The sequence below is a fragment of the Capsicum annuum genome, chromosome 10 (assembly GCF_002878395.1).
Source record: "Capsicum annuum cultivar UCD-10X-F1 chromosome 10, UCD10Xv1.1, whole genome shotgun sequence".
NCBI classification, from domain to species: domain Eukaryota; kingdom Viridiplantae; phylum Streptophyta; class Magnoliopsida; order Solanales; family Solanaceae; genus Capsicum; species Capsicum annuum.
Genome location: NC_061120.1, coordinates 163,934,491 through 164,006,579, shown reverse-complemented (window position 1 = coordinate 164,006,579; position 72,089 = coordinate 163,934,491). Strand labels below are relative to the sequence as shown.

General features: G+C 34.3%; 2 protein-coding genes and 1 pseudogene across 2 annotated transcripts; all 3 read left to right on the top strand.

Annotated features, from left to right (window-relative positions):
- The first annotated feature begins 15,216 nt into the window (after positions 1 to 15,216).
- Positions 15,217 to 18,687, top strand: LOC107845985 (proteasome subunit alpha type-4). Its single transcript, XM_016690515.2, is given in 3 exon segments — positions 15,217 to 15,257; positions 17,661 to 18,173; positions 18,176 to 18,687. Coding segments are annotated over 2 exon segments (759 nt in total). The 5' UTR covers positions 15,217 to 15,257; positions 17,661 to 17,668; the 3' UTR covers positions 18,430 to 18,687.
- A 753-nt stretch (positions 18,688 to 19,440) lies between these two features.
- Positions 19,441 to 23,322, top strand: LOC107845986 (flavonol synthase/flavanone 3-hydroxylase). The gene is made up of 4 exons (XM_016690516.2): positions 19,441 to 20,627; positions 21,322 to 21,569; positions 21,642 to 21,969; positions 22,553 to 23,322. Exons 1-4 carry the CDS (start codon positions 20,403 to 20,405, stop codon positions 22,790 to 22,792), a joined length of 1,041 nt encoding a protein of 346 aa, XP_016546002.2. The 5' UTR covers positions 19,441 to 20,402; the 3' UTR covers positions 22,793 to 23,322.
- A 7,500-nt stretch (positions 23,323 to 30,822) lies between these two features.
- Positions 30,823 to 44,467, top strand: LOC107844408 (annotated as a pseudogene).
- The last annotated feature ends 27,622 nt before the right edge of the window (positions 44,468 to 72,089 follow it).

Here is a 72,089-nt window from a genome sequence, read left to right as displayed (position 1 = left end):
GATATGAAACAATTACAATTGCAAGTCTTTGGCGATTCCAAGTTAGTGATCAACCATGTTTTGGGTAGTTATGAGGTCAAGAAGCCTAACGTGCTTCCTTATCACTATTACGCTTAGAAGTTGATAAGTTGGCTTGGAGAGGTTACCATTCAACATGTCCCTAGGATGAAAAATAAAAGGGTTGATGCATTGGCAACCTTAGCTTTTGCATTGGTATCTCCTGATTAAATGAAAGTCATCATTTGCCAAAGATAGGTAGTACCACTAAATGAAAATGTAGAGTAAGTTGAACAAGTTATCACTGCTTCTGAGGCTGAGATTGAAGACTGGCGGCAACCAATAATTGATTACTTATGTTATGGAATTTTACCAGAAAGTCCTTGAAAGAGGACAAAAATTCAATAATGATCCCCTTGCTTTCTTTACTATAAGGGTACACTCTATAGACGGTCATTTGACGGAGTACTCTTACGTTGTTTGGGCACAGATGAGTCTGTTCAAACTATGCAAGAAAGTAATTCTAGAGTGTGTGGGGCACAGTAGTCTGGGCCAAAACTTTATTTTCATATTAAAAGGATGGGTTATTATTGGCAATCTATGGTGAAATATTTCTTAGATTATGATCGAAGGAACAAAGCTTGTTAATTTCATGCAAATTTCATACATCAACCCCAAGAGGTATTACACCCGACTGTTGCTTCATGGCTATTTGAGTCATGAGGATTGGATGTTGTTGGAGCATTACCGAAGTCTTCTGGTGGACATTTGTACATCCTAGCTGCAACTGATTATTTTTCAAAATGAGTTGTTTCTCTGAAAGAAGTAAAGAAAGAGAATAAGGCAAACTTCATTCGAGTTAATATTATCTATCGCTTCGGCATTCCTAGATATATGTCGAACGATAATGGTAAGCCATTTGATAAGTTGATGACCAAAATATGTGATTTTTTTTAGCTTCAAGCAACTCAACTCCTCTATGTATTGTGCTGTTGCCAATGGCCTTGCTAAAGCATTCAACAAGACACTCTGTAACTTGTTGAAGAAGGTCATTTCAAAATTTAAGAGAAATTAGATGATAGAATGGAAGAAGCTCTTTGGGCATATAGAACAACCTATCGCACACCAACACAGACAACTCCTTATTCACTTGTTTATGGGGTTGAAGCAGTTTTGCTACTTGAGCATCAAATCCCATCACTGTGACTTGCTATTCAAGGACTTACTGATGAAGAAAATGCTCGGTTACGCGTTGAAGAATCATAGGCTTTGAATGAAAAGAGACTAGATGCTCAACAAATCTTGACATATTATTAAGCCCGCGTATCTCAATCTTTTACTAAGAAGGTCCGCCTTAGATGCTTTCAAGTGGGTGACTAAGTTCTTGTTGTAAGAAGGCCCATTATCACTTTTCGTCGACCAGGAAGCAAGTTCTCAGCTAAATGGGATAGGCCATATATAGTACAAGAAGTATACTCAAGTGTTGATTACAAACTTGTTAACTCAGAATGTTTACATATTGATCCCGGCAAAGGATAGTTCATAAAGAGATGTTATCCTTGAAGAGAGGAAGAATGCTCCTAAAGGCACGAGCCTAAACTGCATGTCACTCCTGGACCGCATGAGTATAAACTGTGTACAACCCAAAAAAAAGTCCCCTAGGTTGAACATCTCAAAAGAGGAGGCATAGGCAAAAGTTAGGACACGAAAAATAAATTACAAAAATAAAAATAAAAAAAGCAAATTTATTTCTCCTTCATAACTACGTTATGACTTGATCCTCTTCACTAAGTTACGTAGGCTCTTAGAGTGTCATTCTAAGTTCAGTCTCATGAGAAAAAAAAATTCTCATAGTTCGAGCGTTCACATTCCGAGTTATGAGTTCTCTATCACAAGACACACAAATCTGAAAAATCGAGAAAAGCAGAACCTGAGCTAACTTCAAAATATTATTTAGAACTATCCAAATGTTCTAAAATTTTAAATTTTGGATGTGTTTCAGATTTGTAAGTCTATTTTATAGGGGATTAAGCGGATTTCAATTTTGATACTCCTACATCAAAATATAATATTTTAGTGTAGTCGCACAAATCTAAAAATGTCTGCCTAGTAGCATGTAAACTTCACTTAAAAATAGTTTCTAGAACGATTCAAATGCTACAAAATCTTGAATTTTGGATATGTTTTAGATTTGAAAGTCTAGTTTATGGGGGATTAAGCGGATTTTGATTTTGGTACTCCTACATCAAGATATGATATTTTTGATGCAGTCGCGTAAACCTGAAAATGTCTGCCTGACAGCATGTAAACTTGACTTCAAAATAATTTTTAGAACTATCAAAGTTCTCTAAAATATTAAATTTTGGATATGTTTTAGATTTGGAAGTCCACTTTATATATAATTAAGCGGATTTTAATTTTGGTTCTTCTACATCAAGATACACTTTTTTGGTGTAGTCGCGGAAATCTGAAAATGTCTGTCTAACGATGTTTAAACTTGACTTCAAAATATTATTTGGAACGACCTAAATGCTCTAAAATTATGAATTTTGGGTATGTTTTAAATCAATAAATCTGGTTTTTGAAGAAAAAAATCAAGTAGCTGATAATTTTGGTATTCTCGTCTCCAAATACGAATTTTCTATCTTAAAAGCACAAGCTATTGAACAATAAAACTTGGTTTAAGTTGAGGCTTAATACAATATCATCAATGAATTATGAGAAAAAAATTTTAGGAGCCAAAAAGAAAAAGAAGTATTTAAAAGAATGCGGCAATATAAAGCCAAGCGGAAGGAGTTTATTGGTGTTACTGAATTCAACTGCTCAGACAAAACAGAAGGAAAGAAAGAAAAAAGGTTTGAAAATAAAGAAAGACATCTCCTAAAGATAATCTAAACACAACTTATAGTTAACTAAATCTTGGAGAGAAGCCTCTAACCCTTGCTTTTTCTTTTCAATTTCATTCGAGGCATTTTGAGTTGCCAAGGAAATGTCAACACACTTGGTGAACTCTTCTTCAGCAATGGAGACTTTGGATTCAATTTTCTTATCTTATTATTTGGCAGTATCTCGGAGAGCTTTCAACATCTTTACCTTCTTTCTTGCCTATAATCATGTTCTTGGCCTTAACCCCAGATGAGAGTGTTTAGCCACTCATGGAATTGAAAAGAATCATAATTGAGAAATTCATGGTTATAATCCAAAAGTAAATTAAAAGAAAGGATAAAAACCCTAAGAGAAGCCTCTTCAAGTTTATTCCAAGCCCCAAAGGCCGTATAAGGTGTATACCACAAGGTAGGAGTTTTTATTTATAGTTGGAACTAAGTGGCCAAATTTGACACACCAACGTGCCATGCCCTTATTGCTGAGTATAATGGAGCATGGAATGCCACTGTCAAGGAGGTTCACTGGAATTTTAATTTTGGTTTGTGACTAATGACATGGCACGCCCTTATCTGTAGGCTAAAGGGTATGGCATTCCCCTAAGCTCAGAAAATCTATCTTTGGTCATCGTTTGCTCCATGTATTTGGCTTTAAGTTCATCACATTGTGGTTCCTTTTCCTCTTTAAAATAAGCTTGTATATCATCCCTTACTTGAGTTTAACATCTCATCAAGCTTCCTATATCATCCAACACCACAAATTAGAACTTAACCACGCAATAGAATTCAACATGATTAACTAGAACACACATAGCTCAAGCTAAGAACACTAGTTTCCTTGTTTAAACTCTAAGTGAATGTTTTAATTCCAAACTTGTTTTGAACAATCCTTAAAAATTCTAAATACATAGTTTAACACTTGAATTCTTTATTATGTGAATCTTAACTCTTTACACATAGGAGAAGTCCTCAAAAGTAGGCTAATTAAGGCTAGATAACAACACTTAGGTGCATAAATCCACCTAAGATCATAACCCCACACTTAAAGTTTTGTTCACCCTCGAACAAATATTTACCTTAATAACCCTCAAGAGATTGGCAAGCAACAAATAGTTCTCTAGATTTCTCCTCTCTTTCCTTCATCACAAGTTTCAGATGCTCCATGGCTTTTAGATATGACTCTGACTTTTCAATTTCTGTGGCCTTATCAATAAGGGTTGACAGAGCTTGGTCATAGAAAGTGGCGGGCTCGAAGAAAGACTCTAATAAATTCTACAAAGGAGAAATGTCTATACCCATTCTGCTCATGTCTTTAAGTATTACTTGAACCTCATCTACGAGAGAAGAAGCACGATCCGCAGTAAGGCCTTCTAACTTTGTGCGGATACTGGCCCAAGCTTTCATAACAAATTTCTTTTTGAGCTTCAATATAACCTTCATTCCATAAAAACGAACATGGATATTGTTGGTTGGTTGTGGAAATCTGAGTCTGCACTTGCTTTAACTTTCATACTGGGGTGGGAAGTGACCTCTAGCTTAAATTTTGAGGTAGAACATGCTTTTATAGAGTCTAGTCCTGCTATAGATTCACCACTGGCTTGTGGTTTACCATAATAGCAAGCATCCATTATATTGATATTTTTTGGCTGCATAAAAAAACGAATAGTGAAATAATTGGATAACTATAAAATAAGTGAGAAAACTTGGATCGTTACCTCTGTGATAGCTATCAGAGTCCTTGAAGAATTAATATTATCACCAAAAATCTCTACCACGTGCAAAGTAGCATTTGATGGTTCTTCTAAGGATGGTCTTACTTTCTTCCAACAATGATCTCCATGACTGCTAGCACTCTCATCTTCAGATAGTCGCTTATTGGAAACTTGATGAGGCAGTATTGACATTTGTTCTTCTTGAATTTCTTTAGTCAAAGGTTCCTTAATCTATTCTACAACTTCTTTGGACTTCAAAATGAGAGGCATATTCACAGCTAATGCCTCTTTCTCACATTCTTGAGAGGTGTCAATATTAGGACCCACGACACTCACATGAAATTGTATATGATCTTCTAGAACACCCCCGTGCACCTTTTCCCACCAAGATTTATAATTTGATGACTAGAATCTCTTCAGTTTGGAGTCACTAAGGGGAAACGTCACCTTGGACATAGATTTAGCCAACACACAAATGCGTGCAAGTCTCAATCCATCTTCTAATGAAGCTTCTCAAAAATCTTGGTCTAGTAAGCTAGGAGAATATTGGAAGAAGCCAAATTGATGGATAAATCTGTGGGGACTATAAGGCTCAATGATGAAGGCATTCCTATGCCATAAAGAAATATAGTTCGAGCGAATACTCATGAAGAAATTCGACTGGAATTCCTTGGTATTTCCATCATCGTGATAGTGATAGGCTTGAGGCCTCTCGAGCAATGTGCCATCCCAATTAGTAGTTCTTCCTCTATGTATACGTTTTCTTTCTTCTTCCTTACCATAATACCTAGAAACACCTTCGGTTGGTCCATTTGTCAAAGAAAAATGAGTATTGAAGTAGCGGGCCAACCAACCATATACGTAATGAATTGAGAAGCATGCCTGAACAAGATCAAACTGTGGGTATTCTGATATTGTGTTTAGTCCCCTATAGATACTATCTAAGATCGGAACCAAAAGGCTAACTCTTTGTCCATTTGCTAAGTGACAAGCAACTCTAAAGACTCCTGGATGAATAACATTTCCTTTCTTCGTAGGAAACACAAACACACACAACCAGAAGGATAAACAGGCCACTAAGTATGTATCGTCCTTCTTTTGAATCTTGTATTGTGCGCCTTGTGACTCTTAACTCCTAGCTTATGAAATAAGCCTTCTTCTTTAAATGACCAAATAACAGCCTCATTGAGCTTTCCGATCAGGTTATGCAATGATTTCAGACGAATGAATTTCTTTTCTCTTCTTGGAAGAGGTGGGTCGTATTTAAAAACTTTCTTACACCAAAACTGTATCCATTTTATCATGGGAACGCTCGGATTATCACCAGTCCCTTCCATTAGTTGATAGAAGACATTAAATAGATACTCACAAATTTCATGAAGGAATCTTTTCCCCTTATCATAAGTTCCTGTAAGTTTTGTAATATCCAGCAGGACTTCTTCATAAAGACTTTCAATTATCGAAAGACCTCTAATTGTGTGCAAATCCCAAATAGATAAGGACATTTCTCCAACCAAGGTAAGCAACGTATTCATAATAGGACACCAAGCTTCACAGAAGGCTTGTAAGATATTTGTATTATGGTCATAAGTAAAGAGTAAATAGTATACGACATAGTAAATCTTTGATCCTATACAGTTTGGCAGCTCCTACTAAGAACATCCTCAGCTAGGGGTGGGCATGGTATGGTATATACCGAATATCATATCGAAATCGAAATCGAAATTTTTTATATTGTGGTGTGGTTATTATGATATTTGGTATGGTATTTGATATTTATATAATAAATACCGAAATACCGTATACCGCACCAAATTTTTTAATAATATATAAAATTCATATATATTATATTTAAGATTATTAAATTTATTTATATTATTATATATCATTCATTAATCAATTAAACATAAAAATAATTCTTATTTAAAAATAATTTTTATTTAAAAATAATTTTTTTGGGAAGCTCATTAGTCTTTTTTTTACCTTTGTTCCAACTTTCAACGCAATTATAAAGAATACCGATAGACATCTAATATTCACAATCATTAAACTTCTAAAAGCTAATTAGTGAGGGTGGGATAATTGTTTAGATGATGTGATCCAACTGTTTATTTGCGTTGGATTCCTTTTCATCTTGACTTTCCAGTTTCCATTACTTTACTGTCCCAAAAGTTTTACAAGTTCTAAAGCTGTAAAGCATACTTTTTAATAAATATATCTATATTGCTGGATTGCTTCTGAGTTCTGTGCTTCAGGACTTCTGGTAAAGGCTTTTTTTTGCTCTAATTTTTTTTCATTCTTATCTTTTTTTGTTCAATCTTTGATGTTTTATTATTTATTTTTGCTCTCATAGATGGCAAACAATGAAGCTAAAATGGATGAAATTGGAGTTTCAAAAGCAACCAAAACTATAAGTGAAATCAACTCAAAGAAAAGAAAATCCATATTGGAAAGATCTGTTGCATGGGATCATTTTGATAAAATATATGGTCCTAATGGAGAATTGACTGCAAAATATAAGTATTGTGATTTTTCATATCCAAAATTTAAGACTAGAAATGGTACCTCAGGATTGAAAGATCATATGTCTAGATGTCCAAAATTTTCCCATAATGTTGAAACTAATCAAACTAGGTTAGGTTTTCAACCAGTTCAAGGCAGTTAACAGCTGAATGAGGGAGTACTCGTTTCTTAGAAATTTGATCAAGAACTATGTAGGGCTGCTTTAGCTAAGATGATTATTCTTGATGAGCTGCCTTTTTGTTTTGTTGAAAGGGAAGGTTTTAAACATTTTGTGAATGTACTTCAACCTCAATTTCGAATTTCCTCCCGTAAAACAGTGACTAGAGATTGTTTTGATTTATATGGTGAAGAGAAATACAAATTGAATTTTTTTTTGACAGAAACCCAACAAAGAGTTTGCCTCACTACAGACACTTGGACTTCATTATAGAGAATTAATTATATGTGTCTTACGATTCACTTTATCGTCAAAGATTGGACTATATGCAAAAGAATAATAAATTTTTATCCAATTTCTAGTCATAGAGGTGTGGATATAACATCTGTTATTACAAAGTGCTTGCTTGATTGGGGTATAGACAAAGTCTTCACTGTTACGGTTGATAATGCTAGTTCAAATAATATTGCAGTGAAAGAGTTGTCTAAGCAATTTAATAAATGGAGAACTAATATGATGGATAGTAATCACCTTCATATGAGATGTATGGCTCATATGATCAATTTGGTTGTTCAAGAAGGTTTAAAAGAAATGAATGATTCTGTGAAACGTGTTAGACAAGTGGTAAGATACATTAGACAATCTCCGTCAAGGTTGAAGAAGTTTAAAGAATGTTGTGAACTTGAAAAGATAGCATGTAAGAAATCACTATGTTTGGACATTCCTACTAGGTGGAATTCCACCTATTTGATGCTAAATGTGGCACAAGAATTTGAGGATGCATTTGTAAGTTATGGTGCTCTTGACTGTGGATTATTACATTATTTACTTACTAATATTTGTGAAGATGGAAAATCTGCAAGTTCAATTTTATCTTAGGTTCTCTTTATGTTACATCAAATGTTCACTTTGTTGAAATTTGTGAGCTTTATTTTGTTCTGAAAGGTTTGATAGAAAGTGAAGATGCTAATTTGAGTGAAATGGCAACCAACATGAAAGGAAAATTTGATACATATTGGGGTAAACCGGAAAAGATGAATAAACTAATTTTTATTGCATGTATTTTGGATCCCCTCTACAAAGAGGAGTATGTTACTTATGCACTAGTGAGTATGTTGGGGAAGAAATAGAAAACAAAATAGTACGGGAAGTGAAAAATTACCTGGTTTCTTTGCTTGATGAGTATGCAAAAGCACATTCGAAAAGCTCTCAAAGTTCTTCATCTATTTCTTTAACTAATAGCACATTGGACTTACCAAGTGTAAGTAGTTCAACTCAATCTAAAAAACCAGCTGCAACATTTACACAACAATTCAAGAAGCATAAAGCCGACAGTGGAAGATCGTGTGCTAAAACAGAGTTGGACAAGTATCTAGGTGAAGCAACTGAAAATGAAATTGATGATTTTAGTATCTTGAATTGGTGGAAAATGAACTCAATCAGATTTCCTCTTCTTACTGAAATGACTCGTGATGTGTTAGTCGTTCCTGTTTCTAGTGTGGCTTCTGAGAGTGCATTTAGTACGGAAGGACGTATTCTTGATTCATTTAGGAGTTCATTGACTCCTAAATTAGTGCAAGCTCTTGTGTGTTGTCAAGATTGGCTTTGAAGTGACTCACTTCCGATTGGAATTGAGGAAGATCTAGATTATTTGGAGCAATTTGAACTTGGTAAGAGATTCTCATTTATGAGCTCTATATTGATGTTGCATAATAGTTTATTTTCTTACAGTTACATGAAACTTATTTCTATTTCTTCTTAGATTTGGCAGAGAGTGAAAGTTGTTCTCGCATCATCGATATCTAATTGTAATTTGCAATATATGATAAGTATTTATTGTGCCTGAAGTAGCAAAATTTGTTTACGTGATTAGCCAGTAGTCTTCTTCTACCTCTTTCTTTATTGGTTCTTAAGAAACTTCTTTTGTTTTGAAGCAATTCGTGAAAAATTGTTGTTGGATTCTACTGGAAAGTATGCTACAAGAGAAGAACTACAGAAGTATATGTGGTATTTTGTCTAACATTTATTTCTTTTCTGAATTTTGTTAACATTTATTTCTTTGGTCTTTTCACTTGGTCTTGTTAACTAAAGAACTATTACGTTTCTTTTGTAGGATATTGCTCATGATTAAAACCATCAAAGTGATACAAAAGTCATTTTCACTAGTAGTTGAAAAGTGCTGCAACCTATTTGAGAAGTATTTCAGTTCAAATGAAGATACGTTGGCCGCTGACCATGTAAAGTCTCTGCCTAAGACAGTGTGAAGTCTTTGGCTCGGACAAGGTAATATTTTGGCTCAAATTGTCTAAAACCTTTGCCTCAGAAAACATAAGGTCTTTGACTCAGACGGTGTAAAAGTCGTAGTCGTGGACCATGTAAAGTTTTTTGCCTTAGACGGTGTACAGTCTTTGACTCGAATAAGCCAACACTTACGACACCTTCTACTCAAATATTATGTATTTTCAAAGCCTCAAATTTATGATGTTGGAGCAAAGATATTAAACACATTCCTTCATACCATAAAATCAACAGATGGTGTTGTGGTAAAGCTTTTAAGTTGTGATATTCACAATAAAGATATTATTCTCGGTGGTCTACGAAAATGAGACCAAAGTAAAAAAAAAAAGATTGAATACTAAAAAAATTGAATACAACAGCCGAATACTAAAAAAAGAAAAAGTTGTCTCAATGTTGGTATGCTCAACGTTGATAAATTAAATAACAATGCAATATATGAAGTACTGTTACCTTAAAAAAAAAAAAAACGAAAAGATGGCTGCATGTAACCAAAGTAATATTTTTCTTCCTTTATTTACTAAAAAAAAATGAAAAGTCAAAAAAGGGGGCTGCTACACCCTGACTCCTTTTTTTTTTTTTCTTTTTTTCTTTTATTTTATTTTATTTGCTAAAAGTATTACTTTTCTTTTTTTCTTGATAGCAGTCGAAAAAAAAGGAAAAGAAAGTAAGTGCACAACTTATTAAATAAACGTGAATATTTCTGTAAAATGCTCCACAATTAAGTTGGGAAAAAATATATGTATATGTTTTTTATGAGAACTCAATTTTATAGGTTGCTACTTATAGGGAGCGAAGAAAATATAAATTTGTTAGTGCAACATAAATTCAATATTGATAAAATCAAATATTCTTGAGATAAGGACAAAAATATTTCTTTCCCTATCAAAAGTCTCATAAAGTTTATCAAAAACTTTAAAAATAATGACAAAAAAATATGGACCCCACTTTACAAGCAACAAATCAACATTTCACTACTAGTACAATTCTAGTCCCGTAAAAATGTTAAATGAGCATTTACTTTCTCCTTCCGTCTCATTTTATGTGACATATTTTGATCAGACACGGAGCTCAGAAAATAAGAAAAGACTTAAAGATATTTACTAAATTGTCCTTTATTAAAAAAATGTACTACTGCTATTTTTAGTTAAATGGGATCTCCTGAATATGAGAGCCGAGTTAGAAGTTTCTTGAAGTCAAAGAAACTAGTATTTACTACGTACAAGACAGCCAAAAATATATTGTTGTCTTAATTCTACTTCAAGTCTAGTCCATAGACTTTTAGAAAAAAATTTGAATTGGACAAGTCTTAGGGCATTTGTGAGTATTGAAATTTCATTAAATTTAAATTCATATATTTACTTGGACTATATTAAATTCAAGAAAATAGTCCAAATAATATGACTAATATGATTGTGTTAATCAATTAGTTTCAAATACATTATGCTAATTTAAGTGAAATGATGAGCCTATATTTATTAACCCAAGGTCCAAATGGGTGTTAGCCCAGCTTAAAAGTCTTACCCCATATCTCTTGTCATATGAAGTGACAATTCATGTTAAATGAAATGAGCCACTAAAAGCATGACATGTGTTGATATTATATGACAATCCATGTTAAATGAAATGAGCCACTAAAAGCATGTCATGTGTCATGTTATATGATAATTCATGTTAAATGAAATAAGCCATTAAAAACATGACATGTGTTAATATTATGTGGCAATCAAAGTTAAATGAAATGAGCCACTAAAATCCTGCCACGTGTGCAGATGACATGTTCTAGCTAATCAAATTAAAGTTTTTCACCAAAAGAATGTGATTGGTCAATTTCAAATTAACTAATCAAATCACACAATTGTCTTGCCCTTCCAACTATAAATAGGAGTCCTCATAATTCACAAAGAGAGAATTTTGAGAAAGAAGAAGCAAGAAGAGAGCTCGTGGATCAAAAATTATAATTTCTCTGCAAGTTATAAGTTTCAAACAATCAAGTTCAAGATCCAGTTCAAGTTCAAGATCAAGAACGACGGAACTCTTGTTCAAGAACAAGAACGACGGAACTCTTGTTCAAGATCAAGTTACTTATTCATCGTTCATGACAATCATTCAAGTGTTTGTGACGAACTAATATCCAAATTCAAATTCAAAGACGAAGATTCAAGGTTAAACTATTCAAGCCCTTGAATCCAAATCAAATTCAAGTCTAAGATCATATTATTTTAAAGAATCAGAGGATTATCATAGAGATTGTAATACTTATTGCATTTGAAATCAAATATTATATTTTGTTACTTCAATTTTTCTATCTTGATTATTGTTTTCTTGACTTAGAAAAATTTATCGTCTACGCAGACATTACTACTAATGTCACGCCCCAAAATCCCATCGGGCCGGACTGGCACCCGAAGCCGAGAAGGCCCGGGAGAACCCGTTCAAATACCTGTACTTTCACTTATATGTCACCAAAAATTTGGACAGCACTTCGTTGCATATAGAAAGGTCTAACTACCTGTATCAGCACAACACGCACAAATATATATATATATATATATAATACTTGGCCGTCGGGGCCACCACATATACAAATATAACATCACTATATAAACTTCCATGACTTTACCCTTCCTTATGTCTACAAAGCCTCTAGGATATACATGACATAACTAGGGTCGGGACAAACCCCCGCCCACACATGATTCCTATACAATAACAAAACATACGGGACCGACTCGGAAAGCTCCGAAGCAAACTGGAGCTCACCAACAATAGCTGTATGACCTGGCTCCTATCTATGCTGTGAATGAGCTGAAGCACCTGTGCCTGCAGCATGAAATGCAGGTCCCCGTGAGGGACGTCAGTACGAAATATGTACTGAGTATGTAAAGCTGTAGATAATCACATATGATATAGGAGCTCAATAGAAATCAGAAACAAGTGAATAAGTCGTAATAGGAGTGGACCACACTTACTAGAACTTGTGACAACCTGTACATTGTATTTATTCAATCACTTTACCTTCGTTCTTATCGTCTTTGTAATCATTACTGTGCTGTACTGTGACCATTAGACTGCCTCCAATACATATCAACTGGGATCGACCCATGCTAGGCTTATGCCCCTGGGATACCACCCATAAACACATAAATAGGGATCGACCCATGCTAGGCTTATGCCCCTGGGATACCACCCGATAAGAGAGAACTTCCATCATTTAGTTCAATTAATCTTTGAGATTGTTATTTCGGTCGCCACCACATTTTTGATACTTTGAAACAATGATACATCAATAGGAACCAAGCAATAGACCTTCTATATAATAACGATGTAATAAAGACTCATTGGTACATCAACAATGTGTTTCAGAATCATCAATATCACAACAATGAAATAAGAGCCTTTTGGTATATCAATGAAACATTTTGACACTTTATAGGATGGAAACAACTTCGTTGGTAACGTAGAACAATACATGTTTTTGGACAGCCTCGGAATCTTACTTGATGGAACATTGGTGTTTTCATGCCAAAGAACATTGTTAGAGTATGCTTTACATACCTCGTCGTAGATTCGGATACCAATTCAACACAACTTCCCGCCTTTACAAATCACTTATCTACAATGAAATGTTTGGCATCTAGTATTAGCAACCCAACACCACAATTCTCTTCCATAATTCCATACAACCAATATTTGCAAAGCATTCCAAAAACCAACTTGAACAATAGGTTTATGCGTATATATATATATATATAATCATTTCAATACCACATCATCACACCAAATCCCTTCACAATTCAATATAATCCAACCATGCACAAGAATAATCCAACATCATTTCCAATCATCTTTCAACAACAATCAAATAACACACTTTTTATGCTCACATGCATATATATACATATCCATATAAATAACACCAACATAATTTACATCCTTACCATAAAATGGCCCTTTTGATTTCGAAGTCCTGTTGGCACAAATAAGGGGTGCTTCTCAAAGCCCTCGAGACGGTGAACACAACTACGGAATCAATTTGGATTTTCTACGGTTGAATCACAAGATAATTGGAGTTGAAATTTGGCTAGGGTTTCTTAGTCTTCAATAATGGATGATAAATAATGGATATGAGGCTAAGTATATATATATAATGACCAATTTTCGTTCATGAGGTGATGGAAAATGACCATATTACCCTTAAAATTTTAAGTAAATCCGAATCTGTCCATGGTGGACTGTTTTGACCAGGTAAAGTAGATCGACCATAACTCTTTGCTCCGATATCGGATTTGGGTGAAATTGGTATCGGTGGAAAGATAATTCAAAGGTCTTTCATTTCATATAAAGTAGGCCACCCAGTTCGTCCTGTACAAGGAGTTATGATCGTTTGAAGTTGACCCTAAAAATCTATTTTGAGAGGCTGAAGTAAAACGAGTATAACTCATTACTCAGATGTCGAATTTGGATGAAACCAATTGCATTGGAAAGAAGACTCAAAGATCTTTCTTTTCATAGATGGCAGCTCTCCCAGTTCATTATATTAAGGGAGTTATGAGCGTTCAAAGTTGACCCAAAAAACTGGCAGGCCTCAGTAGTTTGTGTGCAGGAAATTTTCCTGCACATTTACTATTCACCATATCCCGGCCACCGTTTTATAGTTTTGAACGTGCTCGATTATATCCGAAACTTATCCGTTTTTGGAAATCTTTATATCGTTGGAAAGCTTATTCAATAACCTTCGTATGGAACCATCGACGGGCAAATTCCGATATAAATAAAATAAAAAATTAATTCCATATAAATAAGACCAATACACGTACTTGAATACGCCAATACATGTACTTGAATACGGGGTGTTACAACTAAGTGAATTGAAGAAAGAGAAAAGGACGCCTACAAACCATTTTTAAAATAAATGGCATGCATTTAACATTTTGTCAAAAAATAATCAGTTGGCTAAACCATTTTCACATTATAGTCATTTTTTAATTTGGGTCATTTTGACACATATAGTTCAGATACAGTTTATATACCATATTAATACAATTCATATACAATACTGATACAATTCTTAAAAAAAAATAGAGCATCCTTTTCCAACTTGGGTCATTCGATCCTTTTCTAAAAATATTTCAGTTTTTTTGCAACAAATCTCTTAACTGAAAAATATTCTGTTTCTTTTTTTGCTGTTTAAAAATAATAATTAAATATAATTATATAAAAATGATATAATTGTTATAAATAGAGAAGTTGTATATTTCTATCAAATATGTATATATATAAAATATAAGTAAAAAAATATATAAAAATTATGTAATTATTATATAAAATGTGTAAAAATATTATATAATTATTATATATCAAAATTATAATTTTTATGCAAAATATTTATATGTATAAAATAATATAAAATTTATATAAAAACTGTATATAATAAGTCAATAAATCAAATGATTAGAAAATAAAATTTGAATTGCACGATCATGCAATTTCGGCCGAGTGGCCTATTCGTACCTTCTTCACTTGAAGAAATTTCCCACTTGTTCAAATTCTACTGAAGTTTCTTGTTGGGCAAGTTGAGAGTAGACACCATTTTACCTCTCTCTCCTTATCTCTCCGGCGAAATCCATTTGTAAGTTGTCTAGCTTTCTTTCTGTGCCACAACCCTACATTTTACTGACTGATTTTAAGGCATTCTTCTTTTCGTTTTTTATTTAATTTTTATTAGGTTACATAATCTACTTTAGTCTTTCTAGTTTAGTGCCCATGCTGGATCTAATTAGTAATTACTTAGAAATTTCAAATATTAAACTAATAGTTTCTCTGAGATTGATAAAACATTTGATTAAGGATCATTAGAGAGAGATGCTGGTTGAGCTTTCGATTAGTTTTTTTCTAGTGTTACTTTTGATTTTTGTTATCTATTTTCTTCCCTGTGCCTCTGAGGTTGAGGTAAAGTTTGCATGCACTTTACCTTCCACCAGACCCACACTTTGTGGGATTATACTGGGAATGCTGTTGTTATTGTTGTTTTGTCTTTCCTGGACCCGTGCATAGCGGGAGTTTTAGTGCACCTGTCTTTCCTTTTTGTCAATACAGATACTACTTAACTATACCTTTCAAAACTATGATTTGAGGGAATCTTCATTATTGTTGTTGTTATTATTATTAGTTTTTGTGATTACAGTGGTTCAGGCCAGCTTACGTGCACCTCGATGGGTTATGTGCTATTTCCCACCAGCATAGGTACTAAGTAACTCTGTCCATTAAGGCTTTGACAGTGGGGAAGATATCACCTATTGTTCTTGCCTCAGACTGAGACCTCATGTTCTCAGTCCACCTTATTGACTACTGGTCTACACCCTTGGCTGCGTTTTGTGTGGCGAATTATTGGTACACTTGTTGTCTTTTTGGATGCAACGAAGGATTTGGTTGTCCAAGTTGAAGGACAAAATGCTTGAGAATAGAAAGAAATTAAGAGACAATATTGGTGGTGTAGGACTTGTACCATTGAATGTTCAGTGTTTACCACCAATATGTGAGAAAATACTTGGTGCCCGTGCCTCCCAAGGTAGGGGTAAGGTCTGCATACATTCTATCCTCACCGGACCCCACTTGTGGGATTACATTGGGTATGCTGTTGTTTATTGTATACTAGGTGTCCGTGCTTCATAACAGGTGATGCATGATAAGCTGGAGAAAGGGAATGAGTAAATTCAAGCAACTATGGATCACAAGAGAAAATAACTTGTCAAAACCTCAAGATCAAACAATGAACACCAACAATTGAGCGTCAATACCAATCTAGTTGGGTTGGCTCGGCAGTATGAATTCTCATTATTTTTCTGCTCCATTTAGATCCATCCCATACCAATGTTCTATAAATTAGGTTTGCTAACCTTAGAAGTTCACTATGTGTTCTGCTGCCGTACAAATTCCCAGCAAGATTAAATTGACTTCTAGCAGATATTGAACTAACGTAAGTGTACCAACTAGATTAAACCCAATTTCAAAAGCTCGACTTTTAAATTTCTTTTGAGTATCAAAAACCCAATACAGAAATGAGTATGAAGGTGAAAGTGCGGGACAGAGCACCTTTCTATTGTGAATCTACATTAAAACACTGAGCTTGTAGTATTTTTTTGTAGTATTGTGAATGTGAACTCTGTGGCTTGCAGGGTTCTTATGAACATGACTTTTAAGTATTGAAGTTGAAGAAGAGAAATAAGGTGAAAAATGCTGATAAATGGAAAAATGTGATCAACTAGAAAAAAATGATATAAGGGGAAATTTGGTCTTGAGCATAAAAAGAAGAAAAAAGTAGGAGCTGTGAGTTATATTCCTTTTCGGAGTGCAGGGCTCTAAATCTGTATTTGATATATTGTGACAATGTTTTTTTTTGAGAAACCGTGGCTGAGATCAGTGCAAAAGTAGCGAAACTGCATGTTGAAAGGCTGCCTCAAGACATGGCTACCTTTATATTGTTCTGAATAGCTGCAACAAAAAAAAAAAAACTTTTTTGATGGGATTTTATGGATAGCCTTAACTATGTTTTAATGTAACAAGTCTGGATGCTGTCTTCTAAACAAAAGTTAGACTGCCCACAGTTGCAGAACTATCAGGCAACTAGATGCCTTGATTAAGTTGACTGAGTAATGCATGATATCCAGAAATGCTGATGGCATTACCTGGCTGCCGAAAAGAAGCATCACTAATGTAGAAGGTGTCAGCAAAAGGATTTTTGCCGTTTTAAGTTATCATTTTTCCTTTTGATAGGAAATACATGTGCACCAAAGGAGTTGCCGATTGATTTAGTGTGTGGTTTTTTCTGTGGCACCATCAAATGCACAGTCAAATTTCCTTCCCTTCAGTTCATGCATCAAATTTATCCTGTTTCAAATGTTTATGTCATTGTGGCATATGCCACTTGAGGACTTTGTGCTTACAATTGTTTGCAGGAAGTAGTTCCTGTTGGATAGTTTGGGTTGCCCAAAGTTAAATTTTGAATTTTCTTGAACTCATACTGCATGTGCAATACAAATTACACAGTAGAATTCGTCTGTGTCCTAAGAACTTTTTTGGTATTTGCTCCAGAATTCACAATGTCAAGAAGATATGACAGCCGCACAACTATCTTCTCTCCAGAAGGTCGTTTATATCAGGTTGAATATGCAATGGAAGCTATCGGAAATGCAGGGAGTGCAATAGGTATCTTAGCTAAAGATGGTGTGGTGTTGGTAGGTGAAAAGAAGGTCACTTCAAAGCTTCTCCAGACTTCCACATCCACTGAGAAGATGTACAAGATTGACGACCATGTTGCCTGTGCTGTGGCTGGAATTATGTCAGATGCCAACATCCTCATTAACACTGCTAGGGTTCAAGCTCAATGCTATACTTTTGCTTATCAAGAACCAATGCCTGTTGAACAACTAGTTCAGTCTCTGTGCGACACCAAGCAAGGCTACACACAGTTTGGTGGGCTTCGTCCATTTGGTGTTTCCTTTCTTTTCGCAGGCTGGGACAAGAACTATGGGTTTCAACTGTACATGAGTGATCCAAGCGGCAATTATGGTGGTTGGAAAGCTGCAGCAATTGGGGCCAACAATCAACAGCACTGTCAATGTTGAAGCAGGATTACAAGGATGGCATGACAAGAGAGGAAGCTGTTCAACTTGTTCTTAAGGTGCTTAGTAAGACTATGGATAGCACTAGTCTTACCTCAGACAAGCTTGAACTGGCAGAGGTATTCCATACCAATGGTAAAGTCAAATACAAAGTGCACTCACCGGAATCTGTAAACAAGTTGCTCACACAGTATGGATTGACTCAACCTGCTCCAGACGCCGCCCAGAACACTTTCTGACTTTGGGCATGTTTCAGCTTATCTGATTACCGGATAAGCTGTTAACCAACTTGTCCATAAATTCATGCCTAGATATTTTCTGTTTTTATTTGACTTCCTTAGATGGCAAAGTCTGTTGAAACCTGCCTTGTGCTAAAGAGAAATTGGAAATACATTTGGGTACCTTTTGGTGCTCAAGTAATGTGTGTGGTGCAGTATCCTACATGCTTGTTAAGCTTGATAATGAAATTCCCACCCAATGCTGTGTTATTTTTCTCCTGTCAGGCAGTCGTTTTAGAGAAGCTTATTTGAGGTTGGTGGTCTTTGCTTTTCCATGAAATAAATATAGAGATAGGATAATGCAGGTTCCCTTTTTCTGAGTATGAGTGCTTCACATGCCGGTGCTTTGCTTTCGCCTGAGTAGTTGAAGAGGCATTTGGCCACATTTTATTGTAAAAACAGATAAAAGTAGTTTTTTGTTTTCAAAGTGAAATGATTTTTGGAAAACGAAGTTGTGTTTGGCCATGGAATAAGTTAAGAGTTGTTTTTGAATTTTAGTGAGTACTCCCTCGGTTCATCTTTACTTTTTCACTTTTCTATTTTGGAAACTCCAATAATACTTGTTTAGTTTATAAAATTAATGAATAATTTACCGGTTCCTATCCATTTCACCCTTAGCATTAAATACGATTTATTACCTAATGTATTTTTCAAAGCATTAAATTTGTTATATTCAAAGAGTAATATGGTAAAATTAATCGTATCATTTATTGCTTCTTAATCCCTATGCCAATAAAAAAGACAAGTAAAGATGGACGGAAGGAATAATTTGGAGTGAAAGAAGAGGGAACAACTTTTTGTTATTTTTGAGAATCTTGATAAAAGTAAAAAAAAGTTTTTTTTCAAAATTTAAGTTTTTTTTCAAAATTTTATGGCCAAATGTGTTTTTAGGAATAACTCCATAAAAAAGCGAAAAACTATGGTGGCGAACCACCTATAAGTAATTCTGTTGGACATTTTATGAAGAGGGAACAACTTTTTGTTATTTTTGAAAATCTTGAAAAAAGTTAAAAAAAGATTTTTCTGTTGGACATTTTATGAGTGCTGATGATCGATGAGTTTATCTTCCCTAACTTCCACCAACAGAACTCCAGGACATTACAAATTAGCTTAGTAGAAAATATGGTTTTAAAAGTCTGATATTTTTCACCTCAGGTGAATCCCTATATACTTAAGCTTCCCACCAAGAACTGCATCGAGCATCATCGCTGCAGATCAAAAGCCTGATCGGATGGTGGTCGATTTTGCCTCTTATTGGTTAATTGAGTTTGTTGAAACTATGCCATCCCCATCATTTATTTTAGTGCTTCCCTTACTGCAGCAACAGCTTTCATTATTTCTGCAAGAGCTTCAGGGACAATTCTTGAAGTTTCACTTGATCCGTGTCTCATTATTTTGATTTTCCATCAATTGACTTATGGAAAACATGAGTGTATTTTCTTTTGTCTTTTTGGTTCTGATAGTGCTGGTGGAGATGGAGTTGATGAAAATGAAAAGTAACAAAACACATTTTTAATGAAAAATGAACAAAATACAATTATCTGAACCTCCTTTCTTATTCAATTTCCATGTGCTTTTCTTAGTGCCACTAATTCAGCTCCAAGGAGGGATTTTTCTTTGGTTTGTCTACTACCACATTGACACAAAAGGTGATATCGACACCTCTTTGTATCAGTTTTAAAAAATAAAGTTTGACTGGGTTCTAATATATTATCCCCTATTTCTCTATAAAAAAAAAAAAGAAAAGAAATCAGTGCAATATTCTATTCAAAAACTGTTTTCATTGACCAATTGGCTGTATTGTCCAGCTACTAGTATAAAGTCCAACTGAACCCTCTCCGTCATGTGTTTTTTCTTGGAATAACATAAACTGTATTGGAAAAACAAAGCAAACAAGATCTGCAACTAGCCAAGATCTGCTTCTTATAGAAACCATGGCTGAAACTCAAGAAACAGTTTTCAAGTCAGTACAAGAACTGGCAAGTAGCAACCAGGTTCCAGAAAAGTATATCCATACACGAATCTCAATCAATAACTCTTGTCCGCTGCTTGATGTGCCTGAAGTTGACCTTAGCCTTCTCATATCACCAACATCTCCTGCCAGACAACATGAGCTCAACAAACTTCAATCAGGTCTCAAGTCTTGTGGCTGCTTCCAGGTCTGATTTTTCAAAATCTTGGAAATGGTCTTTTCTTTTTAGTTGCCTGTGGTTGCATACAGTAGACCCTTGAGGTCCGGCCCTACCACTGACCCCGCGCATAGATGGAGTTTTAGTGCAACGGCCTACCTTTTTTTTTTGTGGTTAACAGAAAGAAAAGTAGAAGTCAAACATCATAGGATCAATAATAGAGAGAAAGAACTCGTGAATGAAAATATGGAAAACCAAATTATGTTTGCTTGATTGGTTGCTTTGTTGGTGAAGAGCACTATTATAGATTATCTCCTTCATCTGAGAATGACGGGCGCGCTGACATAGTTTTTTGACTACCTATTCATCAGAACCCATTACTTTCCATACGGTTATAGATATATGAATGTGTGCATAAACCTGTTAAAAACTCAAAAAATATTAGATATAAACCTTTTAACATATACACTGAGTTCAATGCTAAAAGTTGAATCTACCCCAGCTAAGAATAGTAAAAGAAACAGGGTATCATATCACAAGGGGATGATATTAATGTAGTAGTAAAAGAAACGTATGTGTAAACAAATCAACATGCTCTGTGCACTCTTGGTTGCAATATCCCGTTTAACATATTACAATAACATACCCAGTGTAATTCACAAGTGCACTGGGTAGAGTGTACACAGACGCTAACCCCGTTTAACATTTGATATTGGAAATTCAGGTCATAAATCATGGAATAGCAGATTCATTTCTTGACAAAGTGCGAGAAATTAGCAAAGAGTTCTTTGCTCTTCCAGCTGAAGAGAAGCTTAAATATGCCAGAACAGTTGATGACATGGATGGATACGGAAATGATTCAGTTCTTTCAGAAAAGCAAAAGCTTGATTGGACAGACAGATTGTATCTAAACGTGTTTCCTGACGATACAAGAAAACTTCAATTCTGGCCCCAAAAACCTGAATGTTTTAGGTACATCTTCTCTGCTTTTGCTCCGAAATGAACAAGTTAGACTCACTGCGCTAACAAATTACTACTTGGCAGGGCAGTATTAGAAGAATATATCGAGAATATGAAGTTGTTGAGTGACTCCCTCCTAAAGGCTATGGCAACGTCATTGAACATGGAGGAGAACTGCTTTCTGGACCAGTGTGGAGAACACAGAACGATGGTTGCAAGATTCAACTTCTATCCTCCGTGTCCAAGGCCTGATGTTGTACTCGGAGTCAAACCACATGCTGATGGATCGGCCATTACCATCCTGTTGCAAGATGAAGAAGTTGAGGGGCTTCAGGTTCTCAAAGATGACCACTGGTACAGAGTTCCTGTTATCAAGTATGGTTTACTCATTAATGTTGGAGATCAAGTTGAGGTAAGAGTAAGCTAAATCATACAAAAGGGCTTCAAATGTGTCAAATTTATTTTGAGTGATTAAAAATTTAATGTGTCTTTTGGTAAGATGCGATTATTTTATAAAAAGAAGCATCCAACCTCTTTAGTACATATCTGAAAAGATGTATCTGATCATTGAAGAAGAACATATCTCTTGATTGAAAGGTATAATCGCTCTCTCTTTAAGTACTAATAGTATTGCAGAAAATCTGTACTTGAGCTGCATTATTTGGATCTTCATGATTTCATCTCCTTCACAAAGCCCTCGAGAGATTTAAGAGTGTACATTTCTTGAGTGGTTCGTGGTATTTTGGGAGTAGGACGTCACTTTGCTATTTGCATTCGGGCAGCAACGGAAATATACTCTGAAATCAACGCCTTCCATAGCGTGCCTCGAACCTATTTTTCCTATCCAAACCTCTCTTTTCTTCTTTTATCATTAATTGTTGCGACTTGAACTAGTTGTTGATTAAATGTTCGTTCTTTTAGCATTACCATCTCCAATATTTTCCAACAAAATGTTGTACAGCATGTAAAATTCTCAGAATTGTTATTCCTTGCAGATAATGAGCAATGGTGTCTTTAAGAGCCCCATGCACAGGGTGGTGACAAATGCAGAACGAGAAAGAAACACCCTTGCTGTCTTCATTATGCCAGATGTAGATGTTGAAATCGGACCAGTGGAGAAACTTATCAACCAGGAAAGGCCAAGAGCGTACAAGAATGTTAAGAATTTTGTTGATCTCTTCTTCCAAAGCTACCAGCAGGGTAAAAGACCAATAGAAGCAGCAATGATTTCCTAAGAACTCCATTAAAAGCTCCCTTTCTTGCTTTTCCATCCAACCCCTGCTGACTGTATGTGAGAAAAATGAGTCAAAAGGCCCCTCAAGTTTCCAATTTAGAAAAGGGGTTAAGTGGGTTTCACGAATTTGTTAAAACAAAAAAAAAATAAAAAATCTAGTCTTTTTGAATAACTGGGATAGTTGTTGAACAACTTATCGTAGTTGTTGAACAACTACGCTTAGTTGTTGAACAACTTCGCAAAGTTGTCGAACGACTACCAAAGTTGTTCTACAACTGAAACAAGTTGTTGGGACGAAAAAACTTAAAAAAAAAAAAAAAAAAAAAAATTGTTCCTCCCACCTAATTTAAAAATCTTGGAGGATTCTCACTTGGACAACTTGGGAGTCCTTTTTCATCCAAAGTCTCACTGTATGTTGGTTCTTTCTTCCTCTATTTGTATTACTAGTCTCATTTGGCGTGCTAAGTTCGAGCCCAAACTATATTAATATTTATATTTATATTTATAAAGTTTTTTTATTTTGTTTCTTTATTTGTTTTTTTATAATCTTATATTAGTTAAAAATAGTTCAATAATTTCTCAATATTTCTAGAATATTAAATCACATATTTATTATAATTGTTTCTTCTATTTTCTTTAGTTCATTTCGTTTCATAAAGAATGTTTCTGTTCTTTCTTAGAAACTGCTCAAGACAACAAGATTTTAAGATATTTTGGTGATTTTTACATATCTTTAATTTAAAATCACAAAATTAAAAACTATTTGTTATTTTACTGAAATTTTGGTCTTCTCTTTTTTGTTTTAATGAAATTTTTTGAATTAAAGTCTGTAACAATCTAAATTGAATTTTACCTTATGTTGAATCAACTTTTTTTATTTTTTTCTCAATTAATTTTACATTGTCTAACACATGTATTTTAATAAAAAAGTATAAAATATATTTGATGCTACAGATTACTAAATGAGCACGTCAGTAAAGTTAATTTATAAGTAAATATCACATTAAATTAAATAATTATAAATTTAATCCAACACAATACTTTTGTAGATGTTTCTTCAATTGATGAAAGCTTAAAAAGTTATTGAAACTTCAATTAGGGGTAGAAAGGCAAAACGGAGTTCCTTGTGAGGATTTAGAAATTAAGTGTTCTCTCTTATTATTATTTATATCTATATATACTAAATAGTATAAAAGTCTTGCCAAGATCTTGTCAAGTGGCATCACAGCATTATTGCATGTGTTAGTTTTTAGGACAAATTAGTTAATTTAGTTACTAATTAGTTATTAGTTATTTTGTTCAATTTAAGATTTTAAAATAAAAAAATATTAATAATTTTTATGAAAATATTTTATTTTAAATATGCTAAAATCACTCCATCAAAAAATTAATTCTAATTATTTAATTCTCCTATTAGTTAGTACTTACTATTATTTTTAAATTTAAAATTATAATAAATTTTGATATTTATTTATCTTTTAGAGCTTTTTTTTTTTTTTTTTTAAATTCGATGGTATTTTTTCATCATCATGTTTATTATCTATCTACTCCTTTTTTTTATATAAAAAGTAGTGTAGATTATTTACATTAATTTTTCGGATGATTAGCACATTTATGATTCTTCTTTTGAGGAAATTATCAGATTTTTTATATTAAATGTTTATTTTATAGTTATTATTGTTATTTAATTTAAAATTTAAAATCTTAATAAACTTTGATAGTTATTTATTTTTTACAGTTTTTTTATAAAAAACAATTCAACATTTTTTCTTAATATAGTGATGCTTATCTGTTCTCCTTTTACATAGCAAAAAAATTTATACACTGTTTTCATTAATAGTAAACTAACTCTCCACACGTTTACGGCACTTTCTTCTGAAATCACAATTCTGACTTTTTTCTTCTTGTGGAAGTTATCAGATTTTTAAAAGTAAATGTTTAATTCTTTTATTTAACAAAATTTAATTTTAAATTAAACCAAAATATTTCAACTACTCCTCCTTTATTTGGCAAAAAAATTGTTCTTTATACTCAAAATTATATTTTAATAATCACATATGACTTTTCTGTGGAAAGTGATCAAATTATTTATAGTAAATATTTAAATTAATTTCCCACAACTATTCCTTTGAAGCAAAAATCATGCGAAATTTGACTTTTAACTGCATAATTATAATTATTTGAAAATTTAAAAGTCTACCAATAAATAATTCTTGCAAAATATGACAAGAACTACTTAAAAGTTACTGTTTTAGTAACTTCCCCACGTCTGTAACTTCTCCAAACAACACTCTCCACACTTCTCTGCAACTTCTACACAAAACACTCTTCATCCAACCCCTGATGATTGTGTGTTGGTTCCTTCTTCCTTTATTTGTATCTTTACTAGTCGTGGTTGTCTGTGCTGTGAACGAACCCAACACTAAGATCTGCACAAGCTCTTGAATACGAAAAAGACAACAATTTGATTTAGAACCTACCATTGTTCATTTACAAAACATACCAAATGTGCAATATTTATCAAAGGTAGGGTAAGACGGTGTACACCCCCTCCTCTCATACCACACTTGTGGTTCTATACTAGTTAATTTTTGACCTCCTTAAAAAAAAACCTTTCAAAATTAGTATTTCTATGTTTTTAGGTATGGTAAGCATATTTTTTCCCCTCTACTACACCTTAAATATTTTAAAACATTTCATATTTATTTGTATCTCAACTTCTGTCTTATTTTTATTATTTTCACTTTTTTTTCTCAAACATTATCTATTTCTTTATTTTTTTAATTCATTTGTCTCAATCTTTATTTTTCTTTTATTTTTGGCTTTTGCCATTTCACATTTTTTCTATTTTTTCCTTATTTTTCTCAAAATTAATTTTTATTTTTTTCTCTTCATTCTTATTTTTCTCAATTTTTTGTTCTTCTTTTTTTCTTAACCTTTATTTTTTTCTCCTCTTTTTTTCTTTTTTGTCTCAGTCTTTTTTCTCTATTTTTTTCTTCTTTTTTTTTTCTTAACTTTCATTATATTTTTCTAATAAATAGAAAAGTAGATAATCCGCAAAGGGATATTTTTTCTTCGGAAAAGGGCCTAAACTACCCTTCACCTATTGGGCCTAAAATGCTCTTCCAGTCTACCTATTGGGGCAAAATTGTCCTTCCATTTAACGGATCAACTTGACCCCACTTTATTAATGAGGTATCTTTTTTTTTATTGGACAAATAATTATTAATTAAAATAATTAATTTGTTAAATAAAATCCCAACCCATCTAAGTCCTAATAACCCGACCCATCACTACCCACCCCAATCCGTTGATCAATTCATTGTCGGGCATCTACAAGCTGTAGCTTATCTGCATAATGCTTTGTACCCTCCAATATATCACAGAGATGTCAAGTCTAGTAACATACTTTTGGATTACAATTATAAGTCAACAGTTGTAGATTTTGGACTTTCAAGACTCGGTATGGTTGAATCATCGCACATTTCTACAGCATCACAAGGAACTCCGGGATATCTTGACCCTCAGTATCATTAGGACTTTCATTTGTATGATAAGAGCGACGTTTACAGCTTTGGCGTGGTTCTTGATGAGATCATAACTGGACTAAAAGCAGGGGACTTTGCTCGTGCTCAAGACGAAATAAACTTGGCTGTACTGACAATTAACAACATAGGAAAGGGTAACTTAGATGAAATTATCGATCCATTTATCAAGTTACATATGGATGAATGGACACTTTCATCTATTCACAAGGTAGAAGAGTTGGCATTCAGGTGTTTAGCATTTCACCGCGATATGAGGCCATCGATGATGGAAATGGCGATTGAATTGGAACAACTTAGGCTAAGCAAATGGGCGAATTCGGAAGATAACATAACACCTACATCAGAGGGATCTTAAATTTCATCAATTTTAGATGTAAGTGAGAAACCATTAAATCTTCCAATTAAGAAGCAAGAAATGGACATCAAAGCTGTATTTTTGATGGAAAAAATAAAGGATTATTCCCCTGTTTCAGTACAAGATCCATGGAATAGTGAGCAAAGTTCTCCATCTTGTAGTAGTTTGCTTAATCATATAGTCAAGTAATCATGTAAAGGATTAATTTCTTCTTTGTAACTTAGTTACAGGAATATGTAGCAAGCACGACATGAATTGATCAACAGATTTGGGCGGATAGTGGTGGGTCGGGTTATTAGGACTTAGATGGATTAGGGTTTTATTTAACAAATTAATTATTTTAATTAATAATTAATAATTATTTGACCAATAAAAAAAGACACCTTATTAATAAAGTGGGGTCAAGTTGATTCGTTAAATGGAAGGGCAATATTACCCCAATAGGTAGACTGAAAGGGCATTTTAGGCTTAATAGATGGATGAAGGACATTTTTGCACCACTTTCAATAGGTGGAGGGCAGTTTAGGCCCTTTTTCGTTTTTCCGTTGACACAGTAAATTTAAGGGAAGTCCTTTGGGATAAGTTTTGTCTCTAAGGTAAAATTTGTAGAACATCTCATAAATCAAAATACAATGTGCTAGTGTCAAGTCTTGCTCGTAGGGCATAACTTGTTGTTTGAAAATCTTTGAGTTAAGTCTTGTCTCTACGGCAAGACTTATAGAACATCTCATAAATTAAGACACAATGTGGTAATGTCAAAACTTGCCCATTGAACGTAACTTATTTTTTTGGGGAGGTTCTTGGGCCAAGTCATGTCTAAGAGGTACAAATAATAGAATTGAACTTCTGGGATGTATGAACATGATGAATAAACTAAGGAGTCATGGTCTTCCCTAATTTGATGATTTTTCCCTGATATATAATTTTGGAAATTGTCTTCTCTCAACCTAAATTGTAAAATTGATATTGAGTATGGTTTGCCACATGGTTTGACTAGCTCACCTACACGAATGCATTGACATAAAAGGTCAATGAACCACATATTAATTTTATTGAACCTTGGGGTTTGTGAAATCCCCATATGAATGAATAATTGAACCTAGAGAGGTTTTGAATTTCCCCATGTGAATGGTTAATTGTCATGGCATGATAATGCTAATAGTGCAAGTGAGGTTGTGATGATAACAACGGGATACCTTAATGAATGAATTGATTCAATTAATGGGAATGTGTGCTAAATATTTTAATTAGGCTTAAAAGAGGATTATGTAATCGGACAGTGAAAGTGGAGGTCCCGCAGGACCAATAATGAAAATTGTGGTTTCCGATGCGGGGGTCTAAATGACCGAGTGGTTCGAGTTCTCCATTTTAAATAACTAGGTGCTTAAGTCACCTTTGATATATGCCAGGAGGTTCGAGTCCACTATGGTGCATATGTGCATATGATTATTCTCTAGTTCGTGCAGCTACATATGTTGGGGCCCTTTCAGTTGGGGGAGAGCTGGACCCATATAGTCTGTGTGTGCCTCATTATGAAAATTATGCTACACAGCCCAGGTTAAGATCTTGACATTACTTTATCCTCTTATCCCTGAGTTATATGCTAGCGCTCAACCCGCTAACCATCCCCGAACGCTGCATCCCCACGCGATGTAGGATTCGAAGACACTTCTACTTTTTCCGAGTTGATCGTGAATAGACTTGAAGTGGTGAACTTCCATCATTCAGAAGAGCTTCATTTCATGGTTTTGATTCCTTATGTTATAGACCTTCTTTTGAACTTGTTTTGGCTATCATCGGGGGCATTCCCCAACTAGATTAATTTTGATTATTAGAAGACTTTGTGGATATTATGGATTAGGTATTGGTTGTGCATACATCTTAGATTTCCTTTGAGCTTATCTTTTCTATCTTGTTATATGTTCGAAATTCATTCGTTGTTAGTGTATTTGATTCTGTATGATGAGGCAAAGGGATGGTCTTTGATCTACAATGGACTTGTATATCCATCACGGTCAGACCCTGATTTGGATCGTGAGAGCCTCTTAACTTGTGGTGCACTCTTACAGGCCAATATAATCCAATTACAAACTTATTCATTACAGGCTTATCTAGAAAATTATGTCACCATATAATATACTCCATTTATAATAATAAAGATAAGAAAACTATGTCACCATATAATATACTCCATTTATAGTAATAATTACACTGAATTGACCGTTCTTTTCATCCCCACAGAATTATTAGTTTGCAGGAACTGGCCTTTCATCAGTTTAGCAGTATTAACAAAAAATATTCCTCCGTTTCGGAATAAGTGAATTATTGATGTATTTATTGGTGTTTCAAAATAAGTAAATTATTGAATTTTTTTTCAAATTTATCCTTATGATTTGACAAGCAATTAACTTTTGAAAAGGTATTATAAGGTCAACTTTTTCTTTTTTTTAGGGTAAAAATGAAAAGTTGCGTTAAATTTATATCTTTAATGTTTTTTCCTTAATTTGTGTGCCAAAATCCAACAATTCATTTATTATAAAACGGAGAGAGTAAAGTTTAAGGGGGGTTCTTATGTATAATCCCCAAATTTCTATAAAATAAATAATTCAAGAATTAAAAAAGAATAAAAAATATTTTTAACAAAAAAATAAATTTCTAACAAGAAATATTTCTTCATTCGATGAAAAAAAGAATCTGATTTTATGACCAATTGGTTAAAATGTCCATCTACAACGACAAGGACCGTTCGATCATAAAAATACTGACTTTTTTTTTAAGAACATTTTCTTACGTTATTTGAAAATTAATATTTGATCATAAAAATTTTAAATTCAACTTAAAGTTATATTTTAAATTTAAAAAATAGTTCATGACCTGTTTTTCAGTTCACTTTTTACTTTTAAGGTTATACTCCAACGCCTCAAATTACCCGTCTCAAATTAAGATGATCGGCTATTAAGAAAATAATGATTGGTAATGTAACTTTACCATTTTGCCCTATTGATTTGGTCATGCTGGTAGTTCCAATATTGATGGAGTTATTATATGACTGATACCAAAGCACTTTTTGTATGGATAATTAGGATTATAGGATTACCAAAATTTTTGCAATATTTTTCAAGATTCAGTAATTCAATACTAGTAACCAGGAGTAATCAATTACTAAGGGTATAATGGGGAAAAATTGGCTTGTCTTGATTAATGAAAAAAATAAAAATAAAATGAGAAATCAAATTAAGAAATTTGAGACTTGTAATTTGAGACAGAGGGAGTGTTAAACATATTTCCAAACATTCTTCTTAAAAAGTATAACTAAATACAACTTCACTTTCAACTTCATAAATAAAGTGAAAAATCATACTCCCTCTGTTTTATATTAGTTGATCTATAAAAAAAAATAAAAATAATTTAATTAGGAGTTTATTTTACCAAATTAGCCTTATTAATTATGTCTTGAAAATATAAATTTGAATAAATATATTTTATTTAGTCATTTAATATCAAGAATAGTATTGAAAGAACATAATAAAATTCTCTTGATATCATCAAAAAATAACTAAATTGAAACAAATATTTTTAGAAAGATAGACAACTAAAATGAAAGAGATGGAGTGGATTCTAAATATTTTTCACTTCATTTAAAATCTAGAAGTTAGAGTTAAGATGAAGTTTTATTCGTTATTTTTGCAAAGAACACTTGGGAATAATGTTCACGCCTGAATTTTTCTTTTCATTTTTTTTTTTTTGTTGGATTGAGGGAGGCTGGTAAAAATGCTTGAATTTACTTAAATACTACTTTAATACTCGCTTCGTATTAAATTTTCTAATTTGATGTCTCATTTTATTTATTTTTTTTCTTTAATCAAGACAAGATAATTTTTTTTGTTTCATGTTTTACCCTTTGCATTAATTACTTTTCATTCAAATTAAATTGTAAATATTATTTAATAAGGATACTATGATAAACTAGACATATTATTAATTATTTTTCTTAATCAACGTGGAGAGTGTAGTAAAAACAGAGTTAAGACATGGTTGTTAATGCTGTTTCCCAAATTTGAAATTTTCAGGCCACTCATTTTCAAGCGCCTACTATAAGTCCACCACCCCATCTCTTTCATGTGATGTACTATTAGAGAAACAAAGCAAACAAGAAGATCTGCAAGTAGACTAGATTTGCTTCTTAGAGAATCATGGCTGAAACAGTTAGTACAAGAACTGGCAAATTGCAATGAAATTCCAGAAAAGTATATTCATGCACAAGGCTCAATCAATACCTCTCCTCCCCTGTTGGATGTGCCACAAGTTGATCTTAGACTTCTCATCTCACCAACATCCCCTGCCAGACAAGAAGAGCTCAACAAACTTCAATCAGGTCTCAAGTCATGTGGCTGCTTCCAGGTCTGATTTGTTTTCTTTTTTTGGCTCTGCTTGTGATTGACGGAAGGATGAATGGAACGTTCCACATCGGTAGATGAATAAAATTTTGGGCTCCTTATAAGGTTTGGACAATCCTCATATCTATTTTCTAGCTTTTGGGTCCAAAATTACATTCATTTGAGGGTCCGATCTAACTTATTATGACTTCCTTATTGTTGGAAGTGGAATATGTGATGGTGAAACGCAAAGTTTGGATGATTACCTAGCCAACTCTTAGATCCTGCTCTACCATAACTTAACATTTCCCACTTGTGCGACTGTTGCTGAGCAATTATACTAAAATTTATATGTTAGATCCGCTTCAGCTAAGAATAGTAAATGAAAAAGGGTATCACAAGGGAATGATATTAAAAGTGGTAGTAAAAGAAATGTATGTGAACACCAATCTACACACTCTCCGCACTCTTGGTTGCAATATCCGTTTAACATATGGTATTGGAAATTTAGGTCATAAGTCACGGAATGGAAGATTCATTTCTTGACAAAGTGCATGAAATTAGCAAACAGTTCTTTGCTCTTCCTACTGAAGAGAAGCTTAAATATGCCAGAACAGCTTATCAGATTGAAGGATACGGAAGTGATAAAGTTCTTACTGATGAGCAAAGGCTTGATTGGTATGGTAGATTGTATCTAAATGTATTCCCTGAAGATATAAGAAAAATCCAATTCTGGCCCCAAAAACCTGAATGTTTTAGGTATATCTTCTCTGCTTTTACTCTGAAATGAAGAAGTTTGAGGCACAGGGCTAACAAATTACTATTTGGCAGGGAAGTTTTAGAGGAATATATCAAGAATATGAAGTTGTTGAGTGAGTCCCTCCTGAAGGCCATGGCAACATCATTGAACGTGGAGGAGAATTGTTTTCTGGACCAGTGTGGAGATCGCCAAACGATGATCGCAAGGTTCAAATTCTATCCTCCGTGTCCAAGGCCTGATGTTATACTCGGAGTCAAACAACATGCTGATGCATCAGCCATTACCATCCTGTTGTAAGACAAAGAAGTTGAGGGGCTTCAGGTTCTCAAAGATGATCAATGGTTCAGAGTGCCTGTTGTCCCTTATGGTTTCCTTGTTAATGTTGGAGATCAAGTTGAGGTAAGATAAGCGAATCCAAACAAGCTCTAACTGTTCTTTAGCATTACTATCTCCAATATTTTCCAACAAAATGTTGTACAGCATGTAAAATTCTCAGAATTGTTGTTCTTTGCAGATAATGAGCAATGACATCTTTAAGAGCCCCATGCACAGGGTGGTGACAAACGCAGAACGAGAAAGAAACACCCTTGCTGTTTTCATTATGCCAGATGTAGATGTTGAAATCGGACCAGTGGATAAGCTTATCAATGAGGAAAGGCCAAGAGCGTACAAGAATGTTAAGAGTTTTGTTGGATTTTTCTTCCAAAGCTATCAGCAGGGGAAAAGACCAATAGAAGCAGCAAAGATATGCCAAGAACTCCATTCGCTGACAACAAAAAGCTCACTTTCTTGCTTTTCCGTCCAACCCCCGTTGACAGTATGTTGGTTCCTTCTTCCTCTATTTGTATTTCTAGTTGTGGTTGCCTGTGTTGTGCACGAGCCCAACACTAAAGTTTGCAAATGTATTAAGCTGAAGATTATTCAAGATAATTTAAATAAACTTCTTGTGAATGCAAATGCATGATGAGAGCATCAATTACAGTAGGGTGCGATGATAAGATAGTCAGATACACACACAAAAAAAAAAAAAAAAAAAAAAAGAAAAAAAAAAAAATTCACAACGAATTAGAAGGAAAAAAGTTTTACGGCAAGAAAACAAAATTTTAACACACACACAAAAAAAAAAAAAAAAAAAAGAAGATATAAAACACATTTCACAGCGAATTAGATGGATAATAGTTTTACGCCAGATAACTTATATTTTCACTCAGTGACAATAAAAACTTACACAGATTCTTAGTTCCAGTATTTGTTAATGATTCAAATAGAACAAAAGTGAAGACTGTAGCGTCGAAACAACCTACAAGACTACAGATCATTATCAGTAACATTTAATGTATATAAACTTCTCTAATTTTCCTGCAGCGTTCTTCCTCAACTCCTGTAATCACTTTGATTCGTGCATCTCTTAATCTACTAAAATCAACTGAAGCTACACTAGAATTTTCATTCGCCATCACATGGCCTTGATTAATAATTCCTTGGTGCACGATGGAGTTCGTCCATAATGAGTATATGGATCCAAGCTCATATATACCGTTGCATTTTCTGTTAATAACCAGCATCTCAGACTGCAAAACTCTACATTTACACTTTTCATTTATATAATTAACAAAGATCTCCATATCTTTGGGACACAACAAACCGAAATTACATACAAATGAGGTTCAACTGATAACTAAATCAGCACAGACAAAGTGTCTAGTTTACTCTAATATTCAGGTCAATAAAATGTATCTGTTGCCTCAATTTTCTAGTTCAATCTTTTCTGTTTTTCTTATTGGAAAATTACACTATGAATATAGGGGAAGGCAAAAATGTTGAGCAACTTGCAATCTAAGTGTACTTGGAACATTTCAAGCTATGTTGCTCAGACTCTTCAAACATTTCACCAGGTGCGTGTCGGATCTTTCTAAAGTAGTGCAATTTTGAGGATCCTACATGGGTGCGGCAACATTTTTATATGGTTCGAGCAGCTTAGATTTCAACTAGTCTCCCAAAGTGCAGTTAAATAACCAATGAGTAAATGAACAAATTTTTACTTATATTCATCTCTTCATAGCACCCTAAGCATTATTAAGCTTTATCAAGAGCAGTATCATTTGATTACGTACACCACAGAAACAGAGGCGGATGCATCTTTGGCAAAATGATGTCTTCGTCGGAAAATTTCACTTTCGATAATAAGATGCAGACAAATTTATTTTGCATATATAAAAAGAAATAAAACCACTTAACCATCAAATGAAAAAGGGATGGTTAGTCTTCCTATATGGTTTAGCCAATTCTTTTTTTTTTTTATCATCTCTCAAAAATATAGTTGCGCATTTTTCAGTGAAAATAGTCTAACAACAAATTTTTTAGTATCACCTGTAAGTAGATGTTTGGATATACAATTTGATATCTATAATATGAAATTATGAGATGAAATTAGTGTTTGGTCATGCGATTTCATCTCATGACATAAAATTCTAAATTCTCCAAAAAAACATGATTTGAGAAATGATTTGAGAATTTCTCAAATCATGATTTAAAATTGTTCAAATACAAAAATTAATTCACACGTTTATATTTTGTAAAACGAACCCCACTATTTATATTTATCAACTATTTATTTCATATTTATGGTTCGTATAATTAATTTTACCGATCTTTAACTATTTATATCTCATTTAATCATTACTCTCACAAACAATAGCCCCGTTTGGTCATGATAAATATTAACTTTTTTCTCGATTTCTTTTCTTTCATTTTATTAAAAGATGATGTTTGACCATAAAAATTCCAAATACAATTTGAGTTCTATTTGAAAAAGTGAAAACAAGTTTCAACTTGATTTCACTTTTTCTAATTTCAACTTCACATTTGAAGTTAAAAAAAAACTTTTCAGAAAGATATGACCAAACACAACTTCGACTTCAACTTTAATAAAGTTATAAAAAACTTTTCAAAAAGATATGACCAAACACAACTCCGTCTCCAACTTCAACTCCAATTCTTTTTTATTTTCATGTTCAAACATAGGGGTGAACATAAATACCAAAAAACCAAAATATCGAACCAAACCGAATTATTTCAATTTTTCGATTTCGATTTTTTGATTTTTCGATTCAATTTTGATTTATTTTTTTATAAATTCGATATTTTGGTTCAATTTTCAATTTTTAGGTTGACGTAATTCGATTTTTGATTTAAACCGAAATAAATCAAAATTTTTAATATACTTTTTAATTTTTTTCTTATATATATATATATATATATATATATATATATATATATATATATATATATATATACTTAGCAACGAAATCGAAAGCTACATTTTGCATTGACTTTTGCAAATGAAAGTTAATATATAATTCTCCATCTGATTTTTGCATTGGAAGTGATTATTCTCATTTGTCACCTAGAAGACTTTATAAGTTTATATTGATTTTTATTTAATATAAGAAAGTTAAACTAGTCCGATTTACAAATATAATTTAGCCTATTAAACAGGTCCAAAATTGAAAAATCAAAATTATTAAACTGAAATAGAACAGAACCGAAATTTACAAAAACTAAACCGAATCGAACTAATTTGGTTCGATTTTTGATACACCTAATTTCATAACCGAAAATCGAGAAAAATGAAATAAAAAACGAACACGAACCGAAGTACCAAACGTCCACTCCTAGTCATACACCTATAAAATTTGTTACTTTTTCAAATCAACCCCTACTTTATCATTTATTGTTTACCAAATTTATCATTTGATCAATAAATATTATTTTAAAAATTGTTTTGTGACAATGTATTATATTTTTGTTAGAATTTTTGCTTATTTGGTAAAATTATATAAAGAATTGGGACAATCTTGACAGTTCTCATAACTTATGGGGTTATTTTGTTTTATAAAAAAAAAGTATAACATAAAATCCCAAATTGGATATTCAAACAGAACTTCAACTTCATCTCATATGATTTTATATCTTAATTTTAAATCATGATCTCATCTCACGTAGTCAAACGACCCTAATAAAAGTTAAGTTATCATTGATTCATTTCAAAAAGTGAATAACTTATCGAAAAAAGTTATTGACTTATTTAAATTGTGTTTTATGATTAAAGTAGTGTTTTTTTCAAATAAGATGTTATTACACTGTTTCGATCTTTTTTCACTCCTTTTAAATATGGACACCACTCATAGAAAATTGATTACAAGTATATCCCAGGGTTAAAGACTTTTCATACGATTCGTGCGAATTAAAATATAGTGTTATTAGGATTAATTTATATATAGTGTAATTTTTGTTGAAGAGATTCGAGCAGTGTATTAATTTTTTGCCACTTGACACTGCACGATGTGACTTTGCCTTTTATATGATTATTGTTTTAGATTTTTTTTTTTCTAAAATTGGGGGCAGGGGAAGGGAAATGGGGGAGGGGATTACAATGTGGAAATCGAACCCTCACCAACAAGATGAAAGTTCAGGTAACTAATCAACTAAGCTACTAAGATTCCCCAGTTATTGTTTTAGAGTGCCTCTATTAGAAATAAAATCCTCCAAGCTTCACAAACTATACTCACAAGATGTTAAAATAAGAGACAATATTTGGAAAATTTTCTTCTCTATATTCATCATCAATCACATTTATTTATACAAGCTAATGGAATGAAAAAGAATCTTCAATTCTAACTAATTATCCAGTTGTCCTATTTATAATTGGTTGGGCTAAACTAATTATATGCTTTTACAATGCTAGAAAAGTAGAAAAATTATATACTATGTATACTTGATATTTTATCTATTCAGCTATAGTTGGGACGTTTAGCTGAAGTTGGGTCGTCCTTTTATTTGCTGCTTAATTAATGTTGAGCTATCTGTGTTTTGGTTGTTTATAAGGCCCAAATGTTGATCCATGTTGGAGCTACTTTATATCTAGTGATGTGTTCATTCTTTTGTCTACACAGTATGGTGGAGCAACTTTTTGATATCTTCTAGAGATGACTTTTGGTTTGAGATTTGCATTTTGTTTTTTCATCGAGTAAGAGTGAGATTAAGATGATGAACCTTGTTCATCTTCATTTCTAACACCCCCTCAAGTTGGAGGGGAGTGAAATGACACCTAACTTGCACAAGTTCTAACTCTGAAGAGGTCCAACAACGAATTTTGTGAAGATATCAAAGAGTTGGTTTTTAGAAGGAACAAATGAAAATGATATTAAGCCTGAGAGATACTATTGGCGAACAAAATGACAGTCGAGTTCGATGTGTTTCGTTCATGAAAAAATAAATTTCGATTAATATAGAGGGTTGCTTTGACTGTCAGAGTGAATTGGAATATGGAGAGGTGGAGAAACAGATAGATCGATAAGTAATTTTGTTAACTAGGTCAATTCTGCAACTAATCTCCTCGTTGACCGATATCATTTTCACAAACGAAAGAGAAATGAAAGATTATTTCTTTGACTTCCAGGAGACCGGTGAACCTCACAAACTAATAGAAAAACCACCGACTGACTAACGTGTAGCACTACAAAAAACCTAGTCAACATAACAATAAGCATTGAGAGAAAAAAAGGGTGAAGGATCAAGTAAAATCTCTTGATTTGGATAAGTTTTTAGGTAACTTATCATTCTCATACCTGCTTTGAAATGTTCCACGCTAGGACATTGCATAAATTGACTGAGATTCAAGATAACAGAACATAGATCCGGTCTAGTATGAGTTAGATAATTGAGTTTTTCAGTGATATGTCACTAAAACGTAGGATCTGACATTGGATTATCTGAATCCGCAGAGAACTTGACAACAGGATCCAATGGAGAAAAATATGGAGGAAGATGTGAGACATCAAATTCATTGAGAAAATCCAAGATATAGTTCTGTTGACTCATTATAATCCCCTGCCCTTCTTGTAGAATTTCTGTGCCCAAAAAATAATATAGTGAATTGAGATCCTTGATCTTAAACTCAGTACGAAGAAACTCCTTAAGATTATGTATTTCATCAGTAGCATCTCCTATGATTAAAATATATTCGACATAAATAATTATGGTAGAGATAAAATCACCTGAATGTTAAAAGAATAAGGAGAAGTCATTGAGAGAGATTCTTTAACCCTTGAAGTTTAAGGCTCCGACAATCCTAACATACCATTTCCTGGAGGCTTTCTTTAAACCATAGAGAAAATTCTTAAGTCGACAAACCATGTTAGATTGAGGGGTTTTTATGCCTATAAGGAATTTTATATAGACCTCTTCTCGTAAAGTTCCTTGCAAGAAGGCACTATTCACATTAAATTATGAAATCTGCCATTTTTTGGTTGCAATTGCCAATAAACATTTGATGGTGGTCATTTTGACCTACGGAAAAGGTTTCTTCGAAATCAACCCCTTCTTGTTGGATATCACCTCTAATTACTAAGGGTTTCTTTAACCTCTCAAGAGATCTATCTACATGTTGCTTTACTTTATAGACCCACTTACAAGGCAGGACCTTTCTTCTTTGTGGAAAATGAACAACTTTCCTAGTTTGATTGAGTATTAAAGCATCAATCTCATCTTGCATTTCCTGTACCTAACCTGGATATGTACATGCCTGAAAATAAGTGCTAGGTTCAATGATAGAGAGAATAGAATTATACATGGCTTGATTAGGGGTAGGGAGGGTAGAAACTAATAAACTAGTGGGTGTAATGGGGTAACAAGATTCAGTGACATTAATAAGATAAATAGTGTTGCAGATGTAGTTTTTAAGATAAGAGGGTAGATTACTGTAGTACCCCACATTTTTCCTAGCTTAAATTTGTTCCTAGAATGTTGAGGAATAACTTCCAAAATGGAGAATATTTATTTCATGTGAAATTTTCCGGATTTAGACTTTTTATTATGTGAGAAATTAAATAAGCTTTCCAACGATACTAAATTCGCCTAATTCCGTATTCGGTTGAGAAGTTAGAGCATTTTTAAGTTAATAATATGCCACCTGGGCACCCACCGCATCGCAGAGGAGGGTAAAGTGACAATCGTCACATTTTAGTGGACCTCCGTGATGTTGGCGCATTGCGGAAATATCCCTTTCCTATTTGCCAAAATCTAGTAGCCCAACGCGATAGTGGAGCGTCGCGCCAATGGCCAAAATGGCATTCCAAACGGGCACCGCGATGGTGCGTGTCGTGGAGTCTGCTCAATTCCCAATTACCCAAATTTTAGTGAGCCACCGCGATAGTGGCGCGTTGCGGTGGCCTACCAATTCAGAAAAATAATACGTTCTTCAGTTCCGACTTAGAGTTTAATAGGGGTATTTCGGTCAATCCCCAAGGCCCCAATTCGTCCAAACCAAGGAATTAATCATATTCGAGGCACTTTATGCCTAATTTCATCCATTCTCTCTCAAAGAAAAACCCTAGAGCTCCAAAGCTTCTTCTCTAAAAAATAAAGATCCTTCATAGTTTCTCCAAAGAAAGCCTAAGATTGAGGATTCCCAAGATAAGATAATCAAAAACTCATCTTCAAGAACTCAAATATGAATCAATAATTCAGGTTTCTCCATCTAATCATCTATCAAGGTATGTGGGGTTTTTGAACAAGGATCTTCTTTCATCCTTGTACCTAAAACCAAGTTTTAATTACAAATTCATATGATTTTGAATGAAGATTCATGAGATTTGAATTAGGATTTATACCCCATTATTGCTATTTGCAAGATTATGAGATTTCAAGTGTTTTAGAAGATGAATTGCATGTCTATTTTCATATTTTCATACCTAATTCAGTAATTTACTGATTTTGAGATAAACTATCATTGTTTTCAATATCAAGAATGATTGATTATTTTGATATTTTGACATGATATTGAAGCATGGGTTACTACCCCAAGATTGATATTATTGTTTCAAGAAAGATAATGCTTTTAACATCCTATTATCAGATTATTTACAGATTTTCAGCAAAGCTTTGATCTTTTAATAATCAGCTAAGTTTTGGAATCTACTGTACGGATTTATTACAAATTACAGAAATCAAAATAGTTTCATTTACAGATTGATTCAGATAAGTGCATAATTGGTTTCATAATAAACCCTTATGCTAGTTTTAAAGTGGATTTCCAACAAGATGAGCGTAGAAAACTAAAGAGAGTAGTATTTATCACCGAGTTGGTATAATTCCAAGGTCTCATACCCAAGAACTACATGCCATCGTAGAATGGAGATTAAAGTTCCCATAGTGGGCTGAAATAGTGATCACTTAAGCTAAGATTATACTCCCTGGCAAGATTATGACACCTCTTCCCAATGTGAGGTTTCTTTCTTAGGAGGACGAGACGTTGGACTCCATATAACTTGCATGGTTTATGTCGGTTAGAAGAACCTCCCTAAAGCCTTAACATAAAGTATTTTCCTTACAGCTTAATGGTAAAGATTTTTAGAATAGTTTCATCAGAAAATAATAAAATAAATCTTTTAGAAAACTAGGTGTAAAGGCTTACAACTTTATTTAGATTATTCTTTACAGAAAGATATTAGCTACAGATTCTAGCTTTCAGATTTTAGATTTAAGAGTGAGTCCTTTCTACACTTAGACAATATATTTTAAAGAGAGAATACAAGTACAACTTTTAGAACTAAATGTTATGACTCATTAGATTTATAAAGTATGATTTGTTTCTTCTTATCTCAGTATTTTAGATATTCCAGCTTATGTGAGTCATTTACATTTAGCATGCATTGTTTTATAAATTATGATGACGAGATGATGTTTTACTTATGCATTTTACCCCCATATACTCAGTACATCCTCAAAGTACTGATCCAAATATATGTCTATGTGCTACATTGTCTTATAATGCAGGTTCAGGTGCTCAGTATCAGTAGCATGAGTAGTTTAAGCATCTTTATCTACATCAGACAATTGGTGAGTCCTTATAGTTTGGGGACTTATCATTCATATTTTGCAGCTTAGTAGTATGATTCAGTATTCTTTTCAGACAGTTTGAGTTAGCTAGGGGTCTGTCCCAGTGACTCTCTAGTATTAGTAGTAGAGTCTTGTCAAACTACTAGTTTTGATTCAGCTTATTCAGTACTGAAATTTCAGACATTATTTCAGATATTATATTAAGATAGTTTTTCGTATTTAGAATGGCTCTTATGTCTATATTTTCTTTATTATGAGATTCAAATTTAGTAACAGGCAGACAAGGTTACCTCAAGGCTACTCGTAATCTTGAACACTGTGTGACATCTCGGGATAAGGTTTTGGGGTGTTACAAACTTGGTATCAGAGCCTAAGGTTTATAAGAGTCCTAGGGAGTCAGACAAGCTGCGTTACATTGAGTCTTGATCATGGGTGTGAAGCGCGCCACATTTATGAGCAAGAGGCTGCGGAATGTTCTTAGGAAATCAAATTATCTTTATCTTTCATGATCTATCGTGCTTATAATATCTCTATTTGCTATTAACTCGTGCTCTTACGTGACAGTTGAAAATGCCTCCCCGTCGAGCTAATGCCCATATAAATGATAACCAGCCACCCCAGCCCATCGATCCTCTGAATGAGAATATACCCCATGCCAAGTTTAGGGCTGTCTTTCAGGCGTTAACCTAAGCTGTGAATGCCAATGTTCAAGGCAATCATCAGAATCAGGCTGCAGTCCCACTACAGTAGAATGGGGATTTAGCGGTAGCTAGAATTAGAGACTTCATGAGGATAAATCCGCCAGAGTTTTTGGGTTCAAAGGCAGGTGAGGACCCATAACTTTATATAGATAAGGTGAAGAAGATAACCCATATTATGCATATTTTTTAGGAGGAGAGTGTAGAGTTGGCATCCTATAGATTGAAGGTGTAGCATATAATTGGGTAGTGATATAAAGGAATGGTAGAGGTGAGAATATTATTCCTATGATTTGGCAGGTGTAAGACCCTATAAAGTTTCCTCGTAGTCTGAGCCTTATAACCTGTCAAGTGAAGTGTGATTCCAACCCTAAAAGATTGAGAAGTGACTTCTCAAGTGATTAGTGTTTAAACCTTGTTGAATTTTCCTAAAAATGTCTTTCTATTATGTGGGGAATTGAATTATATTTCCAATGATACCATTTTGGTCAAAATCTGATGTCGGAGTGAGAAAATATGGCCAAATTACAGAAGGGAGTTTCAACCGCCTAGGTACGATGAAAGGTGCCGACGGACCATCGCCCAGACCATTATAACGAGGCAGAATACTGAATCACTGGCCAAGTTTGATGGAGATGGCCGATGGAACATCGGACTATCGACAGACCATCGTACCCTACGATCGCAGTTGAGATAGAAAGTAAGATTCTGGCCCAGGTGCGATGGTCAGAACCGACGGACCGTCGGGCCCTCGATGGACCGTCGCACCCCACCATCGCACATCCTAATAAGTAATTTTAAGTTGTTTTAAAAAGGGATTTTTGTTTTTTTCCCAGCATTTTAACAGCCATTTATATCCTCAATGAAGCAGATAACTTCATTATCTCCCAAAACATCCAAAGGCTAGGGTTTTTTCCTCAAGAACAAACCCAAAATCTTTCTCCAAGAAATTCAAGAGTTCACCATAGATTTTACAAATTGAGTTGAGATTCAAGTTTCCCAAGTCAAAGGCTTCAAGAACCCTCTCTCAAAGAGTAAGAATAAAAGTCTCAAGCAAGTTTGTTCATCTAAGTCACAATTTAAGGTATGTGGGGTTTGAACAAGGACACTTCTTTCGTCCTTGTGCCCAAAAGTTGTTTTAATTACAAGAATATATGATTTTTCATGTCTTATTATGAAATTGAAGTATGAGTTTGTACCCCATGTTATTATTCCTTGAGATTTTAATAGTTCTAATGTTCTAGAAATTGAAGTACATGAGCATGTTGACATTTTAAGATAAATTGCTGAAAATTCCAGATTTCTATACGATTTATGAATCCATATGATATCTAGTATGCATTTTGATGAGTCTTAACTAGAGATTGAATTATGGGTCATTAAACCCTACTTAAGATTTCAGTTGTTATGAACTTTTGTGCTATAAGCACCCATGATTTGAGCATTTTGAGATCATTGAGAAGGTTTTGACCTTAATGGTCATAGTATGTTTGAAATCCACTTTACTAAATGAGATTTCAGATTTTATAGTTGGGTTATTCATGAACCATGAGATTATTTTAAAGTGGATTTCCATGAGATGAGTGTAGCTAACTAATGGGGATAGTATTTAGCACCGAGTTGGGTAAGTTACTACGGTTTCATACCCCAAAACTACATGCCACTGTAGGATTGAGATTTATAGGCCCGAGGCCGAGATAAGTGATCATTGTGTTGAGGTTATACTCCCTGGCAAGAGTATGATGCCTCTCCCAACGTGAGGTTTCTTCCTTAAGAGGAAAAGGCGTTGGACTCCATGTAGCTCGCATGGTTTATATCAGTTAAGAGAACCTCCTTGCTAGTAAACAGTAAATAAACTGATTTTATGTATTTTTCCCTAATAGTAAGATTTTTCAGAATAGTTTCTTAAATAAAATTTTCCCAAGAAGAAGGTAGCTTTCTCTACTAGTAAGAGTAAATAATTAGTTTTTAAACCAAAGTTATATAATCCTGAGTTCTAAGTGTCCCGAGTCTAAAAGAGTTCTGAGTTCTTGAGTTTTAAAGAAGTTTTACTCTCCATGATATAAGAATATGAGTTTGATAGTATTGTCTAAAGCTTTCTTTAGTCTTTGAGTATTGAGAATAACAAGAGAGTATAGATTTTAAAGCTAACGTATATTGACTCACGAGATTTGTGTTACATGCTTCATTATCCATGATTTATGAGCTTTACATTTTAGACTTATTCAAGCTATGTGAGTCATTCCTAACTGCATACGTGATTTGATTAAAGAGTATTGATATTATTTTATGTAAATGAATACACCCCCATATACTCAGTATATTCCTAAGTGCTGATCCACATATATGTCTATGTACTACATTGTCTTATAATGTAGGTTCAGGTACTCAGTTCTAGCCTCGTCAGTGATTCCCAAGTACCTTTGTCTACATCTCCACAGTGGTGAGTCCTTATGGTTAGAGGACCTATCTTCAGACATTTCAGTATTTTAGTAGATACGTTATTGCTTTCAGTTTAGTTTGAGTCAATTGGGGACCTGTCCCAATAGCTCTCTAGTTCATGGAGTAGTAGAGGCTTTGTCAGACTAGTTATCAGATTGTTAGCATATTGAGATTTCTAGTATTGTGGTGGTCTGGACAGAGTATTTTCTTCATATTTCCTGTTATTTAATATGACAGTTCTAGTATTTTGTTTATTTTATCTCGGAATGAGTTATTATATGTAGTAATAGGCTCAAAGGATTAGCTTGGGGCTGCTTATAGCCTTAAGAATCGTGTGATGTCCCGGGAGGGGATTTCAGGTCGTTACAAACTTGATATCAGAGCCTAAGATTTTAGGAGTCCTAGGGAGTCTGACAAGCTGCATTAAGTAGAGTCTTGATCATTGGTATGTAGCGCATCATATCTATGAGCAAGAGGCTACAAGACATTTTAGAAAAAAGATGTTTCTTTCTTTCAGATTCTATCGTGCCCACATTTTCCTTCCTATCTAATAATTTATGCTCTCATATTTCAGAAAATACCTCCTAGAAGAGTGAATGCCCGTAGAAATGATAATGAGCAGCCCCAGCCTGTCGATCCCTTGAATGAGACTGTCTAATGCTGAGTTTCGAGCGGCCTTTCAGGTGTTAGCCCAAGCAGTCACCACTACTGTTTAGGCCAATAACTAGGCCATAATTCCAAATCAATAGGGAGGTGATTTAGCTGCTGCTAAGATTCGTGATTTCATGCAGATGAATCCGCCAGAGTTTTATGGATCTAAGGCAGGTGAGGACCTACAGTTATACCTTGAGGAGGTAAGGAAGATCACATACGTAATGCATATTTCTGAGGAAAAAAGTGTTGAGCTGGCGTCTTACAGGTTGAAAGACATTGCTTATGACTGGGTTGTAGTATGTAAGAAGGGTAGAGGAGAGGGTATTGCTCCTATGACTTGGCAGGTGTTCTAAGATGTATTCTTACACAAGTTCTTTCTTCTTGAGATGAGGGAAGCAAAGATTAAAGAGTTTATGAACTTAAGGTAGGGCTCCATGACTGTTAAAGAGTACTGCTTAAAGTTCAACCATTTAGCCAAGTATGCTCCTGATTTAATTGCTGACACCCGAGCTAATATGAGCAAGTTCATGACAGGTGTTTCTGGTTTGGTGATAAAAGAGTGTATGACTACAATGTTGAATAGGGCTATGGATCTGTCTAGATTGATGATATATACACCGTAGATAGAGGTGGATAAGATAAGGGAGAGAGATAAAGTGAGGGGTAATAAGTGGACTAGATCTGAGTAATATGAGTATAGTCAGGCTAGGTCCTATGGAGAGAATCGCCTATAGTTCCAGAGTCGTTCTTCTATGCCAGCACCTTCATCAACTAGTGCTCCCGCTCCTAGAGATAGGCAGGAGCAAGGGAACAGGTTTTCTATGTCTAGGTCGCAGAATAGTGTAAGTAACAGACCCCACTATCCTCTTTGTGCTAAGTGTAGTGAGGATTATCCCGATGAGTACTTGGCAGATCAGAGGGGTTGTTTTGGTTGTGGCAAGCTGGGCCATAGACTTAGAGATTGTCCGCATGCTAGGCAGGGGAACAAAGATGCCCGACCTCAGGCACAGACTACTAGTGCACCATCTCCAATAGCCCGTCCCGCCCCTACTAAGGGAACTTCTTCTAGCACTACTGGCGGTCAGTGCCAGAACAGATTCTATGCCTTACCATCCCATCAGGAGCAGGAGGACTCTCCTGATGTTGTTACTGGTATGCTCTGCATCTTTTTCTTTGATGTTTATGTGTTGTTAGACCCTGGGTTAAGCTTTTCTTATGTGACCCCACTTGTAGCTGTTAATTTCAAAATGAGTCCCAAAAAGATTCCTGAGCCTTTCCTAGTTTCTACTCCAATAGGGGAGTCAGTTGTTGCTAAGCAAGTGTACAGAAATTCTCCTATTACTATTCATCATAGAGTCATATTTTCTGATTTGGTTAGACATGATGGATTTCAACCTTATTCTGGGTATGGATTAGCTTCATTCTTGTTATGCGTCCATAGACTGTCGTACTCGTGTGGTCAAGTTTCAGTTCCCTGATGAATCAGTTTTTGAGTGGTCCAGGAGTTCAGTATCTCCAAGAGTCATTTTATCTCCCATCTCAAAGCCAAAAAGCTAATATCCAAAGGTTGCATCTATCACCTATTTAGAGTTAAAGACACTAAGTCTGAGGCTCTAACTATTCAGTCAGTCAACATTGTTAATAAGTTTCCTGATTTTTTTCCAGAAAATCTCCCAGGGGTACCTCCGGATAGAGAGATAGAATTCGGGATTGACCTTCTTCCCGACACTCAACCTTTTTCTATTCCGCCATACCGCATGGCACCTGTAGAGCTTAAGGAGTTAAAAGAGAAACTCAAAGATCTTTTAGATAAAAGTTTCATAAGGCCTAGTGTCTCTCATTAGGGCGCACCTGTTCTATTCATGCGAAAGAAAAATGGTTCTTTGCGTATGTGCATTGACTATTGTCATCTTAATAAGGTCACAGTCAAAAATAAGTATCCTCTTCCGAGAATTGATGACCTTTTTGATCAGTTGCAAGTGTGCAAGTTATTTCTCCAAGATACACCTTAGATTCGGCTATCATCTACTTAAAGTGAGGGAATGTGATATTCCAAAGACAGCCTTCCAAACCCGTTATGGTCACTTTGAGTTTCTAGTCATGTCTTTCGGGCTAACCAATGCTCCAGCAGCCTTAATGGACCTCATGAATCGAGTGTTCAAGGAATATCTTGATATGTTTATCAATATTTTCATAGATGGTATCCTTGTGTACTCCCGTACTGAGAATGACCATGTAGATCACCTTAGGATTGTCTTGCAAACTCTTAGAGATCACCAGTTATTCGCCAAATTCAACAAGTGTAAATTTTGGTTAAGATAGCTTTTTTGGGTCATATTACTTCAGCCGAAGGCATTAGAGTTGATCCCCAAAAGACAGAAGCTGTAAGAAATTAGCCTAGACTTGTCTCTCCGTCTGACATTAGGAGTTTCTTGGGTTTAGAAGGCTACTACCACTATTTTGTTGAAGGTTTCTCTTCTATTGCGTTCCCCATGACCGAGTTAACCCAAAAGAAAGTTAAGTTCCAGTGGTCAGATTCTTATAAGAAGAGTTTTTAGGAGTTAAAGACTCCACTTACTTTAGCCCCTGTGTTGACTTTGCCTGATGGTACAGATGACTTTGTGGTGTATTGTGATGCCTCTAGAGTTGGTTTGGGTTGTGTGTTAATCCAAAGAGGTAAGGTTATAGCCTATGCCTCTAGACAGTGTAAGCCGCATTAAAAGAACTACCCAACCCATGATCTTGAATTAGCTTTTGTAGTCTTTTCTTTGAAAATATGGAGACACTATTTGTATGGTGTTCATGTTGATGTGTTTATTGAACATAAGAGCTTGCAGTATATGTTTACTCAGAGGGAGTTGAATCTTAGGTAGATGAGGTGGTTAGAGCTGTTAAAAGACTATGATATTAGTGTGTTATATCACTCGAGAAAGGCCAATGTAGTGGTAGATGCCCTTAGCATATTGTCTATGGGCATCGTTATTCATATAGAGGAAGGTAAGAAAGAGTTGGCTCATGATGTGTATCATTTGGCTAGACTGGGTGTTAGTTTGATTGATTCAGCTGAGGGGAGTATACTGGTGCAGAGTATTTCTGAATCCTCTTTAGTTTTGGAAGTGAAGGAGAAGCAAGACAGGGATCCTAGTTTGGTCAGACTGAAGGAGTTAGTTAAGGGCCAAAAGGTAGAGATTTTCTCCTAAGGGGGAGATGACGTGTTGAGATTGTAGGGTAGATTGTATATTCCGTGTGTGGATGGTCTATGGTAGAGAGTTATGGCTAAACCACATGACGCGTGGTATTCTATTCATCTCGGCACTACCAAGATGTACCGCAACTTGCGGGAAATATATTGGTGGAGTGGTATGAAGAAGGATATAGCTGCGTTTGTAGAAAAGTGTGCAATGTGCCAACAGGTTAAGGTGGAGCACCAAAGGTCTGGTAGTGTGATACAAGAGTTTGGTATACCCACTTGGAAGTGGGAAGAGGTGATTATGGACTTCGTGACTGGTTTACCTCTTTTGTATCATCATCATGATTCTATTTGGGTTGTTGTAGACAGGCTGACTAATTCCATACATTTCTTACCCATGTATACATTTTATACAGCTAAGGATTATGCTAGATTATATACCCGAGAGTTAGTCAGGCTCACGGAGTTCCCTTGTTTATCATTTCGGATAAGGGTACTCAGTTTACTTCTCAGTTCTGGAGAGCATTTTAGCAGGGTCTTGGTACCCAAGTTCATTTATGTTTTGCTTTTCATCTACAGACAGATGGTCAGACTGAGAGGACCATTCATACTCTATAACATATGTTGAGGGTATGTGCACTTGATTTCAAAGGTAGTTGGGATGAGCATTTGTCATTAATAGAGTTTTCTTATAACAATAATTACAATGCTAGCATCGAGAAGGCACCATTTAAGGCTTTTTATGGTAGAAGATATAGATCATCCATAGGTTGGTTTGAAGTGGGTGAAGCTGGTGTGATTGGTCTTGATGCAATGTTCGAGGTTATGGAGAAACTTAAGTTGATTAGAGAACGGTTGAAGATAACTTAGGGTCGTCAAAAGTCATATGCTGATGTGAGGAGAAGAGATCTTGAGTTTGAGGTGGGTGATTTGGTGTACTTAAAGATTTCACCCATGAAAGGGGACAAGAGGTTTGGTAAAAAAGAAAAGCTTAGCCCCCGTTACGTTGGCCCCTATAGAGTCTTGATCCATGTTGGTAAAGTAGCCTATGAAGTTCAGTTGCCCACAAAGTTGTCAGCCGTTCATCCTATTTTTCATGTCTCCATGCTTAAAAAGAATATTGGTGATTCGGTTGTAGTGGATCCTTCAGAGAGTGCTGATATTCAGAACAGTCTTTCATTTAATGAGATTCCTATTGAGATTCTAGACTTTCAGATCTGTAGATCTAGGAACAAAGAGGTTCCCTTGTTCAAAGTTTTGTGGAGAAACCAGTCCGTTGAGGGCGCTACTTGGGAGGCAGAAGCAGACATGTGAGCCAAGTACCCGCACCTCTTCTCCACAAGTTCAGATCAAGCTGAAGGTATTATTCTTCCTTAATTCAGCCCTTCTAATCTAAAGTTCATCTATGTATCTATTCTTACATGAGTTCTTGCAATTTCTGAAGTATGCAAGAGTTTAGAAAGATTTTGAGCCCGTTTAGCAAATTGCTTCAGCTATGTGTACTCAGTTTTTCCTGTGTCCCTAGTATAACTAGCAACATTTAAGGACAAATTTTTCCAAGGGGAAGATATTGTAAAACCTCACAAAGTTCCCTCATAGTCTGAGCCTTAGAACGTGTTAAGTAAAGAGTGATTCTGGCCCTAAAAGATTAAGAAGTGACTTCCCAAGTGATTAGTGTTTAAATCTTGTTGAATTTTCTGAAAAATGACTTTTTATCGTGTGGGAAATTGAATTATCTTTCCAACGATACCCATTTTGTCAAAATATGACGTCGGAGTGAGAAGATATGGCCAAATTATAGAAGGCAATTTGAACCGCCCAGGTGCGACGGAAGGGGTCGACGGACTATTGGACAAGCGATGGACCGTCGCCCTGACCTTCATAACAAGGAAGAATACCGACTCACTGCTAAGTTCGACGGAGAGTGCCAACTCAACATTGGACAATCGACGGAACGTCACACCCTACCATCGCAGTCGAGGCAGAAAGTAAGATTTTGGCCCAGATGCGACGGTAAGGACCGACGAACCATCGCACCCCACCATTGCACATCCCTATCAGTAATTTTAAGTTATATCAAAAAGGTATTTGTGGTCTTTTCCTACCCATTTAACAATTGTTATATCCTAAACGAAGCAGATAACTTCATTATGTCCCAAAACATCCAAAGGCTAGGGTTTCTTCCTAAAAAACAAACCCAAAATCCTTCTCCAAGAAGTTCAAGAGTTCACCATAGATTTAAAGTTGAGTTGAGATTCAAGTTCCCTAAGGCAAAGGCTTCAAGAACCCTCTCTCAAAGAGTAAGAAGAAGAGTCTCAAGCAAGTTTATTCATCTAAGTCACAATCTAAGGTATGTGGGGTTTGAACAAGGACACTTTTTTCATCCTTGTGCCCAAAAGTTGTTTAATTACAAGAATATATGATTTTTCATGTCTTATTATGATATTGAAGTATGAGTTTGTACCCCATGTTATTATTCCTTGAGATTTTAATAGTTCTAATGTTCTAGAAATTGAAGTACATGAGCATGTTGACATTTTAAGATAAATTACTGAAAATTCCAGGTTTCTATACGATTTATAAATCCATATGATATCTAGTATGTATTTTGATGAGTCTTAACTAGAGATTGAATTATGGGTCATTAAACCCTACTTAAGATTTCAGTTGTTATGAATTTTTTGCTATAAGCACCCATGATTTGAGTATTTTGAGATCATTGAGAAGGTTTTGACCTTAATGGTCATAGTAGCTTTGAAATCCACTTTACTAAATGAGATTTCAGATTTTATAGTTGGGTTATTCATGAACCATGAGATTATTTTAAAGTGGATTTCCATGAGATGAGTGTAGCTAACTAATGGGGATAGTATTTAGCACCGAGTTGGGTAAGTTACTACGGTTTCATACCCCAAAACTACGTGCCACCATAGGATTGAGATTTATGGGCCGAGGCCGAGATAAGTGATCACTGAGTTGAGGTTAACTCCCTGGCAAGAGTATGACATCTCTTCCTAACATGAGGTTTCTTCCTTAGGAGGACAAGACGTTGGACTCCATGTAGCTCGCATGGTTTATGTCGGTTAAGAGAACCTCCCTTCTAGTAAACAGTAAATAAATAACTTTTGAGTATTTTTCCCTAATAGTAAGATTTTTCAAAATAGTTTCTTGAAGTAAAATTTTCCCAAGAAGAAGGTAGCTTTCTCTACTAGTAAGAGTAAATAATCAGTTTTTAAACCAAGGTTATATAATCCCGAGTTCTAAGTGTCTCAAGTCTAAAAGAGTTCTGAGTTCTTGAGTTTTAAAGAAGTTTTACCCTCCATGAGATAAGAATTTGAGTTTGACAGTATTGTCTAAAGCTTCCTTTAGTCTTTGAGTATTGAGAATAAGAGGAGAGTACAAATTTTAAAGCTAAAGTATATTGACTCACGAGATTTGTGTTACATGCTTCATTATCCATGATTTATGAGCTTTACATTTCAGACTTATTCAAGCTATGTGAGTCATTCCTAACTTCATGCATGATTTGATTAAAGAGTGTTGATATTGTTTAATGTAAATGCATACACCCACATATACTCAGTACATTCCCACATGCTGATCCACATATATGTCTATGTTCTACATTGTCTTATAATGTAGGTTCAAGTGCTCAGTTTTAGCCTCGTCAGTGATTCCCGAGTACCTTTGTCTACATCTCCACAGTGGTGAGTCCTTATGGTTCGAGGACATATCTTCAGACATTTCAGTATTTTAGTAGATACATTATTGCTTTCAGTTCAGTTTGAGTCAGTTGGGGACCTGTCCCAATGGCTCTCTAGTTCATGGTGTAGTAGAGGCTTTGTCAGACTAGTTATCAGATTGTTAGCATGTTGAGATTTCTAGTATTGTGTTCATTTGGACAGAGTATTTTCTTCGTATTTCCTATCATTTGATATGACAGTGCCAGTGTTTTGTTTATTTCATCTCGAAATAAGTTATTGTATGTAGTAACAGGCTCATATGGTTAACTTGGGGCTACTTGTAACCTTAAGCACCGTGTGATGTCCCAGGAGAGGATTTCAGGCCATTACAGCAGGTGTATCAGGATGCTTTTCTAGACAGGTTCTTCCCATGTGAGATAAGGAAAGCTAAGATAGAAGAGTATGAATTTGAGGCAGGGCTCGATGAAAGTGAATGAGTACTTCCTTAAGTTCAATCTGTTGTCTAAGTATTCCTCTGATACGAGGGTTGATCCTAGGGCTAGTATGAGTAAGTTTGTTACTGGAGTATCTAGATTGTTAGTCAAGGAGTGTAGGACTGCCATGCTCATTGGAGACATAGATCTTATGAGATTGGTGATGCATGCTCAGAAGATTGAGGTAGATAAGTTGATGGGGAGATATAGAAATAATAAGAGGGCTAGAACAGGACAGTTTAAGTATGGTCAGAATAGGTCTCAAGGAAGAAATCATTCTCAGCTTTAGAATCATTCATCTATGGCACAACTATCTTCATCTAGTGCTCCCACTCCCAAAGCTAGGCAGGAGCAGTGGGGTAAGTCTTTTATGACTAGATCTCAGAAGTTTAAGTGTAAGACCTCATTATCCTACTTGTGCTAAGTGTGGTAGAAATTATCTTGGTGGCTTAAGGATAAAATTTACTCCTCCCATGAGATAAAGTATTGATAAATCACAAGCAACTAGAGCATATTAATAATTTTTAAGATGGTGCTTTTCCAAATAGAATTTCATAAGGAGCTTTGCCTTTGAGAACCATGGAAGGCAACATATTGATTAGAAATGTGGAAGTGAGAATACACTAACCCCAGTAGATCATAGGAACTCTATTTCAAGCAAGTGACTATGTTTTCTTTCAGCTACCCTATTTTGTTATGGGGTAGCAATACAAGATGTTTAATGTTTAATTCCTTGAGAAGTTAAAGATCTAAAGCATCTGTATTTTTACCCAACTCCATAGAATTATTAGATCTGATAATCTTTACCTCTTTGTGGAACTGTCTTTCAGCTATTTGCAAGAAATATTGAGTAATAGAAAATACATTACTTTTAGTTACTAGCAAGTATATCTCGATCCTTCTACTGTAATAATCTACTATAATCAAGAAGTACATATAAGTATTATGAGTATCTGATTGTTGGGACCCCAAGAGTCTATATGAATTAGATTAAAAATGAATTGAGAACTAACTTGACTGATAGGAAAGGGCAATCTCGCATGCCTTTCTAAAGGACAAATTTCACAATGACAATCATAATTGGATGGAATAGTAAGGTAACTGACATTTTTCATTGATGAATAAGGCAAATTCCCAAGTCTTACATACCATAACCTTACACCAGAATTAGCATTAAAACAGACTGGAAAAGAAGGTAAAACTGAACTGGTACTAAAAATAACACTATTAAGACTAGAAAACAATATGAGAATCTTTAGGAATATCTTAGTTGCCACTAGAGTCCTTACAATGAATTTAAGAAGGTATAGACCTTCTTTTACTTCACCAAAAGCTTAAGCTCTCTTCATTAAAGGGCCCTACAATACACAATTATTAGAAGTGAAAGATAGTGTCTAGTTGTACCGAAAATTGAATTTACAAACTGAAAGCAATTTGTATTTGAAACTTGGAACATAAAGAACATTATGAAGTGTGAGATTATTAGGAATTAGAACTGCCTAAGTAAGTTACAAGTATAAACTGAGAATTAGGTAGATTAATATTAATAGGAACCTTAAGGACTGTCATGGAAACAAAGGAACTAGAATTGTAACACATGTGATCAGAAGCACCTGAGTCCATTATCAAAGTGCTAGAATTAAAAATTGAAAGGAAAGTCCCAAAATATTTAAGCATAATACCAACAACTACATTAGAATTTATCCCAGATCCTTTTATAGTTGATCCATTTATTGATTTTTGCTTGGCCATCTGAATTAAATAATTGAATTGCTCCTTGGTCATGTGTTGATTGATTAAATCTATGTCAATCATGTGGTCATTTTCACCTTCTTCTGTAGTCATGACACCATTCCCTTTGATTTGAACCTGGCTCCTCTTATTATTTGTGAATAAAAATCTAAAAGAAGCCATGTAGCTTGAATAAATCATTATCAACATGCCATGTATTACCACAATAGTCATAGGACACATTAAGATTATACTTCTTCTTAACACTTAATTTCTATTGCTGCTGGTTTCTCATTTTGAATTTCGGTGAGTGCTATTAATTATTCATCTTGGATAACAATTAATGATCTAGATCTAGAGTTAGGCATAACATTAAGAGTTTTCTGGAATTTCTTGCCAAATTTATTTTGGTTCATGTTACTTACCATAAAGGAAGAAGAATTAGTTGGGATCAAAGGACTCATACAGGTTTCTCTTTAATTTTTATCTTGTAAAATCATAGAGTAAGCAATATTTATGTTAGGCAAATGATTCATTACTAAGATATTTCCTCATTCATGAGTATACATATCATTCAAACCCATCAAAAATTGCATAAGTTTCTCATATGCTAGAGATTTTTCTAGCTTCAATTTACCTTCCCAACTGCACACACAAGTATGCTTATCAGAGTTGGGAGATTCCAACTCATCCCACAGTCTTTTTGAGTTTAGTAAAGTTGTAATGACCCTTCAGGTCATTTACCATAATCCTACTTATTTTTGTTTTTTTTCATAGATGTCTCAATTCATTTATGACTTGCTGGAACTAATAGTTTTGTTATCGGACAGTTTATTTGGTTCTTAGAACCAATTCCGATTTAAAAGTCATCGTTAGTTCTGAATGGCCACCGAGAAAAAACTTTAACAAAAAAACCTCGACTACAAATTCTGACTGTACCAGCAACTTTGGAAATAGATTTTAGTCTAGAAAGACCCTTGGTTTGAGTCCCAATACACCCGAGTTCATTTCGACTTATTGGTCAAAAAGTAAACAAATTAAAAGATATAGGTGTGGGGGACATAATTAGTCTAAAAAGTCTCGGATAGAAAATTCAAATTTACCAATGTGTCTGAAACATCAAATTTAGTAGGGTTACATAGTTTGTTTGTGAAAATTAGAGTCTAAATGAGTCCGGGAGGTCGAAAATAAGTTTTGACCTTGCAGACCCTATTTATGCGCGTATAAAAGTCCCCTTGGTCAAATTTTGGACATTTCCCACTTCACTTTGAATCCTATAAGTTCTAAAATAACTTGGTAACTTTATATTGATTCTTGAGGGTAAGTTAGAGTCTTGATTAACATATATATTCGTGATTAACAACGGATTTGAGGTAAGAATCCTTCTATTTCATGCTCTAATTTCTTGAATTTTTGACCAAAACCCCAATTATCTTGAGGGCATAATGTTAGCCTAAATAATCTTGGTTTTTACTTGATTATTTAGGGTTATGATCCTCTAATGATTGTTGAACGTTGAGTTGATCTCAAAAATGTATTTTCCATATGTGGGACCCACTTGGGGGGGGGGGTGTTTTTTTTAGATTTGAAGCACAATGATCCAATATGGGTATCAAAATTCTCGTAATGCTATGCATATTGTATTTTTGATAGCTTGTCACCTTGAAGAAGCTTCTCGAAAGGAAAACATAAAGATTTAGCGGATTGTTAAGAATTCTTCGAATTTAAGGTACGCTAGGCTTATTCCTTGTTAGATTGAGCTATGTTTTTATATAATTGTGATATCTTGTTATACTGGGATGGGTTTTAAGCGTTGAATTGATGAAATGCAAGAGTTGGGTTAGTTGGACAAATTAAGCTATGTGAATCTTAGAGGCTAAAAAGTTGACTTATTTTTTATTATATTTAGGTGAAATAGACTTCATTACTCATGTTTAGCATGAGAAAGCCAGAAAGCCTTAGAACACTTAAAATTAGGTAAAATTCTCTATTTGCTCATACTTAGAGTAAATTCGCCCTAGTTGCTAATACTAGAGGAGGTTGCCTTAGTTCTAATGGACTTAGTCAAAGTGCTTGAGTAAGAATATATACCTTAGGGATTATAGTGGTTTGATATACATCTAAGAGTTGGTTTAGATACCTTAGCCTAGTCCCTAGTATAAATTAACTTATAATGCATTTCAGGGATTTAGATTTGGGCTTGTTTACCCACCTTAAGGCAAGATTGAGGATTAGTTCCCTTAAACCCTTACGCTTAGTATTTGATTAGAGAGTGCCCTTTTGAGGCAATATTGATAATTCATGGTACTTGTTGGTTATGTGGACTAGCATTAAGAATAATGTCCAAGTGATTATGCCCTTGTATACCTTGTTGGCTAAAACATATGTCAAGCTATTAATTATGTTATTGTGATTATCTGTTATTTAGGCTAATGAATATGATATTAAATGAGCCCTTGACTATAATATAGACTAAGCCATAAATGATGTTTATCAGGATATGAATAAGCCATGGATTATGTCATGCTTTAATTATTGCTCATACTAATGATGAATTATCATTAGGCCAATAAATATGCTACCAATGGGCCATTGTTCATGATACCACTTATGGTTATGCCCAAGGTCTAAACGACTAGTTATGGATTATGTAAGATGAGTCATTGATTATATGTTGATCAATCCGTTGTTTAGGCTAGTGTTTAGGACATTAACTATACTGTTGCCCAAGTTATGATCATGCTTAATAATTACGCTAATAAATCATATTGAAAATATTTCTTATTGTCGATATTAGAAATGATGATGTAAATAAATATAGAAGGTATGTCTATTAACTATATACAAGAATGCTATATAGATTACGTTTGGACTCATGTTATGCTTTTGTCTAGTAATCAAACTAGTGATTATACGAGGAAGCCTTCTTGTTGCAAATATTATGAGTCCTGATACTAAGGGTTCTAAAAGGTATATTTATTTACTACATGAGAAGTTATGATATTAACCATGTTAAATCGGTAATGCTTTGTAATATTCATGCTATATATATTCATATATTTATTAATAAATTATCCTTGATGATGAATGATGAGAGTAAAGGTATTCTTCTCCTTAATTCTCCTTTACTTTAGCCCTCGTTAGGCTTATCATTTATTTTAGCCCTTGTGAGGCTTGTCATTTACTTTAACTCTTGTGGGGCTTGTTCTTTATTTTTGATATATTGATGTAATGATGATGCTCGGCAAGGACGGATGATATATTGATGCGATGATGATACCTGCTAAGGCTAGATGATATATTGATGTGATGATGATACCCAAAAAGGTTGGGGGATATATTAATGTGATGATGATGCCCAAAAATATTGGAGGGTATTATGATAATATGATGATATACCCAATAAGGCCGGAGGATATTATGATAATATTATGATACCCGGTGTGGTTTAATGATATATTGATGCTCGATAAGGCAGAAGAATACTATGATGATATATTATTACCTGATTCAACTGGAGGATATGATGATGTTATGATAATGTCCGACAAGGTCAAAGGATGATTATTGATGCTCCTATGAGCATGTTTATCGGTTTGAGTTCCGACTAGTCCTATGCATGACAGTTATATGTTTGTTTATATTCTTGTGTAGCTGGGTATAATGTTGATATTAGAGGTGTCGATTTATAGTCTTCTAATGAGTTAAGGTATAAGAGGCATAGTTGCTGATTTAAGGATGAAAGATGCTTAGTAGCGGATATTAATTAAGTGTCTAATAGTGACTAGTGGATTTATGAATCTTAGTGATGAAGAGGACTAGTGGCATCGATGAATATTAATGGTGATGATTATTTCATTATGGTGGTTAGTGATAATAAGTTTATAGCTGGTGATTATTAGTTACTATTGATGACTAGTTGATAAAAGATATTAGTTGATAGATGGATAGTGAAAAATGATGATTTGTGGCCTTTTGTTAGATGGTGGCTAGTGGAATTATAAAGCCTAGATATAAATGTTGGTTAATTGGAGAATATGGTCTAGTGGTGAATCTTGATTAGATGTTAGATATTGGATAGTTAGTGAATAATGGTTAGTCATTAACCCATGAAGAATGACTATGTAAGAATAATGGATAGGTGAATAATTAGAGTTTATATGATGACTAGTGAGTAAGTGGTTTAGTAATAAGTGTTGGTTATCTAATAAGGGTAAATAGGGTGTATTGATGAGATAGATACCTATATGGTGGTATGATTACGGTTATGATTGTATTGGTATATGTTATTCAATTATGATTATTGATGAAAAGTATGAATATTGGCAAATGGCCATTTGATGGAAATTGTGGAAAACCATGGATATATATATATATATATATATATATATATATATGAGAGAGAAGTATCAATTACCCCCCTGAACTTGTCACGTTTTATTCATGGTATACCTGAACTTTCACTAGTCCTAAGTAACCCCCCCCTCCTCGAACTTGTTCTTTTAGTAGGTCGCGCCACCCTATTTGGCCACTGTCCACTATGTGTAAGACATGCACGGACACGTGGATAAAAATATTGATGTTACTGTACACGTGAATAATATCATTCACTTTCATTATATTTACCCTACATTAAAAAATAACCCATTTCTACCCTTAATTATTCAATTTTTCTCTAAAAAAAATTATATTTTTCAATTTTTCTCTACTCCAAAATAGTGAAAGGTATAATTTTCGTCAATCAAGTAAGCTATTATTTAAAAATTTATATTTTTTTATGTGTTAACGATATGAAATTATTTTTTTCGATTAGTGTTTCATAATATGAAATTATTTTTTTGCGGTTAGTGTTTCATAGTAGTTTTCGATTAGAATTTTGAAGTTCTTTATACTGCAATTGCAAACAGTCAAATATTAGTTGAATAGTAGTATTAACTCCTTTTTCATTTTTGTTCAAGCAATAAATTCACTATCGAAATGAAAGATATTGTTGTATTTATTACACCTACGAAAAAAATTGAATTTGACTGACAGGTGAAAATTAATTCAGAAAATTATAACATTCTCATTGATATTGTTGGTTTAAGATCATGTCCGCATTATTTTTCTCAAAAAAATTTACACCACTAAAAATATTCTATACCTTATATGTAGCTTTTTTTCTTTTCAGAGACTAATGTGGATTTCGTTCATGTACCCAACACTCATACACGGAAATCTTTTCAATTCATCAAAAAAAAATATTTTTTTTGTGTTAAAAATATGAAATTATTTTTTTCGATTAGTTTTTCATAGTAGTTTTCGATTAGTGTTTGGATTAGGATTTTGATTAAATCAAAAATCAAATCGTTAGGGACTAAAAATCGATAATCAATATAACTACATTCTCTTTATTATAAGTATGTATCTTAGTTTCTTTTGTATTTGTTTTGCATTATCTTTTAAAATATCTTCTTCGATATTTAGTATTTTTTTAGTTATAATAACTCGTATGATATATATAATTAAGATTACAAAATTGAACGAGTTTCATAAAATGAAAACTGGAGTTTTAGATTAAATTAATAAACGGATGAAAGTTTTATTTCATAAACTAATTAAGAGATAAACATGAGTTTTACAAAATTAATAAATGGATGAATTTTTTTTTAGATTGGAAGTAATGGTTGAAGAGGTATAATAAATAGTGAGAGGGATAATTGAATTTTGTTGAAAAAATAAAAGAAAAAGATTTTTTTTTCATTTTTTAACCATTTAAAAGGATGATTTGGCTTAAAAATACTCCATCACGTGTGTGATGGAGTGTGAAACCCACACATTTTGCCACATCAGCAAAAAAAGCCTTACGACGTACTGAAAAAACAAGTTCGGGGGGGGGGGGGGGGTTACTTAGGACTGGTGAAAGTTCAGGTGTACCATGAATAAAACTCAACAAGTTTAGGGGGGTAATATATAATTCTCTCTCTATACATATATATTGGAGATTTAATTCTTTTATGTCTCTTGGATGTGCTCGTTGGAGGTATGGAACGTCGTGATGGGTTCTTTATTTTATGCTCTCTTGGGTGTACTCTCCGCTGGTATGGAACATCGTGATGGGTTCCTTTTCTTATGCACTAGTTGGTGTATAGGCGCCAACTTTTACTTGTGTTTGCTTGTGATTGCACTTTTGTTACTTTATGATTCCGAATAAATTATTTTTTATGCACGACGATATTGGCATGCATTGATTCTTTATATTATATTGTTATTCTGATGTTTAATATATGTTATGTAAGTCGATATTGGCATGCGTTGATGCCTTATGTCATATTGTGATTTCGATGTTTCATACTTATGATATTCAGTGATACTGGCACATGTTGGTGCCTTATGTTATACTATTATTCTGGATTACTTACTTATCATATACAGTGATGATGGAGATAATTCAGGTTTGATTCTGTATCTTGACTTAGTTATGATTATCTTGCACTTTATCATTATTATATCACGATTTAGCTCAGTCGATCAATGATGTCTACTGAGTACCCGTTGTTTTGGTACTCATACTATACTTCTATACCTTTTTGGTGCAGATTTAAGTATTAGTTATCGTTGTTGATCATGGTTCGTGTAGTGATTCATTTTTGGAGATAGGGAGATCTCTTAGAGTTTGAGTCACCTAATTTCCTTCCATATCTTGTATTCAATCTTTAGAATTTGAGACAAATGTATTAACTATTCTAGATTTGAAATTGTATTAATTCTATTAGTTGCTCTTGTACTAGCTCTACCAGGTTTTGGGATTGGTATCTCTTCTGCCTGTTTATTCTATTTAGAACCCTTTTATTTACAATTGATATCCTTGGATTTAGCCTATGTTGGGTCTTTCTTACATAATTAACCCATCACGTTAGCTCTGAGTTATGGTATTGGCTTACTTACTGGTGGGAATCGGTAGGTGCCATCATGATTCATAAATTGGGTCATGAAAAATTAATATCAGATTCTAGGTTTTATCGGTATTATTGGTACAAGAGAAAGTGTCTAATAGAGTCCAGCGAATCAAAACATTGATGTTTGTTTTCTATCTTCGAAAGGCTATGTGACATTCTTTGGAGTCATTCACTTTTTTCATTCATATCGTGCTAAGAGTCTGAGTTGGTTTATAGAATATTCTCTTGACTTTACTCTTCCGCTGAAGGCCATGACACGTGTTACCGCTACACAAGACGAAGATCCCAAGATCGAGCCTAGGGATCCTACTCCTGTTATTAAACGTGGATGACTTAGAGGTTGTGGACAGCCTAGATATGTGTCCCCAGTTAGAGTCCAGGATAAGACGTATTTACCAGACCTTATTTCTGGACTCGAGCAAAAAATTCTTTAGCCACAGCCAGCGGTGGATCGAGGATCAGCCCAGACTCTACTAGGGTTCATTTCTTCAGCAGTACTTAGAGATGTATTAGTTCAATTCTTATGTATTATTGGTGGTATGCCGTTGAATGGAGCATAGTCTCTAAATCAGAGTAGTATTGAGGTAGGGGCACAACCAGTAGCTACGGCTCCCAAAGTTGAGATTTCTCCTGCACCGATAGTCGCCCAGCCAGTGATGGCCTAGCCAGTTATGTCTTTTGAGGAGTAAAAGATATTGGACAGATTTCTTAGATTAGCTCCGTCGAGATTTTATGGTTCTCTTGGAGAGGATGCACATGAGTTCCTGACTGCTTTTGAGGATAGGCTATGTGGTTTGGCCTTATTGAGACTCGTGGTGAAGATTATGCCACATTCTAGTGTACTTATCTGGTCGTCATTGATGGAGAGATTTTATAGATTCTAGATTAATTAGATTTTCTCATTTGTCCTAGACTCAGTTCTCCAAGATAATCTTGGAGAAGTATATGCCTTACAATCTTAGAGATCGATTGACAGATCAGTTCCCTAGATTAGAGTAGGGCTCCATGACAGTTGTGGAATATGAGATAGTTCGCTGATTTTCGAGAGTTGAGGCTTTCTATTCGCATTTCTTCTCAGAGTAGATATCCTCGACGTTCATCCTTTCAGCTTCAGAGTTAGCCGAGTCAACCTGTTCTGACAACTTTTTAGATTACTGATAGAGGTCATTCTAGTGCTAGAAGATTGCCTTAGTAAGGGTAGTGGTCAGTCTTCAAGGGGTTCATTTTCTAGTCTGTCTAGATATGGTGATCATTTTGAGTCAGCTGGACTGGTTGGTTAAGGTTCTTCTTAGATTTCTTGATTTACTTATGGACTTTTTGGTCACTATTTGCGGGATTTCCCTAGTTGTGGGGTGATGGTTATTTTATCTTAGGGTGTTTCTCTATTAGAGTTATTTACCCCTCAGTTAGAGGTAGTTCACGGGTCACAGGGGTGGCTTCCAAAGTACTCAAGGAGGTTCTTAAATAGGCAAGATAGGAGGTCGGTTAGGTGCCTATCCAAGTGGCCAGAGTGGTCAGTTATATGTAGTACCTGATAGACCCGAGGCATAGACTTGAATGTTGTAGTTACATGTGTGACCTTGATGTTCCACTAGTCGACTCTTGCTTTATTTGATCCCAGATCTACTTATTCTTATATATCTGCTCATTACGCATCACAATTGGAGTTGACTAGTGATTTATTATCTATGTCATTGCATGTATCTACTTTCATGGGTGATTCTTTAGTAGTGGATCGAGTATTTAAATCATGTGCTGTGACAGTTAGTGATCTAGATCCTTGTACCAGACTTATTATTTTGGATATGTTGAATTTTGATATGATTCTGGGCATGGACTGGTTATTCTACTATCATGTGGTCATGGGTTATTTTGCCAAGATCGTTACCTTAGCCATGCCCGGAGTACCCCCAGTCGTGTAGAAGGGAGCGATTAGATAGGAGCTGACGGGGATTATTTCTTATGTCTGTGCCATAAGACTTATCAGGGGCTACGAGTTTTATCTAGCTTATAGTTGTGATATTTGTGTGGAGAGTCCTTCACTTGACTCTGTTCTTATTATTTGTGAGTTCCTAATGTATTTCCTATCGACCTGCCTGGTATTCCTCCTGTCCATGAGATTGAATTTGTTATTGACCTCGAGCTTGGCACCCGACCTATTTCTATGGCACCTTACCGTATGGCTCCTGCCGAGCATGTTCTTGGCTGATAGTACTATAACCATTGATCTCTTCCATCCGGTGAAGCATCAACACCAGTGATAAAGCCAATTTTGTTCTTGGCTGACAGTGCTATACGCATTAATCTTTTCCATCCTTGATAGCCTTTCCCATCAAATAGAGTGTTAGCCAAGGTTATTCTAGGTAAATCTGAAGAGTGAAGATAATAAACATGAGTGGGATCCATAGCTGGTGGAGTTATGCTAGTGGAATCAGAAGATATAGAAGAAGTAGAGACTTCATGCACTATAAAGATTGGTTAGATGAAGAAAAATTGGTAAAGGAGAAGATGATTTGTAATAATTACTGCTCTGATACTATGTTAAATTAAAATATAATATTTTAAAAAAATTCTTTTCTGTATATTTCTTGCCAATCGCGTTTATTTATACAAGCTAATGGAATGGAAAAGAACCTCCTATTCTAACTAACTATCCATCCGTCTTATTTACAATTGGTTGGGCTAAACTAATTATATGACGTTATAATGCTAGAAAAGTAGACAAATTATATACTATGTATATTAGATACTTCATCTATTCAGGGGGTGTTCGGTTGAAGTTGGGCCGTCTTTTTATCTGTTGCTGAATTAATGTTGGACCACCTGTGTGTTGGTTGCTTATAAGGCCCAAATGTTGACCCATGTTGGAGCTGCTTTATATTTGGTGATGTGTTCACTCTTTTTGTCACACACGTCTATGGTGGAGCAACTCTTTGATAGCTTCTAGAGACGACTTTTGGTTTGAGATTTGCATTTTGTTCATTTTGTCTTTTCATTGAGTGAGAGTGAGATTGAGATGATGAACCATGTTCATCTTCATTTCTAACACAAGAACACTAATAAATAAAACCAACTAAAATAGAAGGAATAATTTCCAAAAAAAAAAATCTTCTCCTTTCTCTTGATAGTAGTACAAAAGCTTGATAAATGAGGATCTTAAATGGACGGGTTAGACTAATTTTGAGTGAGTAATTAAAATATATTGAGTTACAAAATAGGTCAATAATTAACTTCCCCCAAAGCCAAAAGCTAATTGCATTGTTGTGCTTTAGATACCAAATGCTTCAAGAAAAAAATAATTTCCTTTTCATATCAATTAAGATGAACTACATAATTTGATCTACATGAAACTGAAACATAATCAACCATCTTCTAGGAGATGAATTCCTTTCTCAATAAAAGTGGTGAGTATTCCAAACAACCCCATAGTACATAAGTTCCTTTATTTTCTTCTGAATTTTCTCTTTTAATGTTATTCATCGCTTATAATTTTCTTTTTTGGAATTGGTTGGAGAGTGGAGAATGATTAGGTGAGTCATAGCTTTGAAACAATGTAATATAATGTCTTGCAGATCACCAACATTAAATGATACAGGAACCAATTAGCAAACACAATTAACTCATTGGTTGGTATATTACCTATTATCCTCTAAACAAGTTATGCAAATATTATGATTACTTCTCCCTCATAGGCAAAATATTATAACAAAACATCAAATTTCTCTCTCCTATTTTTTCTTTTTATTAAAAAAAAAAAGAAGTAATCACTACAATTTTCATTCAAATTTGGTGAAACCACCCCTCCTCCTTGGGGAAGATTTGATATCTCTTATCTTTTTATAATTGGGTGAAAATCATTGTTAACCCCCCTCCTCTCAACTGCTTTGAAAATTAAACTCTTTCCTCAACTTTGAACAATAGTTCTACTTCCTTTTTTTCTTAATTAATTTTTTAAAATGTCTATTGTATCATTTCATTATCAACTTTTTTCTTCTTCTTTTTTATTTTTTTTAAAATCATAATATTTTATTCTAAAAAAAATTCATGCGACAAATGTTTCATAAAACATGAACATTATCTTCTGAATGAAAAAAGTGAGAAACAACAATTAAGTATATAAACTAATAATGTTCTATGGGGAGTCATTTAGCATAATGAAAAAATTAATTTTATTAATAGTAAACCAAACCCTAATATTTACTTATACAAATGAAAATAATGGGTGACAATAGCTTTATAAATATATTCAATGAAGGAAATACAGAATAACTAATAAAAATAAGGCCAAGTTTTTAAAGACAGAATTAATTTAAATCTTAAATTATAATTTATGTATTACACCGATGAATTAATGACAATCAACTTGTTTATTTATACAGACAATAGAGAATATTTCCTCCGCTTTATATTATTTGACTCCATAGTTTATACTGAAATAGTTTTTTAATTTACTCATCCAATTTATGAAATTAGGAGAATCTTATTATCCTTTTTTCTACCCTTAGCATTAAATAAATACATAAAGTAGTAATAATCAAATTTAAAGTTTCAAAGTCTAATTGAAAATCTTAAATTAGTAAAATACACCACTAATAATGTTTTTTAAAAAAGGTGTGTCATGCCAATAAGGGTCTAGTAATATGAAACAGATGGAATAAAAGCGTGGTGACATACAAAAATATATGCACATGTATGTACATACATATATACACACTTAATGCATATAATATTGGAATAATTTTGGGACAAATCTATAAAAAATTATTCTACTAATAAATTAAATAAAAAGCTATAAATACCTTGGTTAAAAAGGAAATATTACATAAATATAAAACTAAATAACAAGGATAAAATGGACATTACATAGGATAAAAGGAGGAGGGAGGGGAGGGAGGGTATGACTATTGTTTAAGGTTGAGAAGGAATTTGATTTTTAAAGCATTTTTTATTTGTAAAATCGACTTTCACCCTTTTATAATTTAAATAGAAGAAAATGGTTATTTCAGATCTCGTAAAAGTAAAGATTTCGTAGTTGTAACAGGAAGATCTCATGTAAAAATGATATAAAATAAAAAAATTACAAAATATTAGAAAACCATTTCTCCCGCGGGAGGATGGTAGGGGTGGGGACAAAGATTTCGTTTATTGATTTTACTATACGAGGTGTTAATTTTAATGTATGGAAAATTAAAAATTGATAGAGTACACGATCTATTAATTTAATTATATTTATTTAAGAGTAGCCTAAGAGTGAAACAAGTTGCCTAACGTATTTCAACAAAGAGTAACAATATAAGTAAAGGAGATCATATTTTTATGTCAAAAACACCCGGCTCAAAAAGGAATGAAAATTCACGATCTGCACCTCTATAGGATTTCAACCTAACTTCACTAAACAACTTGAACATTAGCAACAACAAATTACAAGAGTTCTGTAATTCAGAAATTATAAACTCTAACTCAAACAAACTAACATACCTCCTTATAAAGTATGTGATCCCAAGTTTTCGAGTTCTAACTTGAAGATAATAACCCAACTCAGTTTATAACTCACTAAAACTAGAATTACATCAAAGTTACAACTTAAGAACTAATCCTAATACACAAAGACTAAGACTTCTTATCTTTCTAAGTCTCGGACTAGGTTCAACAAAGTATTTCTTCAGTCTTCAAGATACAGAAAGTCAAGTCAATTTAATTGCCTTTTTTTAGTTCTTGACTAACTGTGAGTATCACTCTCTCCATTCAAACACAACTATCCACAGAGTTATGCAAATCAAACTTCTTCTTCAATTAGGACTCTCATTTGTTAGAGTTATACTTCAGTTATGACTTTTAATTCAATTCAAACTCAAACTTCTTCAAGTGTTGCAGCTCACCTCCAACTCCTTAAATTCGCACATGATACTTTATTTTGAGTTTATCAGATATGCCACTTATCTCTTCAATCGCACAACCTTGTCTTCTCATATCAGGGAGCTTTCTATGAGCTCATTATCTTTCACCTAAGCATCTATGAAACAATTCAACTAACCTATATTTGTTATTCTGTTAATCACCAAAACTGCATAATCCCACCAAATTTCCTATTTTTGGTAATGACAAACCCCTCATCCTTGTGAATCTTGACTTTGTATACAGTAATTCAAGAACACTTATGTAATACCCCGCATGTTTCTAAGCTAGGAAGTGAATTAAGTATTCCTACGTATGAAATCTCCTATCTTGTGATTCATACTTGAGTACATGACTTACAATGAATATCCTAGTGATAGTATAGCTTATGATGCATTAAGCATGTTCATATGAGTCACTTAAGGTAATACAAGCTAAGAGTTTTTGAATCCATCAAGTTTTAGTGTTCGATTTTGCAAGGGTCATATTTGAACGAGTATAACTTGATGTTAATATGGTATTTTGGCTGATTTAGACCCACCAAATTGTAGAGAATTGAATTAGCTTTCCAACGATACCAATTTTGCTTTAATCCAATACCCGAGCAAAAAGTTATACCTATTTTCGTGAGAGACAATAAGGATAGGCGATTGGTTAGGCGCCGCCCAACCAAACATAGGTGATTGGTTAGGTGCTGCCCAACCAAACATAGGTGATTGGTTAGGGTCCACCTAACCTAGCTTAGGCAATCACTTGGGCGCCTCCTAAGTCAATTCCAGGTGCCAAAAACACTCTATTTTGAGTTATTTTAAGGGTAATTAAGTCTTTTAACACTCCTTACCCGTCCCTAAACTTAACCCTATGAAATATATAGCTTCTAAATATATTACAACCCTATTATCATCTCAAATCTCATCATCCAAGAGCACTAAAAGAGAAAAAAAAACTAGGGTTGCGTAACTAAGCTTGAAGATCCGATTTCAAGGAAATTCCTCCGTCAATCATCAAGAATTTTCCTTCTAAGGTATGAGTTGTGTTGATTTATGGATCCCTTTCATCCATAAAGCTCAAAAAATCTCTTTTTCATTATATAGTATGATTTCTATATTGTTGGGTGTTGATGATCATGTTGTTGATATTGGGTGATTTCCCAAGATGGAATCCTTATATGTTTTTATGAATTCATGATATCATATGAGTTGGAAACATGTAAATTTGGTTGTTCATGATGTATAATTTGATGATTTCACCTATGCTTAAGATGTGCATGTAAGGTGTTTGATAAAATGCCTAAGAAACTAGAAATCAGGCAATATTGCTAAATTGTGACTAAGTAAAGGATTCATGATTTGCCCTTACATTCCAATGACTTCTATATTGATAATGTTCCTTGTAAATGTTGTTGGAATACTCATGAACTATTCTTATGATATTATGCTATGTTTACTTGCAAATCCTACTTGTGAACAAGATGTATGATAACCATGCAATCCATATGAACTTCCATGCTATTGGTATGTGTTTCCAATATGATTATGCAATGAACATGATATTAAGATTGTGTAAGTACTTCCATGTGATATGAAATCCTTTCCATGTAATACATTGTTGATGACCATGCTTAGTATGAGATCCCTACTTATGATATTATAAATTATGGACTCTACTCTTATAATCAAGTCAGTCATGTGTGTCAGTTCCCTTCTATCGAGTCCTGGGGGTACTTGTACCCAAAAACTATAGCTGTGTGCCTAGATCCATGTCATATTTCATGATATCCAAACTCAAGCTATGATTCCATAGACTTCAGTCAGTCATGTGACTCAGGAAAACCTCATGATCTTAGTCAGTTGTCAGATATCAATAACATTCCACCAATCAATGGAATTCAGTAAGATTAAGTCATGCACAATCAGTTATTTATGTCCAGTTCCTCCATATGGGAGTAGAGGTTAGCACCGAGTGAACCCAAGGATAGGAACTCACCCGCCAGTTCAGGGTGTGATTCTTAGTAGTCATCCTTGTGTTCTAGAACTACATAGCTAGAGTAGGTTGAGACATCTTAACCCGTTAGATTAGGGTTGATAAGGTGGCTTAACCCATCAGTTTAGGGTTCCCACCATTCTTATTGAGTACCCGCCAGATAAGGGTCACTCACAGGCTGTCTTTACCCGTGGCACGGTAGTGACACCCCTCTAGTTGGGGCAGAGATTGGACCCCAGCTTAGCCATAATGGCATACATGGGGTATGTCGGTTATACATTACTTCCCACAGTTTCAGTATCAGTCTCAGTAAAAGAACTTAGGGCGTTCTTCAGATTTCAGTATATACAGGACTGTCAGATACAGTCATCTATGTTCTCAGTTTCAGTATCAGTCATGACAGTTATCAGTAAACCATGTATTAGCTTACAGGTCATGCTATCACGTATTCACGATCCCAGTTTCTATATATGTGTGTTTGCACTCCCACGTTCATATTAGTCAGTCAGTGTTGTTCATGCATGAAACCCTTTATGTTCAGCCTACCTTCCTCGTATACTCAGTACTCCAGTTATACTGATGCATTTGTGCTATGGTGCTTTCTTTTCATATTACACCATAGGTTCCGAGACACGAGCTCCAGCCCAGCAGTAGCGGTAGCATTCCAGTCACAGAGACACAATGAGTCCTCATTGATTCGAGGACAATATGATTTGATACATTTATTTATTTATTTCTTCAATTTAGTTTTACGGAGTTAGTTGAAGACATTTTCCTTCAACTCTTTATTCAGATAGTTTAGAGGCTTTCAGATTTTTGTTTAGATTTACGTTCAGACTTAGCTTTTAGATTGAGTTGTTTTGGGTATTTTCACCCACATTATTGTATTCAGTTGAACCTTATGGCCTTACAGTTCTATGTATTCCTCATTATTATATCATGATTTGTAGTATACAGGTACAACTATAAGTCATGGGTTAGCTTGTGGTCCCTCGGGGTCATGAGCACCGTGTAGCATTCCGGTTCAGCAAATTAGGGTGTTACAACTTAGCATGAAATAGGTTAGTGAATGAGTCATAAACATTGTACAACCCTTGTATTCTCCTTTTTAGCATCGTCAAAAAGTAAAATTAATGTATAAGACAAATAAAGTTTTAGTGCCAAACAAATAATGGACACTGGGCTATTTATAAAACAATTAGAGTAAGACAACATCATAAAAAAATATTGTAAAAAGTGCATAAAATAGAACATAGAACAAATAGAAAGATATGTCATTAATCTACCAAAATATGACCTACATGAGAATAGGATAAATGCAAAGAGTAAGCAACTAGGCTCCTAGAAAAAATAACTTATAGTTTAGAGGACGACCCTAAGAAAGACAAGAGGGTGAAACAAAAGATGTGGTTGGAACATGATCAATTAGTTGTCAACTTAGGAATGACATCTGAATTATCAACCCTCTCTTAAGTAAGATATTTCCCCAAATTTGATATTCTGGCCTGAAAAGCCTCCTTATCTTGATCAATGATAGAGTGGGCTTCTTCCAACTCAGCAACCTTATCAACCAACTTATTTTCTCAATCTTTGCATAGGGATATTCTTCTGTTTTACTAAAACAGGTAAAGCAACATGGTTCAAACATCTAAAACTATCTTTGGTCATTTGAAGAGTACAAATTTGCATAAGGACAGAGTAGTCTTCAAAGTCTGAGGCCAACCAAAAATCATAAGGAAGAGCATGTGCCTTTTTGTTATCCTTAAGAAACACCCTTTGCATGTTCTTAATGATTGGACTGCACAAGTTGATATTGACCTCAGTATCAAGTAGTTCCATAAGAGTGAGGTCTAGGTAATTTGATTTAGTACACCTCTCTTTATGAGGACTAATCATATTATGGATTACAATAAAGTAAAACTGATGAAGAGGGAATATTTTCCGCTTGAAAACACAATGATGCTAAAGTAAGATTAGGATTTCCAAAGAATTTCCTAATGATGTCCAATGCAGATGTCGTATTATCTAAATATGGCCATTTAAATTTGACATAGTGATCTCAAACTCCAAGAGGTATGTTAAGGATTTGTGTTATATCTTTAGTAAAAAGGTGGATAGATACTCCTCATGTAAAGGTAGAGAAAACATCTCTATTTGTAGATCCATTGGTATAAAACTCATAGACTTCAGGCCTCCCAAACTTATGCTGAGTACTACCTTGAAGAAATATGGTGGTCCAACCCTAAAAGTCTAGTTTTGCCAAGAGAGTGTCCATTTTAGGTCCATCAAAGAAATAGGATGGCCCAACCCTGAAAGTCTAGTTTTGCCAAGAAGTGGCCATTTTAGGTCCATCAAAACCAATAAAAACTCATACTCAAATAAAAGACCTTTTTTTAAAATGCATGACATGTTGAAAGTGAGGATCAGAAGACTCATTGGTCTCAACAATGGTAGAAAGAGGTACAAAATCCTCAGTGGCTTCTGAATTAGAAGATAAACCATGTAGAGTAACCCATTTCAAAGACTTCAATTTTTGGAGTTTGTTTAGACATGGTAGTAGAGGGTTTGGATAGTTTTGGTGAAGATTTCTTAAAAGATGTGGAGGAATAAGTAGACCTAAAGGGACGTACAAAAGATAACTGGATAGAGGACTTTACAATTCTCCCATGTCAAAATTTTTAAAGAAGTAAGTCATATCAGAGGGTGGATCACATGGGGAAGAGGAGATAATGAATGATGACCTATTGTTAACTAGCCTTAAGAGCTTGTTCAAGAGGGAATCCTCTTGACTTCTTCTATTTCTTATATGAGGAATCCTAGGTGGACCAGGATAGGAATATGTTTCGGAGATGGATTCATCCTCAGGAACTAAAATTCAATCCCTAGATTTTTTTACTAGGCATGATAAAACTCGCTTTAGAATAGGAGTAAGAGAAGGAATGTCATCAAGAGGGATAATCAGAAGAAGAGTGACCTATTGAACTAGATCTAAGGGAGAAATACAATAGGATTAATTGGAAGAGGGGTCTTGAGCGAAAGAATGAACCACGGAATAAAACATGCTCTAGGCCCCAAAGTTAAATATTTTGAATGAGAGGGATGAAGGAATTTCTGACAATTTAGGGACATTGTGATGAACAACAATGGCGAAGGAATCAGAAGAGGAGTTGGTTGAATCTTTCTTGATTGGAGAGAATGGATAAGAGAAGCCATTTGTAGAGAAAAAAATTGATGGAGCAAGTAAGATAAATTTTGGAAGTTGTGTTCATAGACTAAAATGTTCTAGGTTTTCGATGGGCGGATAGAGAGAAAGAAGTTGAAGCGAGTATGAGCAAACGGATTCAATGGAAGTGAACAAATTGAAAGAGGAGATAGGACAGTTATGTGAAAGCAATGGTAGCTTTTGAAAAGGAGAGGGACTTTTAGGTTTTGGCGGTTACTAAGAGCGCGTGTCAGAAAATATTTATTCATGGAACATAAATGCCTAGCTATTTCATAATGCAAAGTTTATTACTAACTCAAGTAAATCATACCTTAGGGAAATTTCATAATCTTCACAGCTTTGTATTGTCCTTAACTCTGTATAGCTAAGACAAAATTAAGAATAAATTGTCAGAATACTGGAATTCGGACACAACTAAATGGGCAAG

Coding starts and splice junctions, on each gene's coding strand:
- LOC107845986 (XM_016690516.2), top strand. CDS start 20,403: ATGGCTGAAACTCAAGAAACAGTTTTCAAGTCAGTACAAGAACTGGCA. Junction 21,570..21,641: donor CAAAAACCTGAATGTTTTAG/GTACATCTTCTC, acceptor ACTACTTGGCAG/GGCAGTATTAGAAGAATATA. Junction 21,970..22,552: donor ATGTTGGAGATCAAGTTGAG/GTAAGAGTAAGC, acceptor TATTCCTTGCAG/ATAATGAGCAATGGTGTCTT.